This window comes from Camellia sinensis, chromosome 6 (assembly GCF_055761805.1).
Source record: "Camellia sinensis isolate YWXY chromosome 6, ASM5576180v1, whole genome shotgun sequence".
Lineage (NCBI taxonomy): Eukaryota > Viridiplantae > Streptophyta > Magnoliopsida > Ericales > Theaceae > Camellia > Camellia sinensis.
Genome location: NC_138966.1, coordinates 168,316,233 through 168,388,321, shown reverse-complemented (window position 1 = coordinate 168,388,321; position 72,089 = coordinate 168,316,233). Strand labels below are relative to the sequence as shown.

Here is a 72,089-nt window from a genome sequence, read left to right as displayed (position 1 = left end):
AATTAAATAAAAATAATTATTTTTATTTTTATTTTTATTAACATTTCAACAGTTTCTACCCTTACCGTAATTTTCCAGAAGAGGAAGAAGAGGATCCACATGAAGAGATTAAAACTGAAAATATCATCCAACAATCAATGATAAGAGACAAACAACATTTCATCCATGACATTCTAACATAGTTCTAAACATCGGCCGATACATATCGAAAAAATAGGACACCGCGACGGATACAGGCCGGTATACCGCTGAGATTGAAAATCGCAGGCATATCGGCCGAGTCCCGGTACATATCGGTCTGCAACTGTTACACAAGCCGTTACACAAGCCGCGACAGGCCGATACCCACCGGTTCGAACCGGTACGAGAAAGAAAAGCCTGAAAAACTTGTGAAATGATTTTTAAAATTTCACCGCCACAACACCCGATTCCCGAAACGTACCGATCGATACTACCGATACCGATACTTCGCGATCGATACCGTTACGTTACCCGATACCACAATTTCGAACTATGCATTCCAAACAACTCCACGCCAATGCAAGTTCATTGTCACTCCAGAGACAACGATCTCAGAATTTATACGCTTAGATATGGTAAAATATTTAGATGTAAATTCAATCCTAATTTTGTTGAAATCACTCCTTTCTTTTACCATTTTTATTGGGGTGCCAAGAATAAAAGTTTCACCGTTTATGATAATAAAATATAGCTTTATTATGACACTACAAACACACCTTATGATTATTGATGTTGGAATCCCAGACCAAACGATTTTTATATTAGCAATGATAATAAAATTTGAAAGAAAATAAATTATTGAATTAATTATTTAGTTTTTAGAAAAATTAGTGAAACATCATTTATAAATTTTTCATAAGAAGAGAGATCCAATATATTTTTTCTTATTAGTTAAGGTCCCTTAATAAAGAGTTGAAATTTCTCAGTGTAAAAATTTCTCTGTGAAAATATTAAGTGATCCCAACTATTATGAAAATTATGCATGTCATTTATCTTATAAAATCTTAATATCAAAGATCTTAAACTAAAAACCCCATCAATTTTTCTTTGAAATGTGACAAACAATCCACAATAATCTTAGTTGGCCCATATAATCTTGTCTATTTTTTTGATAAAAATCTTTACATAAAATGTATTAAAAAAAATAGAGGAAATTTTAATTTGAAATTTAATTTTGTTTTAAATTAAAAATATAATTGTAGTCTTGTATAATTTCAAATTTTAAAAATATTATTTATCAACTTTTTAATTTTTAAAAACTAAAAATTACATGTGACGTTCAAAAAATTAAGAGTTTATTTATGTCCATGCATAACACAAGTATTATGATAGTGTGTGTATATATATATATTACATAAGATCTTATATTTTATACATAAAATCTTATATTATTAGGGGAAAAAATAAGGAGTTTTTAGTTTAAGATCCTATTAATATATTTTTAGAAGGATAAGGACAACATAATTTTCTATAATAGTTTAGGTCCTCCAAAACACATAGTGACAAAATTTTATAACTTTTTTTTTTTTAACTCATTTGAAAATTTCAAAATTCTATAGCTTTTGATTTAAATATCTGTCTTGTGAGAATTCACATTTAATTATTCTTAAAAAAAATGCGAAATTCGGTGGCAATATGGAGTGATTAATCACCTAACACTTGTAAACATGCATGCAATAGTAGGGAGAGTAGGATTATGATTAGTCTTGGATTTAGAAGATTAGATAGAATGTAATAGAATGATGAGAGAGAGAGAGAGAGAGCCTAAGGTGTTTTGATGAAGCTGCTATATATATATATATATATATGGCTTGCAATTCTCTTCTCAACTGATCGGAGAAGAATTAATTAAAAAAAAAAAATCTTCGAGCAAAGCTAAGTCAAAATAGGAAGAAGAAAAGTAGAAGAACAAAGAAGTTTACAATTTTTCCTACCATTTCATTACCTCATTTTAATTCTACCACTAAGTAAGAAAACCCTTTCAACTCTCTCATTATTTTTAATTGTTGAAATTTTCAGATTGTATTCATATGATAAAATGTCTAAAATTGTAGATAGAATTTTATTTATAGTTGTATGTAAATTTGTGATTTGTATATTAAATATTTGAAGGATATTTTTATATTAATAGCCTTAAAATCATGATATAATTTTGGAATTAGGTTTGCATGTGTAGTTTGTGCCATTAAAGAGATGATTAAAGATTTTATTTGATTTGGTTATATGACTCTTAAATTTGCCAGAAACTTGTACGAATTTTTAGACAATTTTATACTTAAAGTTGTTAAGAATGATGTTTAGTTCATCCGAGAATTTTTGTAAAAATTATTATAATTTTGTACGAATTTATACAAAATTTTAATTAAATCTAAAATTGTAAACAGATTTTACTGCATGTTTGAAAAATTATTAAAAATCCTATATTAAACCAAATCTGGTAATTTCTAAATAAAAAATGAAATTTGAGAAGTCTAGTTTCATAATAAATTTTTAGATTATGGAATTGATTTATAAATTTTAAGTGTGGAATTATTTTAAGAAAATGTGACGAATCTATGTCACGAAATTTCTTGAAATTTTACAAAATTATTCATAAATTATTTCTAGGAATTTCTTTATGGAAAATGACCATAACATGTCTGTTGAATATTCCATATAATTACATGAATTTTAGAGTTTTATAAATAATTTATTTGTTCGTTCACGCTTGTTTACGTTAAAAAGTTTTTTAGAAACTTGGAAAATTTATATTTTTTAAATATCTTAGGTCAAATGAAAAAATCAACAAATAATATAAAAATATGAGGTTAGAGTTGCACCGACGTCATTGAGCGATTTAAAAATCTGTTCCCAGAACATTTTGGAACAATCTACATAAAAGGCCGCAAAGTTATAAATACACACTCCCCTATACTATCTTTCCCAAATATCATGATTAGTAGAGGCCAATCTTTGATCGGGCAAGCGGGGATGCTCAATTCATGACCTTCCCCTCTCGTAGCCAAGTTCCCGAGTCGAGACAATCTTGGTAATGACGAACACATGGCCTTTGGCACGAGTCATAGGTTTCCTAAATTTCCCAAATAATATTTAGGTGGCGACTTTGTATCTAGCAAAACAGTCAATTTTTGGCAATTTAATTCAAAATCAATTTTCCAAAAGATTTGTCAGATTGGGACTCTTTGATATTTATCTATTTCACATTGTACTTGTGAGATCTAATTCAGAACCGCAGGAGTTCAATACTATAGCGCTTATTTCAACTTCCGAAAGAGGGTGCAAAAAAGTTGAGCTACAACTATATTTTTAATTTTGATTTTTCACAAGGTCAATTGTAGAAACAAAAATTTAAAAACTTTTATATTTAATATTTAATATTTTGTGCTTAATATTAATTTAACAAATTATTATCTATTTTAAAAACTTTTATATTTAATACTTAAAATTTTGTGCTTAATATTAATTTAAAAAATTATTATCTATTGTTATTGATTATGAGAAAAAAAATTTGGCTCTTTTTTGATAAATCCTATTTGTAACTATTTTATTCCATAAAATCCAAACTATTTTTGAATATTCCATTAGGTCCATTAATTGTAAAAGGATGAAATAACCCTCATCTGCCTCTCCCGCGTCTAATCAATTCTGAAAACCCATTCCCATTCCAACTATTCAATCCACAAATTTTCCAAAACAAAAACTGATCGTCAATCCCAGATTCACATCGCCTCACTATAACCCTAGATTCACATCGCCTCACCATCATCGTCGTCGTCCACCGTCTACCGTCGACCCTAGATTCCTCTTTATCTCACCGCTGCGAACGTTTACATCAGAAGAAGGGTGCTTCGTCGTTCCAAAATTGCTATCGTTGGATTGAGTTTATTTCATCGACTGAGTGTGGTCCATACCCACCCACCATGAGGAACAAAAGTAAGCAATACCATTCCACCTTCTGCTTCAATCATAATGTGATCACCGATGTATACATTTACATTGCCCCTATAACTGTTGTTGTTTTCGGAATTGAATTTGTAAACATAGATGTTTTCGGAAATGAATTTGCAAACATAGATGATGTGAACATTCAGATTACTGTTCATTACAGGATAAACTTACATTAGTAGACACTAATGTGAACATTCACATCAGTGTATAATGATGTGAATGTTCACATTACTGTCACTGTTGATATTGTTGATTGTTGATGTCCATAGAACCCCCAATCTTCACTCAACAATGCGATGGAATATGATGTAAATATTCACATTGTGACATCAATGTCAGACTTGTTGGTGTTGTTGGTATTGTTTGGTGTTGTTGGTTCCACCCTTTGTTTTTCAGCTAACTATAACATAATGTGATCACGCATGTAAACATTTACATGCCCTATAAATGTTGTTGTTTTTTGAATTGAATTTGCAAACATATATGGTGTGAACATTCACATTACTGTTCATTACTAGATAAACTTACATTAGTAGACACTAATGTGAACATTCACATCAGTGTATAATGATGTGAATGTTCACATTACTGTCACTGCTGATATTGTTGATTGTTGATGTCCATAGAACCCCCAATCTTCACTCAACAATGTGATGGAATATGATGAAAATATTCACATTGTGACATCAATGTCAAACTTGTTGGTGTTGTTGGGTGTTGTTTGGTGCTGTTGGTTCCATCTTCTATTTTTTAGCCAATAATATGTTCTTATTTGAACAAACAGGTCTTCCCGTAGATTTGATGGCAAACGAAAGAGAGGGGAATCACGTGCCAAAGGCAAACCTGATCAAATAGCTGGTCCTGAAGAAGTGAACATGAAAAAGGTTAATTACCGGTCAAATATAACTGGATTGGTGAAACTATTGAAGGATACAAAATTTACAAGCGGTCAATTGAAGTGCCTTAAGAAAACACCGTTTTGGCCCTTATTTGATTGCTTGATCAGTAATGAAGTCGACCTCAACCATTGCATGAAATACGATGATATCATTGTACGTATAGTGTAGACATTCAAACCATCTAGTGGGAGGTTTTACATCGGGGATAAGAGCATTCAGATTTTTAGAAGTGATGTATCACTTATTTTTGGGGTGGACTATGGCACCAAGTCGATGGACCTCTCTTATGGTGCAAAACTAACGACCGGCATCATACACCGAATGTGCAAGGATGTTAGTCGGTTAAGTGCTACCAAAATACGAGAAATTCTGAACGAAACATTAAAGGGCTCAAAGAAACAAGACAATGAAGAGGTCGCAAGATTAGTTTGCATGTATGCAAGCGTCAAGCTGTTCTTTTCTACGTCCGGAGAAATAATTGGATGGGCTTTCTACTCATACATGGACCCATTAGGCATCATGATCGAGTATGACTGGGCTGAGAGCATCTGGGCAACCCTGATGGGTTCAGTGGGCCAAAACTGGAGAAAACCAAGACGAGTCACCGGATGTGTTATGCTGTTAATGGTAAATCTCATAAAACTTATTCTATATTTAATATGAACGTTTACGGGATCTGCCCACTCTGATGTGAATGTTCACATTACTGGGCAATAGTGTGGAAGTTGACATCAGTGATGTAAACATTCACATTACTGTTCAATAATGTACAAACACACATTAGTAGACACTAGTGTAAACATTCACATCAGTGTAGAATGATGTGATGTTAGCACCAAAATAAATGTGAAACATACACATTACTGATGTGAATGTTCACATTACTGGGCAATGGTGTGGAAGTTGACATCAGTGATGTAAACATTCACATTACTGTTTAGTAATGTATAAACACACATTAGTAGACACTGGTGTAAACATTCACATCAGTGTAGATTGATGTGATGTTAGCACCAAAAAAAATGTGGAACATTCACATTACTGATGTGAACATTCACATTACTGCTGTGAACATTCACATTACTATTCAGTAATGGATAAACACACATTATTAGCCACTGGTGTAAACATTCACATCAGTGTTAATTGATGTGAACATTCACATTACTGGCCACGGGTGTAAACATTCACATCAGTGTTAATTGACGTGAACATTCACATTAAAGGCCACTGGTGTAAACATTCATATCAGTGTTATTTGATGTGAACATTCACATTACTGATGTTTGTTATTTGTTTCAGTATTGGTTGTGTGAGCATACAACAATCTTATAACCCCGCAACCCTAATGTCATTCTGTGATGTGTGAAGTGGGACCTCACAGCCTTACATACCAACATGAAGTCCATATCTTTGTCTAAGCTTGGTTTAAATGAGGTAGAAGTACAACCAAAAATATTTTGCCCATTCACATAGTGAGACAAGGAACTATGTAACTAACATAATGTCTCCAACTGCAGGTATATTGCAGCGAGCTGATGACATCCCCAACTGAAGCAAAGATGTACCATCATACAAAATTGAATGTGGAGCCCAAACCTGAGGTTTTGTCGAGTGCACCAGCAAAGCAAGATGAAAGCAATGATGATGAAAGCAAAAACAGTCAATGCAGTGACAACAGCAATGGAATTTCTAGCGATGCGATGGACCTAAATGATGTTGGACATGACATCAACACCAGCTTTAACACCCCCAATGCTGAGAGAGGTATCATCATAGCACAACCAAGTGAGCCGGACATTGTAGATGTACTTATAAAAGAAAACCAAAAAGCTTGGAGTCTCGTACGACAATGGGAAGCGAAATACAAATAGTTGGAAGAATCGTAGGAGTTGAGGGCAAGGGTGATTTCTACCCTTGAAGCTGAACTATTTGACCAATCGGGCCCATCCAATATGGACATGGACATCAAGAATTGCATGGAGTGGAAAGATACAGAAATTCAGCGGTTGACAAAGTTGGTCATCAACTTGGAATGTGAAAAAATAATTCTTCAAGACCTTTTTGATGATTAGTCCGTCCACATTATCACTCAAGTTGATGCACAGAAGGCTCATGACAGCCTTAAGAAGCATCCTATTGCAGCATTGGAACACATTATGAGCCCACCATCGAGGGTAAAGCGCATCAAGCAGAAGGTAAGGAAAGAGCACCGGTTGGATGAGTTTGAATACCCCAACTTGCCTGGTCAAAAGAAAGGGAAAGAGGGAGCTGAAGAACAATCTCATGCAGTCCAAATTGCACAAGATTTAGACTAGCATCCACAAAAAAAGCACCCAACAAAGTACAAGAAGTTAACCTTGAACAACAAATTGAAGGTTTTGGCCAACATGAGTAGACTCAACAAGCAGAAGGTCCAAAATTTGCACAAGAATGACGGTGATGAGTAAGCGATCTTACATATCCTCAACTGAATTTTTTTTTTATCCTGATGTTAAGCTTTACATACATACTTAATAGATTAGATCATTTCATAAATGTGCAATGTTGACATTAACGTTTTCTATAATCACAATGCACAGGTTGCTTGTGTGGCGAGGGGACTCAAAGACTAAAGACGTGTATTTTGATGACATCATACACATCATCAAAGAAAAATCAATAACCAACAATGTATGGCAATCGTAAATGTGTACAAAACACACACACACACACACACACACACACACACACACACACACACACACACACACACACTGTAAAGCCACTGCAAATAATGTACTGACACCCCTCTGTTTTTGCAAGTGATAGATGCATATAGTGAAATTCTACTTGAACTACAAGGGCTAGTCAACCCAAGTTTGGAGGATTCGGCATTCATCTTTACAAGCACATGTTTGGTAACCACTGCACTTTTGGTTTGTTTATGTTTGATGTTGATGAGAATGTTCACATAAACAGTATTTGATTTGCATGTTCAATAGATGTCATATTCATCTCAACATTATATGCTTATATTGTTAACTTAAATGATAGGCAGATGTGAATGTTAACAACAACATAAAATGACAGGTCTGAACATTAACATCATTCGCAATGAACATTATATGTCTATTATGTTGTTAACTTAAATGATACACAGATATAAATGTTAACAACAACATAATATGACAAGTGTGAACATTCACATCTATAATACATTGCATGACTGTTTCACAAATTAACAGATGTGAACATTCACATCATTCACATTGAACATAGATATACAGATGTGAATGTTAACAACAACATAAAATGACAGGTCTGAACATTCACATTGACAGATGTAAACATTAACATCATTCGTAGTGAACATTATATGCTTATTATATTTTTAACTTAAATGACACACATATGTGAATGTTAACAACAACATAATATGACAAGTGTGAACATTCACATCTGTAATACATTGTATGACTGTTTCACAAATTAATATATGTGAACATTCACATCGTTCACACCACTTATCATTAACAGATGTGAACATTCACAACATTCACATCACTCATCATTAACAGATGTGAACATTCACATCGAACATTGATATAAATACTTGGTACATCATTGTATGCCCTTTGTGTGCAGAAAGTGATGCAAGAGTACCCTCCCCCCCCCCCAACTAAAGAAATAAACTAATTGATGTACATATCAAGGAGTATCAAGGCCAGAGATACTTTATCTTCCCAATACACGACAACTTCCACTGGACGACTGTTGTGTATGACGTGAAAGACAATGTATGGAGGCATTATAACTCGCTACGCCCAAGACCCAGCATACATGAACCATATATTGACAAAGCACAAATAGTGGTACGTGGCTGACACATATAATACTTGTCATGATGTGTAATATTTGAACTTGGACGTATGCACTGTGTTACTTGGTGCCTAATATGAAATTTCATTACTGGCTGAGAGCCTACATCGAGGCTTTGGTGCGCAACATTGGACCATCATCACCATTATGGACCAAATTATCAAGCCAAAATACTTCGCAACCAATCATATCAGTAGACATCTGTCCACAGTAAGCATCAGATTCATAAGCCTAAAATCGATTTGTACACATGTTCCACAACCATTACACACCTAAATTTCAAAATCTAACAAGAAGTTTGCATTTTCAAGGTGGATTGTGGGCCTGCAGTTTGTTACATCATGAGGGCGCATGTATACCGTGAAGAAATTGTTGACAGCCTAGATCGCTTTGAATGGTATCAAATAAGAGACTCATTAATACACCTTTTCCTGAATCACAGAAAGACAGTGCAATGTCAAAACCTATAGGTAGGGGGTGTCCACCTATCACTGTTACCCAAATATGTTATCCACATTTAAAACAATTTAGTGTTAATAGATTTGACATATTGGAGCAGACTAGCTTAATTGTAAATCAAGTCTATATCACTGCTTGTACAGATATTTTTCAGTCAATATATGTATATGCATTTTGAGGCCTATTTTGTATTGGTCATGCACATTGAGATTGTATTTTCTTTTTCTTTTTCTTTTTTTGACACATGACATGATATGAATTTTCACATCACAGAATGATCATACACTTTCTTATGTTTTAAAGCCATACTACATGGATGTGAATATTGCTTAAAGTGTTATTGTAACACAATATGACAGGTGTGAATACGATATTTCTTAACACATAAGTCAATAGTCACAACTAATAATTTGATGATGTGAATATTCACATCGTAACTTTTGATTATTTGAATGGCAGCAACGATGTCAATATTCACAGCACACCCATGCATGCATCATAATATACATAAGAACATCTAATTTTTGCTAGCAACAAACACTGACAATTACATTTTGTAATACATATATGAATATTCACATCTTCTGAGTTGATGATGTGAATGGTTACATTGATGTAAACGTTCATGTCATCTACTTTGATGCTGTCAACGATAACAAGCATGTGAATATTCACACCACAGAAATGTTTAAAAGTTTAACCCGTGTGCAATTATTCACATAATGTGATTATATTACACAAGTGTGAATGTTAACATCATGTATTCATCCAAAACACAACAACAAAAATGTTAGTTTGGTACCTTAAAAACTTAAAAATAAAACACAAATTAAATACTAATGCATTATTATGTTTGCCAACGCAATGTAATCTTATTGCAACACAATGTGTGCCAACATAACACAGTCTTATTTCAACAATCAATACAAAAATCCCATGTAAAATACAATGTTGAAATAAAAAATGTACACCCTATATCGGCTCCTTGCATGATTTCTGATTGTGGCTTCCTAACTTATCACATCTCTCGCACCTTATTTGTTTCAGTTTCTCACCCCTTAATGGGATTCTATTCTTTTTCGGCCTTCCGGGTGGTCTTTTCACAGTTGGTGGGTATATAGTGAAGTCTGTGGGATCGAAAGGCGTTTTTTCCACCGATGGTATAGGGAATGGCACCCGAATAGCCTACACGATATGTCTGTACACGAAAGTAATGTTCCACATAATCATTGAGATTGCAGCAGCTCTTCTGAATAGCAATAACAACATGGTCACATGGGAATCCGTTGATTTTCCATTTGAAGCAAGAACATGTACGCCTCGCAACATCAACTGTAACAGATGATATCGAATGAACTTCAAAGACATCCTCATTGGCTTTGCTAACTTGCCAAGACCTGCTATCATTGAACGAATCCATAAGCATTATTTCGAATGTAGGACAAATAAGCTCATTCCATTTGTTTGCTTGATCACACTGTGCAGACATTTGCCGCATCAACTGAGTACGAATTGTGTCTACCATTTGAGTGATAGGAAGATTACGTGCTTCTTTAATCCAGATATTAAATGACTCCGCCGCATTGGATGTCATCTCCCCATAACGCATGCCCCTACACAATATCACAAACATTGTACAATATGAAATTTAGCAGGTCTAAACATTCACATTAACAGATGTGAACATTAACATCATTCGCAGTGAACATTATATGCTTATTATGTTGTTAACTTAAATAATAGACAGATGTGAATGTTAACAACAACATAATATGACAGGTGTCAACATTCACATCTGTAATACATTGCATGACTGTTTGACAAATTAACAAATGTGAACATTCACATCATTCATCATTAGCAGATGTGAACATTCACATCATTCACATTGAACATGAAACACAATTGGACGATTGTTACCATTCTAAACTGAAAATTCACATCACTATCATTCTAAACTTGACAAATGGAACACTTTAGGAAACTAATATTACCTGAAGTTTGAATTTTCCCAGTGCTTAGGTGCCAAGTCCTTGAAAAAATTATGTGCTCGTTGTTTACCCTCCTCTTTTAATTTTGCAAGCTTTTCATGGAACCCTACCACAATTGGCTCGTAAGCACAGTCACTTAAACTACTTACTAGGTGATCCCTAAATCCATTATCAATTCTTTTCATCCGGTCTCTTAAATTGCTTTTCAAGTGTTTTAAGCAATAACCGTGATGAGCCGATGGGAACACCTTCGGCACAACTTCTAACAGACCAAAATTACGATCTGAAATAAAAGTAATCTGGCGCTTACCATCAACAACCTTCCCAAGTTCGTGCAAGAACCACGACCAATTGGCCGTGGTCTCTGAATCAACAATCGCAAATGCAACAGGAAATAGACCCACAACACAACACCAATACATAACTGTTCACAATATTCCAAAGTGAATAGAAAACAATATAAACGAAACAGGTCAGGTGAATGTTTATATCTACATTGCCCTAGTACTATTGTTATTTTTGGATTTGGGTTCGTAAACATCAATGATATGGACATTCACATTAACAACCATTAATAATTCATTGTTGATTGTTGACTCATTGATAATGTGAACATTCACAGTACTGTTCATTAATGGGTAAACTAACATTAGTATACACTAATGTGAACATTCACATCAGTGTATAATAATGTGAATGTTCACGTTACTGTCATTAGCAGACACAGATGTGAACATTCACATCAGTGCATACTAATATCAATGTTCACATTACTTAAAATTTCTCAATCACTCATATTTTGTTGTTGTTCACATCAATGTGTATTGATGTAAACATTGACACCAGTGTAAATGTGGAACACACTGTGTAATCGTCTGTTATTTGTCCAGACTATGTTGCTCAATGTAAATATTGACATGAATAGACAACTAAAAAAAATACTAACCGTTGTTTCCATCTTTCGTCGTTGCCGCAAGTAGCTAACCTTTGTACTTTCCTTTGAGGAATGTTCTATCCAGGAATATTAAAGGCCGACAAGAATTGAACCCAGAAATACACGCAGCGAATGACACAAAGAAACGACAAAACTGTTGACTACTTGCATCATAGTCAATATTGACATAACTCCCCGGATTGTACCACATCACAGCATCCGAATATCACCTCAGCTGGTCAAACGATAATGAGTGATCTCCACGAATACCAGCCTTTGCTTTCTCCACACCTAACAATACAACATGATAACTCACATCTAGACCATAATCCCTCTTCAAAATAGCCGCCACCTCACACGGCTGAGTCAATGACTTGTCCCTCACAATTTCAGATATGGTACTCGACACCAAATCCGAACTAACTTGCGGATTCTTCGATGTTCGGACATCCGTACCACAACTATGCACATCTCTAAACCTCTTGATGTAGAAAAAACCATTTGCTCGTTGTGCTCTACAATGTATAGCCCACAAACAGCCTCTCTCCTCTCCCATCGCACACACAACAGCAACTCCTGTTGTCTCGTTCTTGACATACGTAAACTAAAACCCACATTGGATGGCATACTTACATAAAACATCATGAAATTCTTGTGCACCTCCAACAAACCGTTGTCCCACATGCGTGATACCATTTGCCCAAGGGACTGACAACAACACCTTCTCCTTATGGTGGCAAAATCTCCGTAGTGCATCAATTTCTTCCTCAACCCCCACACGCAACGATATCGAGCTACTTAATTGACCAATATCACTTTTTAACTCAACAACAACTTCTACATGTTATACCCCCATTGATTTAGCAAGCAGTAACATGATCTGAAATTCTTCTTCATTGTCCAAATCACACCTATTAATCACAAGTAACCGACAGAACAATGAAATAGAACCAGTAGACAACTCCCCTCATTTTTCACACAAACAATCCACCAAACGCGAATAACACAACGCGCGGGCACATTTATTACAGTTGTACTGCAACCATATGTACACACCAACATCATAAAGGTATCCATCTCCTATAAAAACACAACAATACAACAATCAACAATAACCCAAAACGATATGAAAATTCACATTGTGCAAAAATTAGATGACTACAAGTACAATTCAAGTGTTAAATCCATAATTCACATTAACAAGATGTGAATATTCACATTGACACATATACTCTGAATTATATCACCCACACATAGCCTCATTAACCAAACATTAAAGTAAAATGAGAACATCCACATGCTTCACATAATATTAACACGATGTAAACATTTACATTGATACATATACTCTGAATTATATCACCCACACAAAGCTCCATTAAGCAAACATCAAAGTAAAATGAGAACATCCACATTCTTCACATAATATTAATACGATGTAAACATTCACATTGTTCCATATACTCTGAATTATAGAACATCCACATTTATCACTAATCTGATGACCTCCCCTCCACAGGACCACGATGTAAACATTCACATTGATCCATATACTCTGAATAATATCACTCACACAGAGCCTCATTAAGCAAACATCAAAGTAAAATGAGAACATCCACATTCTTCACATAATATTAACAAGATGTAAACATTCACATTGATACATATACTCTGAATTATATCAACTACACAGAGCCTCATTATGGATACATCAAAGTAAAATGAGAACTACACATTCTTCACATAATCTAAATGACATCCCCTCCACAGGACCACGTATGATGCATATAATTGAAAAAATAGAGCATCCGATCCATATCAATCAAAAAACAGAGTATCTGATCCATCATACAAATCAAAACATAAAGTGAACATATATTCATAACCAAAATGATACTAACCTTAATCATGCAATCCTACAATCGTCCAGTAACTCGAAAACAACTGCTTTGAAGTAATTATACTCTAGAAAATGTGACAACCGAACACCTTCAAATTCGTTGTCTTCACTTGAAAATCACCGAACCAGACTACAACAGCAACAATGAAACCCTAGCACATCAAAGCCTCGGAACGAGCATGCAAGATAGGAATGGCAACGAGCCGAGGCGGGGATCACCCTTCCCGTCTCCGATCCCTGAAACTACCATGTTCCCCATCCCCGGCCCCGATCCCCGGCGGGGAATCTATCAACCCCCCCAGCCCGCCCCCTACGGGGATCGGGTTTCCCCGACCCCGGTTTATCCCCGTACTCATCATCGACAACATCATTCACAATCAACAACATCATTAAAAAAAAAAAAAAAAAAGTTCAAAAATCATCAACATAAACATCATCAACAGCAGCAAGCAACATCATCAAAAAAAATAAAAAAATTCATCAACACATCATCAAGGCAGCAACATCATCAAAAAAATAACTAAATAAATAAATAAAGTAGAGACAGATCTGGCGGAGGAGGGACGAAGTCGGCGGTGGCGGTGGCGGGATCCTCTCAGATCTGCCGTGGCAGAAAGAGGAGAAGGCGGAGGAGGAGACGAGAGGCGACGCCGACGGAGGAAGAGGCGAGAGGCGATGGAGCCGACGGAGGACGAGGCGAGAGGCGACGGAGCCGACGGAGGACGAGGCCGCGAAAGACAACAGAGAAGAGACTAACTAAGTGAAAGGGATGAGATACGGTGAGTAAAGGAAAAGAGATCAAAGGAGGTGAAAAGAGAGAGAGAGAGAGAGAGTAGAGATGAAAGAGATAAGAAGAGAGAATGTGTGTAGATATTTTAAAGAAAGAGATAAGAAGAATCAGTATAAAGCATATTATATTATATTTATATAATATGCATAAAGCATATTGTATTATATATATATAATACGTCGGGGACAGCCGGGCTGGGGCTGAGGATTTGGCACTTATCACCGTCCTTGGTCCGAAATTAATCGGGGAATAATTTTTGAATACCATCCCCGTCCCGTTAGGGTATTTTTCGGGAAAAAACCGTTCAAATCGGGATCGGGGGATCGGGCCCCGTCGGGCCAGTTTCAATTTGCCATCCCTAATGCAAGATAGAAACATATCCATCTGAATTAGAATGATAATGAAAAACATAAAGATAGAAACTGCCAAAACTGAATCAATGAAATCACAAGGAATGTGTTATGTATTAACACAGTATATATATATAAGGGGATAATAGTTCAGGTAAAAATATAAAATTAGTAAAATGAACCTTATAGAATAAAAAGAAAAGTATATGTGATTAATCAGGTTATAATATTCCTTTGTAGACCTAATGGATTATAACAACTCTAAGATGGATTTATCAATAAAAATTTTAAAAAAATTAAAATTTTAATTAATAAATACTACTCTAAACTATTTTTCTGACTCCGTCATTACTCATATAAGATGCGAAAGCTGAATTTGTTATAGAAATATGTTAAATAACTATAAATAAGTTTTACATACAAAATTGTGGAAATTGTTTGCTAAAAGTGGCGGGTGACAATGAAGTGGCCTGCACGACCACGAATAATAAAATAAATAGATTTTTTTGTTTAAAGTTTCTTTTCTTTTTTAGTCTCTTGGATGTCTTGTTAAAATATAAGAAAAATTGTATGTAGTATCTTTACAAAATATTTATAAATTTATGAAAAAATTTATAACTTGAATTATTAAAGTTGATAAAATTTACTACTAATTTGTAAAAAAAAAATTCAAAACATTCACTAATGTGCAATTTTTCCTAAAATATATTCAGGAAGGAGAATGATTTATTTATTTACTTGATAAGAGATGCATTGAGATCGAATCATCTATTTATACTTTCTTTGCCTTTTATTCTAAATTATTTTTGTATTTATATAATTAGAATTTGAGCATATTGTGGAAAAAAAGAATATTATTTAAGTAGAATTAATAAGTACAAAAGGTAAATTCTACGGCAGTTTACTGGGTAAAAATATAATTTATTTTTAATATTTTTTAGAGGAATTTTTAATTTAGTGTGTTCTCTTAAAAAAAAATTACAGATAAATGGTAAACTGCATACATATTAATAATTAAAATCATACAATTTTTCATAAATCTGTCATAATTTTCTGATAATATCACGTTCGGTAATTTCCTTTTTTTTTTAAGGAAAAATTAATATATATGTATTTATTTATATATTTAAAATGAAGAAAGTTGATTTGGAAAAAGAGAGAGAATTCATAAATTAGTTACAGTTAGGACCCTCTCTCCTTGGTTGATGCCGCTTTATTCTAAGCAATGTCCCTTTGAAAAAAAACTCCGACCTGTATGCAACGCCCTCTCTCTCTCTCTCTCTCTCTCTCTCTCTCTCCATCAATCTCTGTAGCTCAAACAAAACCCAAAATTCAGACACTAATTTTATCCAGAAAGGTAACCTTCTGAGCTCAAATCAAGACAAAAACAACAATCAGGTACCCTCTTCACAATTCCTTCTCTCTATTTTGTAATTTTCAATCCCCGCTTTCTGGGTACGTTTGATTTTTGTGTAAAACCATCTTGATTTCCATTCTTTCACATGCCCTTTTCTTTTTTGTTGCAGAAATCTCTTGATTCAATTTTGTGGGTACATGCATTTTATTTTATTTTTTGAGGGGTTGATTTGGATAAAAATGTGCTTTTTAATTCATTGGTTCATTGATTATCCTCAATTTTTCGCACAGTTGAATTTTTGAGTTTGTCAATGGAATACCACCTGAAATCGGTGAATGTTTGATCAATGTGGGATTGTAGTCAATTACAAAGTTTGTGTTTTTGTAATGGTGTGAAATCATGAGAGGGCATGGAAACTTTCTTGTGTAAATGTATTGGACTTGTGAAAGATATTTGTTGTCAAAGATCAATTCTAAATACCGATAATTTTTAGGTAAATTTTACATGCGATCCATCGTAAAAGTTGAAAGACAAGCGATTGAGAAAGCCAATTGCACTGTATTTTGGGTTGAATTTGTACATAGCATGAGTTTTGTGTGTCTTCTTCTTTGACATTTGAAGAGGCACTTGCACAAGAAGTGGTGCATTTTGGTGGAGAATTCAAAAATAAAGCTAAAATACCCGGAAAAGATATTGGATCATTTTAGACCATGAAAAGTGAAATGTTCATAAAGAGTTGAAAGATCTTTTTATTTTGTTTGAGACCATGACAAGTGAGGTTCCCGGTACTTCAGGCCGACAGTTCAAAAATGATTTGGCCAAGGTTGTGCCGATTGATGAACTTTATGCAGGTCACGGTTTACATAATATTTCTGTACAGACGGGTGAGGAATTTTCCGCAGAGTTTCTTCGGGATCGTGCCACACCAAGAAGAGTACCCCTCATGACTGATATGGATCAGCGTCAACCAAAGAGAGTGGGGTTTAACTTTGTTCAGAATAATCAAATGGTTTATGAGGATCTCACTGGACTTCTTGGGATAAGAAGAAGAGATTCTGAAAGTGGGACATATGATTCAGATATCAGTTCTGGGAAAGAATATGCAGCCGGAGAAGAGCAAAAGGGTTATTCGAATATGGGAAGCAGGTATTATAGGGACTATAGTGCCGGTGGTCAACAACTGGCTGAGCTTTCTGATGAGGTTAATTTTAATCCTGGCCCATCTTTCCATGCATCAGAGTCCCCTCATTCGTATCAACCTTTTGGTAATGGCTCGGGAGTTTCAGATGGTTCTTTTCCTGGAAAGATTAAATTCCTCTGCAGCTTTGGGGGAAGAATATTACCAAGGCCAAGTGATGGGAAGCTTAGATATGTCGGAGGAGAGACACGGATTATATCCATCAGGAAAAACCTGACTTATAGCGAACTTGTGAGGAAAACTTCTGCAATTTGCATTCAACCTCATTCGATCAAGTACCAACTCCCCGGTGAGGACCTTGATGCACTTATATCTGTATCTTCTGATGAAGATCTTCATCATATGCTAGAGGAGTATCATGATTTGGAAAGAGGTTCTCAAAGATTACGGATATTTCTTGTATCTTCTGGTGAAACAGATAGCCCATGTTCGTTTGAGTCAAGGACTGTGCAACAGAGTGATCCTGATTATCAATATCTTGTTGCAGTTAATGGCATGCTTGACCCAAGTCCCCGGAGGAGCTCTAGTGGCCATAGTCTGTCAAGTCAAGCGAGCCAGTGGGGAAGTACCTTTGACAATAGTCCAACTTTTCAAAGAGACTCGCCTACATCGTTTCATCCATTGGAGGTTAGGGAAGGAGGAAGCTCCCCTAATTTGACAATGATGCTCTCAAATCCTACCTCTCAGTTTTTTAACACACCTCAGAATGCAAACAAGTCATATAGTCAATCTCCTCCTTTGTCTCCAGTGCCAGGTCAGCATAGAGATCCTAAGAATGCCCGTATGCAGATGTATGAGGATCGTGCATTTGCCGATGGTCATAACAGTCCACGTGTTATGGACCAGCCGGCATATGACAATTCCTATAATTTTGATGCACCGAGCCATTACTGTAATCAACTTCACGAGCCTCGGCAGGTGATGCATTACCATCATCATAACAAACGTTTGATAGAACCCAACCAGGCTCATGAAATGCGTTTTCACAATCGTAGCCCCAGTGATGATTTTGTTTATTCTGCACTATATAGTCAAAATGATATGGACTTTGGGAGGCCCATCGTTAATGAAATGGAATTGCAGTCTGAGAAGTTCCTGTCTTCTCCTGAAGATACAAGGGGTCCTTTTCATGGATCTGACATTTCAGTTGGCTCTCTAAATAAAATGTCTCATGTGAAATCTGAGTCACAATTACACTGTGAAGAGAGGTCCAATTACTCATTGGAACAAGAGAACGTCTCATGGTACCCATTGGATTTCAAAATGGAAAAATCACCTTCGCTGACATTGTCGACTTCATCAAGAGAATGCCAAATGCAACAGCAAGAGATTAGTGGTGAGAAATGCGAATCATCTAAGTATGAGAATATGCCCACTTTCAAGCCAGGGGATTACAACAAGGAATATACAGAATGGGGACAAGATATGTTGATGCGGATGGGCAAGAAAGTTGCTCCTTTGAGTCAAGAAGCAAAATTTTATGATGAAAAAGGTAACCCTGTTTCGAATGCTATTGACATGGAACATAACTTGATTAACTTCTATGAAAACTCAATACCACGACTCGAGCAACAAGAGTTAAAAGTCCCTGAAGGCACAAACTCTGTTTACCTTGCCACTGCACAGGAAGATTTTGCAAGTACTATGAGAAAGGGCCCTAATGATTACAACTTCAATCCGTCAGCACCTGAGTTTCTTAACAAGGATGTTGTAACTGGGACAATAAGAACTGTAAAAGTTTCTGATGGATCTTCTGGAGGACCTGGACAACAACTTCTTGTGGTTCAAGGCATGAATGGACAAGAACCCATTCTGGCAAACCCTGTATATCTAACTGCATTTGCACAAGGCGTGTCTCATTCAAGCTTAAACTTGTATAAGAATGACCCTCCTGTTACTGGCGTTTCAACTCAGAATCCAGGCACAAATGCTGCTTTAGGAAGAGAGGTTTCTCATCTTGGGGAGGGCCCAGTGAAACATCGTAGTAATAGTGTTGGACAGGTAGGCTCCCAGGGACACATTTCTGAGGGATCGAAACTTGGAGATGCCGTCATCATCCGGTCAAAACACTCAGATATTCATTCTCAGAATAATGTATCCGAATCAGCAGTCATTGTTGAAGATGTAACAGATAGTATTCCTTCTGATGTGCCATCATCCTCAAAGATTGTTCCATATGTGGAATATGAACCGAACGATGAAATTCATTCTCCTAGAGGAACAGAAACTGACAGTGTCGCCCCAGAGTCTGACTTCGAGGTAATTTTTTTTTTTTTGATAATTTTTTTTTTTTTTTTTTTTTGGTTGGGAAATGCTGTTCACGGCCATTGTGGCTGTGTCATAGCCCTCCCGCTCACATGGGTTGATCCTCCATTATGATAGAGGGGACTACAGACAGCCATTATCGCTGTGAGTTTATCAATTTCTTTCTTTTCCTATAGCTTTGTAGATTATGATATTGTGATTTCTGTTTTTGTCGGAAGCTTTGAGTTAATACTTTTTTTTTTTTGTAGGATGTAGAAGGTGATGGAAAAGATAAGGATGAATCTATCAGTGATGCTGCTATAGCTGAAATGGAAGCCGGCATCTACGGTTTGCAGGTTCAGAAATTAAATTCTAATTGGTTCATGCATGATCCATTACCAATCTTCAATTTTATACATTGCAGATGCTGATTTTTTTTTTTTTTTTTTTCTTTTCCTTTTGTTTCTTTTTCTTGCCATGCTTTATGAACTAGAGAACATTGTGGACATCTGTTGTTGACGCATTTTTATTAGAATGCATATGGCATTTTACTTTTTTTACTTGGGGCTAATGTGATGAGATGCACCACCCCTCATCACCAAGTGAAAAGCAAGAGGCTTGGCTTCGCCAAGGAGTTGAACCAAAGACCTAGAGGTTATAACCCCCAAGTCTTTCAAACTCAACTACACCCTTAGTTGCAACGTTATGAAGTTATATCAAAATCCCTTGATTGTACACATTGGAAGTAATGGGGAAAAAAACAAACATAACAAACTCCAGAATTCTGCATATACTTGGGGAACAAATCATAATAGCCCCTTGATTGAAGTGAAGTGGAAATTTCTACAGATTTTAAGACTATTCTCCTAGCGTGCCACCTCAGGTTGAAGCATGAATTTGAGAATACCCAACTTGTAGTGAGAATTGAAAATGATCTTCTGCATTTATTTTATTCAACCATGCCTTCCGCATTTATTTTATTCCTTCTCAATTCTGTTTTTGGATCTTTTGTGTTGGCAACACGTTTTGCATTTAATTGTTTGAATAAATTTTGTTGTCTGTCAAAGAATCTGAGAAACATAAGCACTGAAGAAACATAAGAAGAATATTGAAGAAAATTTAAATAAATAAATAAAAAAAGAAGAGAAAACTATCTTCAATCCTCAATAATTATAAAAATGTTCAGCCATTTTTTGTGAAAAAACTACTGTAGATCTTAGTCCGCTGAATAGACTGCGAACGAGCTAACCAGCTGTAACATGGAAGCCATACTGTAGGGGTGGCTGAATTATTCCTCAACTGTATAAGGCTTTCATGGTCTGATGATACCTTCGATGTCACCAGCACATTTATAAATTAATTTCCTCATATTTGATTATCGGGTTTTCTTCTTTTTGGGGAAAGTTAAAACAAACTAAATAAATAAATAAAGGTTTGATGTATTTTTAACTGAATACCTCAGACACCCATGTGCAGATCATAAAGAATGCTGATCTTGAAGAGCTACATGAGTTAGGATCTGGTACTTTTGGAACTGTTTATCATGGAAAGTGGAGGGGAACAGACGTTGCTATCAAGAGAATCAAAAGGAGCTGTTTTGCTGGAAGATCATCAGAGCAAGAGCGGTTGGTGGGTCCCTGACTTAAATTTCTCTGTAACCTCTTCCAATCATGACTTTTATACTTACATCCAACTCTAGAATTTCTTTTGATCCATACATTCCTATATTGTGTAAAGTACAGGTAAGCAGATTTGCCTTGAGCAAAGGAATAACAATTACTATGAGAAGTTAGAGATAATCCTGCACTTCAAGAAAGAAAAAAAAAAATGTATATTATTTTTTATTTTTCTTTTTTTAAACTCTAAAATACAATCTCACTTGTTTTGACAGATAAAAGACTTTTGGAGAGAAGCTCAAATCCTGTCAAAACTTCACCATCCCAATGTACTGGCATTCTATGGAGTGGTTCCTGATGGGCCTGGAGGAACATTAGCAACTGTAACTGAATATATGGCCAATGGGTCTCTAAGACATGTCCTATTAAAGAAGGATCGGTAAGTTGGTTTATGTTTTTCAAATCTCCCTTCTATACCCTCTTACCAAGAAATGTTTTAACAGAATCTTGAAATTGTTCCAGCAAGGTGCTTGATCGACGCAAAAAGCTTATGATTGCAATGGATGCAGCTTTTGGCATGGAGTACTTGCATCTGAAAAATATTGTTCATTTTGATTTGAAATGTGACAACTTGCTTGTCAATTTGGGAGACCCCCAACGACCCATATGCAAGGTAATTACAGAAGAAACAATGCTTGATAAAACCAAGTTGTCTTCAAAACTTGTTTTAGTAGTATGTCTGAACAGAGAAGTTTGCTTTTTGGAATATGAAAGTTCGTGGAAGCTTTTTACTGCCCAATTTCATTGTTTATGCTTCACATTCTTCATTTTTTCCCTTTTCAGGTTGGAGATTTTGGATTGTCAAGAATTAAACGGAATACACTTGTGTCTGGTGGGGTCCGGGGAACACTTCCATGGATGGCACCAGAGCTACTAAATGGAAGCAGCAGTCGGGTTTCTGAGAAGGTTAGAATCAAAGCCCGGGATTGAATTTGAACAGCATTGACGTCTTAAACAATGAAATAATTGCATCCAATTTCTTTATTTTGCTTTGTTCTTCATGGGTTTTGATAGGTCGATGTGTTCTCATTTGGCATTGCAATGTGGGAGATCTTGACCGGGGAGGAGCCCTATGCAGACATGCATTGTGGTGCTATTATAGGTGTGATTTTTCTATTTGATGCAATTATGACTGAAACAAAGATGGCAGAGACCTCGGTCGGAGTTTTTTTTTTGAAGTTCAGATCCACCTTCACCTATTAACACTCAAAACATCTAACATTCTAGGGACAGATCTACATAAATTGATAGTTGGATATCAAGGCCTCCAGTAGGATTTGAAATGAAAGCTGAATCCCATATTCATGAAAATTGGTGTTGAATAGCTTGATATATATTGTTGGGTCCATTTCCCAATGCCATAGTGTCACTACGAGGATTTCTAGGCACATGTTAGGAAATCATTTGATAATAATTTGAGAAAGTGATAGAGACTTAAAGCCCTTTTATTTTTTTGCATGCAACTTCCGTAATAGTTTTTTTGTCTCAACCTCTAAATGGTTTTATTAGCCTCTCTCAGAACTTAGTTACTTCACTTGCTTTCACAATAGTTAAAAATTTTACAATTCCAAAATATGAATTTGGATGTATATTGGAACGAAAAGTAAAGCTTTCATAATGTTGTTAACTTCTAAAACCTTGATACTAGAGCTGTGTAAAAGTGGAAATGTGTCATAGTGTACAAATTGATTTCTTTGTCTCAAATTTAACATATTTCATTTTCTTTCATATATCAGCGTTCTATGATCATTGTTTCTGTTCTTGTTGACAATTTTAATGATGAATTCTGTTGTTGTGGGCTATGCATGAAGGTGGAATTGTAAGTAACACACTCCGGCCTTCCATTCCTGACCACTGCAATGCCGAGTGGAGAAAGTTGATGGAAGATTGCTGGTCACCCGATCCAACAGTCAGGCCATCATTCACAGAGATAACAAACAGGCTTCGAGTCATGTCAATGGCACTCCAGCCAAAGCGACATAATCCGGCAAAGAGATGAGATTCTACATCCCTATGTAAGTTAGAAGGAAAAAAAAAAAAAGACAACCAAAAAAAATGACAAATTCCCATCTTTTTGTGAGTTGATTTTGTAAAATAGACTCATACAAGCAATTCTTGTAGGGTAAATCTTTGTAGATTCAAGGTATGAATGAATATTACAGCATTTCTTCCACTCTTTCTCATTATATTTACAATTTTTTAATGGAACTCCATGTAAATTGTTGCCACCTCTTATCTTTTTGTTAAATTTAACACACTATTTGGTTATATTTACGTTTGGTTAGTAGATTTGGAGACAGATTTGAAAAGAGAAAGGGAAAAAATATGTGAGACTAAGTGAAATGTAAGTATACTTTATTCATATTTTACCTATATTTTCTATTTCTTTTTTCAAATCTCTCTTTAAATTTTCTAACCAAACACAGTGAAAATATAAGATAAATGAAAAATAAAAAAAATTAATTGTAAATTAGTAGAGTGCAAGTGAGATCACATCAACATAGTTCTCACTGTACTGGAGCACAGATCCAAGGGGATTATGAGTCCGATTTTAAGTAGCTAAATTGTGCACTCCTTTTAATTGGTGAAAAATAATGAAACCTACCTTTTTAAGTGAAGTTTGTTACTTTTTGGATATGGGACTCACAGTTTTGAAGCGACGAGAATAAATTTATTTGGGTAAATTATAAATATGTTCTTAAGATTTGTTTAAAATATAAATTATTTTTATAATTTTGAAAATTACATCTCATTCTTTAAAATTTTTAATTTTATAACACATAACCCCTTTTATTCATAAATTATTAAATCAATTAATAATTTTTAATAATGTTATAAATTTATTTTAATTAATAATTTAATATTATTGAATAGGAAACCAATTAGGTTTTTTATTTTTTAAATTAATTTTGTTAAATAAAAAAATTGACAATAAAATATTTATAATTTTTTAAATCACATAAAATCATCCGTATTTTAATAAATCTCAAAAATGTGTTTATAATTTACACAATTCATTTTGGAAGATAGTTCACAAGTGGGATGCACAAAAAGGCGTTAAGACCATAAACAAGATGAGATGAGTTGAGATTTAATATGTTCGGATTTGTTTATTAAGACTTTAATAAGTTTAAATTTGAACTCGAGTTTAATAAAAATTTAATGAATCGAATTCGAACCGAGTTGGCTCAGACTTGACTCGAACTCAAGCTTGTTCATACTTTAACGAGCCAAAGAAATTATAAAATCATACTTGCACATAAAACTAAAATTATAATTGAAACTTTGATTACACAATTATTTATACAATATATAAAATATACTAAAAGAAAAATCAATACCTTATTAAAATAATAATAGCTACGCCACTATATAAATGTATTATCTATAATTAGTTATTATTTAGATTATTTAAATATATAAATAACATATTTATCCTATTTTTCATACATATTTTTATGTTATTTGAATAAATATTAAATGAACGGCTAACATTATTTATTAAGATTTTAACAAATTTAAACTTCAATTCAAACATAATAAAAATTTAATAAATCAAATTTAAACAAACCCTTATCATATCAACTAAAATTTATCCACAAACGATTTTGTTTATTTGCAGCTCACCCGCCATTATAAAGTTGTCCACTCTTCCCTTGGAAAAGCCATATTGACTTTTATAGACAAAAACACACACAAACATAGCCCAACCATGTTCCCTCTCTCTCCCTCAATACTTCTTTTGCATTTTTGTTTTCGTGTCTGCCCCACCAAGAAATTATACATTACAACGGTGGTGTTTAGCGTAATTTGTTATAAATTTAAAATTCAAAAATAGCTTATTTGAAGTGTGTTATATAAGCATATTTTTTTTTTATCTTTTTTAGAATCACTTTGCTTGTTTTCACTTTTCTAAAAATATTTTTCAAAAAATTCAACTTCTTATTTTTCGTATTTTTTTATTTTTACTGAATTTTTTTTAATATTTTAAGCAATTTTTTTCACTTTTTAGACACACCTAACATAAATATACCTAAAAAGTAAAAAAAAATGTGAAAAAAAAGCCTTTTAAAAATTCAGTAAATGCCAAAAATACAAAAAAAAAATACGAGAATTCTGTATATTTTTTGTATTTTTATATATTTATTAATTTTTTAAATATTTTTTCACAAATTTTTTACTTTTTAGATACATCAAAGTAAAGTGTATCTAAAAAAGTAAAAAAAAATGTTTAATATTTTAAAAATATTCACTAAAAATAAAAAAACACGAAAATTAAAAAACTTAGGGTATGTTTGGTTTGAGTTTGGGAGATGAGTTTTAGAGATAAAAAGTATGAAAAGTTGTTTGGTTTTGTTTTTTTCAAAAGATGTTTTGGAAAATTATTTTGAGAGAGAGTTTTGGAAAAAGTGATTGATTTGATGTGTATGAGAGAGAGATTTGTTTGGAAAACTTGTACACCAAACAAGTTTTGGAAAATTTTTTTGAGAAAATTTGTTTGGTTTGATTACTTTTGAAAACTTATTTGTAGAGAATTTTTCCCAAAAATTTTTGGGAAACACAAACCAAACAATTTTTAAAAAACTTAATCCAAAAAACTCAAACCAAACACACTGATTACTTTTCTATTTTTTATACATCTTTTCATAAAAAAGTTAAAAAATACATTTATTTAAATCATCCTAAACAACCCCATTATTTCTCTTTAATTAATTCACTGAATTTTATAAAGCTTCATGTGTGTACTTAGGACATCCACAGTGGACTCACTAAGGCACCGTTTGGGAAGCAAGATTTGAGGCTTTTTTGGCTATTTTAGTCATAAAAGATAAAATAGCCTATTTTAGCCACAACAAACAAAATATCACATCCAATTCATAATCATTATACTCTTTTGTCACAAAAAAAAATCAAAAAAGTCAAAAAACTAAAAAGTCCTTCATAAACCAAGCTTTTTAGCCCAGGCTAAAATAGCTAAAAAGTCAACCCACTTCTAAGACACAAGTTAGGGGTTGTTTGGGGTATCCTAAATAAGTGCACTTTTTGTCTTTTTGAACTAAAAAATTGAGGAAAAAAATATGGATGTTTAAGTTAACTTTTTGACTTTTTTATGGAAAAATGTGTATTAAAAAATTGTATAAATTAGTGTGTAGGGAAAAATTAAGATTGGGAGTTGTGCAGCCGTAATTTTTGACTTTTAGTGAATAGTGATAATTTTTTAACTTTTTGAGTAACTTTTTGACTTTTTTTCAACTTGCCAAACTTGACCTTAGTATCAGAGGTTAATTTTTAGCCGGCCAAAATTGTTGTTTGACACTGCAATGGAAATGTTAACTCCTTTGTTAACACTGTCGGATATTAACATGCTAGTTGCAAATATTCTGAATTGGGATCCTCCCCTTGCACTCCCTCCTTGTAGTGCCTTCGGGCCTACTTTTAGGCCCAATTTTGATAATCTGAATCGTTCATATTTTAAAATTTATTCAGTATATCATACCTGTAAAAAATCAAGTTGATCGGATATCATAAAGTATATGTTCGGAAAACTGTTTATTAAATTCTTTAAAAACATAGTTTTTAGTTCGATTTTTCCGAACACATGCTTTCTGATATCCGATCAACTTAATTTTTACAGGTATGATATACTGAATAAATCTTAAAATATGAACGATTAGAATTATCAAAATTAGGCCTAAAAGTAGGCCCGAAGGCCCTGCAAGAAGGGAGTGCAATGAGGGAATGCAAGGGAGGATCTGTGCTCAAATATTCTAGCCAACCATTACAGGAACAAGAGAGGAGGAACAAGAGAGAAGGGAGATACAGAGGGAGAAATAGAGTGTGGGACCCACTTAGTTGTTAGCTGCCGAAATGATAATGAAGAAGAAGAGAGGTGAGAGAAAATAAGTTATTAATATTATTTTTTTATTAATTCAATATATTTATACATCGCTTAACACATATCTTAACATATTCATTACAACATCACTCGCTCTCTAAAATTAACACACCTTAGAACGCATTTTTAGACTTTACTTTTATCACTTTTCGTCATATAACACATCATTTTTTAGCCACTCCATTGTAGATGCTCTTACATGTCCAATCCAATGTATGTATTGTCTCCATGCTTATAGCACATATATCTATGTTTGGCATGTATTATTTTATTATATCTTTTTATTTTTTTATCTTACTACTAATAATCTGTGCTATGCACGGTATGTAAAAAGATAATAAGATATTTTTATAAAAAATAATATAAATATTTAAATTTTTTTATGCAAATTATGAAAACAAAGAAGATTGAAATTTACAATTTAATTCTCACAATTTTATCATAATTTTTTTATTATTTTTTAATTTATTACAAATTTAATCATGTAACTTTTAACCCTCTTCTTAGAATTGCAAACTTAAGTGAGCTCAACACATACAACTTGAGTCGAGCTTAAAATTTTTTAAAGATTAAACAACATAATTTTTAATTAAGTGAGGACCTATGCAAAAATTTAAAAATTCAAATTAAATTTGAGTAGACTTGAACAAAAATACCAAATAACCTGATAAATCAAAATAAAATTATATATATAAATATACAAAATTTTTGCTAATTTATTTTTTTAAATAATAAATAAAATTAATTAAAAATTTAATATTAATGAACAAAAGGAAAAGCAATATACTTAAGATTTCCAATAGAATTTTTCTTGAAAAATTTAAAAAATATACCTTTTAGAAAATGATCATTGAATGAAGGATTGTTTAGGAAGTGCTATATTAGCTCTTCTATTCTTTTTTCTTTTTTTATTTGTTTTAGGTCACATCAATCTCTATTTTTCAATACATCTTTTCATAAAAAATAAAAATAAAAAAATACTTAATTATCTTTTTTAGGTCACATCACATTTTTACTTTTCTGTACATATTTTCGTAAAAAGTAAAAAAATATAATTATTTAGCACTTCCCAAACTACTACTAGATATTAAAAAAAAATTTACTTTTTATAATGGCATAAATAATTTAAACATAATTTTTTAGAAATTATTTTTAATTTAAAAATTACAATAACATATTAAATAGAATAAAAACAAATTTCTTACAAAATAAAAGTATTTGAATAAAAAAAGGAAAGTAGAAAATTTAATATGGTATTTTCATTTAATCTGAAAATAATTTAGATGAACAATAAATTATCACATATAACTCTCTTTTTTTAAAATAAATTTTTTTTAACAAACTATCACTTTTAATTTTTTAAAAAAATTAACGTTTCTTTCTAATTTATTTTAGCAAAAGTAACTTTTTAACAATTTGAGCTAAAGATATCTTTATTCTTTATTTTAATTTCTTTAATTGACAATTGAGATAAAAAAATAAAATAAAAAATCTAACAAAATCCACCATGCTTGGTAAGTACTAAAAAATATATGTTTTGTTCTTTAGTTTAAAATAAAAATATTATATTAAAAAATATTATTGTTCAAGTCCTTATAGTTTAGAACAATATAATTTTTTTTTATAAAATTTAAAACAAAAAAAGAAAAAAATTAATAGCGATTAATAATTTGAATACATGTATTTAAAACAAATTATATTTAGATCAATAATATTATGACACATGTGAATATTGATCTCATTCTAATTGTAGTAATATAATTTGAGAAGAATTTAAATTTAGGTTGTTTGGGATGACCTAAATAAGTGTACTTTTTGTCTTTTTACGAAAAGATGTGCAGAAAAGTAGAGAGGTAATATGATGGAAAAAAGATAAAAATATAAAAAGATGGATTATTTGAGGTATGCCAAACTTGGCCTTAAAATTATATTTTATAATTTAATAAAGGATGCAAAATTTAATGAATGAATATTGATCTCATTCTAATTATAGTAACATAATTTAAGTAAGAATCCAATTTTGAAATTTTATTTTAAAAATATAAAATTAATTTATAAACCAATCATATTGTGACACGTATTAACAAAAAATTAAACAAAATAAAAGAAAATTGAGAAAAAAGAATTACAACTTTCAACCTTAATAAAATGACAATATTTTGCAATTATAGTAGTATATATATAGATAAATCATAGAATAGATCATTATTTAAAACTTATTTATTACGGAATAAATTATTATAATTTTAAATTTAAATTAATGAAACGCTTTCCATATTTAATGTCCCTCAAATTTTAATTTTAAAATGAATTAGTATACTTTCTATTTTTTTATTTTATATATTTGATATACTTTTCATTTGAAAGTTATAAATCTAGAGATAAATATTTTTAAACAAAATTTAAAAAAAGAATGAGAAAAAATAATTACAACTTTCAACCTTAATGAAATGACAATATTTTGTAATTATATAGATATATAGGTATACAGATAAATCATAGAATATATCATTATTTAAAAGGGGTATTTTTTTTAAGGTCCCTGATATTATGATTTTACAGTATAAAGGACATCAAATATTTTCATGATGTCTAAGGTCCCTCAATATCAATCCAGAGAAAATTGGTCCAGAGAAAATTCAAGTCAGAGAAAATTGATCCAGAGAAATTTTTCTTAACCTTTCATGGACTCTAGAGAAATTTAAATTTCTCTGCCGTGGGTTTGATCCTCCACTATTGTTGCTACTGTTGTTACCATCTCCACTGCCACTCGACTCCAGAGACCCAAATGCCCCAACTGTGGCACAAGTCTTTAAGTATGAATGCTTCCCTATATTAAAACTATGAAGCTTTTTATCAGATTCCAAATCAAATTTTCAGAGAAAATTCTATTTAGAAAATTTCTCTGGACATCACAGAGAAAATTTAAATTTCTCTGAATAAATCACATAAAAATTTCAGAAAAAATTTCAAAATTCTATCCATTATAGAACCAATCGATTTTGCGATGACTTGGTTACATATTCACAAAGAAAATCTCATCACCAGAGAATTTCTCTGGATTTAACACCAGAGAAATTTTCTGCATCACCAAAAAAAAACCAACAACAACAACCCAGAGAAATTCTGTGTTTGGTCTTTAAAATTTCTCTGGACACTTCAACTCAGAGAAATTCAATTGGGTTGGTCCAGAGAAATTATCTCATTTGTATAGATAATTTCTTATTCTTATTTGCTAGTGTCCTGATTTTTGCAGGGATAGTCAAGGAAATACTAAAAGAACGCCCTGATTTCGCCTCGAAAATAGACAGCCATGGATGTTCACCATTGCACCTAGCTTGCAGCAAAGGTCACCTTGACACAACCAGAGAACTCCTCAGATCAGACTTAGATCTCTCTTCTTTACAGGACCATGAAGGTCGAACTCCCTTCCACTGGGCAGCCATCAAAGGTCGAGTTAACAATGTCGACGAAATACTCTCCATGAGCCTTGAATCTGCTGGAACGGGGCCGAGGCGGTGAGCGACGGCGAAGTTCTTCGATGGGAACTTCTTCGGTGGAGTTTTGTTTCCCATCTGCAGAACAATTAGATACGAAACAAGTGCGATTGGTCTTCGATTGGGTCGGGAGAATAAGGGATCTGGAGATGGAAGAAGAGGTTGGAGAGCAGGAGACAGAAATCGATCGACGCAAAGAAAGAGAGAAGTTGGTGTGGGTCCGGTGAGAGCTGAGAGGAGAGAAAAGAGTGTGAGAGAGAGCTGTCGAAGCCATTGATGTGTGAGCAAAGAAGAGAGAGACAGGAGAGACAAAGTCAATTTTCTCTGATATATGTTTAGGGACCTTGGACATCAACAAATAATTTTGTGGATCTCTTCCATTACGAAAAGTGGGAGAGGGACTCTAGACCGATTTTCCCTATTTAAAACTTATATATTATGGGATAAATCATTATAATTTTAAATTTAAATTAATGAAATGCTTTCCATATTTAGTACCCCTCAAATTTGAATTTTGAAATGGATTAGTAAACTTTCTATTTTTTATTTTATATATTTGATATACTTTCCATTTGAAACTAATAAATCTAGAGATATTAATTTTATTTATTCATTTATTTATTTTTTGCTTGAATGAGAGCAATAGAGGATTTTTTTTAATTATTTAAAATCACAAAATTAGAAATTTTAGTTTAAGACATTAGAACTTCCACAAAACTTGTGGTTAGAAACCTCTTTTTATTTATATAATATTTAGATAGATAGATATATTTAATAAGAATTTATATTTGTTTTAAATGACAGAAGTTGGAAAGGATGTAGCAGTATATATGGGAGAAGTCAAAAAGGATTGTGAGTTTGGAGAAGTCAATAAATACTGTGTTTTTTTTTTTTAAATCAAAAAGTTAGAAAATTAAGATTGGGATATTAGAGCTCCCACAAGACTTATGAGTTTATAGAAATCTCATTTTCCTTATATAATATATAGATAAATTTAGATTGGATTATATCAACTCTCTACCACATCGCACATCTTTTAATAAAAATTAAAAAATATTCTTATTTAGATAACGTTAAACAATTCCTTGAAATACCAAGTTATCTTATGCTAACAAACAAGCAATTCATTTGATCACACATAATTAAATTTTAATTTCTAAAAATAAAAATATTTTCTTCTTAATTTCAAAATTTAAATGAAAGAAGAAGCCAAAAAAAAAATGGCATGATAGCGCCAAAGTAATGTATATATGTTATTCTTAGCCTGCTTGTAAGTCCCTAAGTGCACCTCATATAATAGACAAAACCATGAAAGCAATAGAGTTCAGATCCTCGGCCGCCCATTCCTGCGGCACCCCCAAACGACGTCATTTTGGGGAAAATTTCAATTAAAAAAAAAAAAAAAAGAGGACAGAACAGAAGCAAAGAAGAAGGAAGGAAGAAGGGAGAAGAAAGAAGAAGAAGGCAGATCCAGACCAAAAAGCTTATAAAACCACCTTTAATCTCTATGCTCTGTTCAATCGATTTTTGTGTATTGAGCAAAAATGAAGATATTGATGATGATGATACATTTGCTCTGTTTTCTTCAATCTGGTTTCTTCACATTCGCAATCTTAGACCCCATGGATTTCCTATCACTCCAATTGATTCGAAGCTCCCTCGCCAACTCTCCTGGCTCCAATTACTTCTCCTCCTAGGACATCACCACCGACCCCTACAACTTCCCCGACATCTACTGCGACTCTAACAAGATCATCGCCTTGAATCTCGGTGATCCTAGCTCCGGTTCACCTTGCCTCACCGGCCGCCTCCACCCGGCCATCGAAAACCTCTCTTCTCTCACCGAGTTCACCGTCGTCCCTGGCCGAACCATCGATACATTGCCGCCTTCTTCCTTCTTCCCTTTCTCTGCTGTTGCTTTTTATGCTTCTTCTTTTTAGCAACTCTTCCTCTTTAGTACTGCAATTCTGCAGGTAGGTATTCTCCTCACTTATGTTGCTTTTCTTCTCTTCTACAGAAGAGAGAAGAATACCTAACTGCAGAATTACAGCACCAGAGAATGAGAGTTGCAGAGAAGCAGAAGCAAAAAAGCAAGAGAAGAAAAGGGAATGGGAAGGGAAAAGAGAGGAAAGGGAATGGGAGACCAGCCTCTTTCAATTGGCCGTTAGGTTTGGATGAGTTGGTGTTAAGAATTCAAGTACATAATAATAGCAATATGAGATTGATTTGCCAGCATGTCTAAAACAGTCTCAAGCAGTTAATTGTAAGGGATTCTTAATAACTATTCCATTGATGGTAATTTGAAAAAATATACATGTGGAAATGAACTGATTGCTTTGCTCACATCTTTTAGGGAACCTTCCTTCTTCTTTGCTTCTATTTTATCCATTTTTCTTTTTTTTTAATTGAAATTTTTCTCAAAACTACGTCGTTTTGGGGGTGCCGCAGGAATGGGCCACTGATGATCCGGGCTTGGAATGAGTATATACACTAGGTTCGGTGCTGTCATACATAGAGGTGAGCCTTTATTCCTCACATAATCACATTTCTTTTATCTACTTTTACATTTCAATAACCTTTATACCTATAGTCTGTTTGATTGATGATATTGATAGTTAGAATATTATTTTAAAATATCAATTGTGATCAAATTTACTATATACATAAAGTTTACATGTATTGAACTTAATCATTTTTATTTCATAATTTTCTTGACAATCTTGTTAAGGGGACAGCTTGGCGGTGCTATTGGGCCTGTGGAGCTCACCATGGATCATGTTTCGATAATTCGAACCATTCAATGTGTAAAACTCATCGAGTATTTCTGTAAAAAATCACATTAATCGGATATCGATAACTACTTGATCGGATCAGATTTTTGTTAATAATTTATTTTAAAAATTATATTTACCGTTGACATAAATCTAATCCGATCAAGTAGTTATCGATATCCAATCGACGTGATTTTTTATAAGAATAAAATACTTGACGAGTTTTACATATTGAACGATTCGAATTATCGAAACAAGACTCATAATGAACCCCAAAGCTCCAACAATATGTTCCAATCCGATCACTGGAGAGCAGTTTGATCCCCTGTTAAATACCTAACATTAATAACCAGGTTAGAAAAGGTAAAGAAATTGGAGATTACAGATTTTGTGGAGTTTAGTGTTGTCAAATCATTTTTTGCTTTGGTCAAGGATTGTGATGGATAGTCCACCTGTATTTTGCTAATAAAATCACTACGATAATGTTATATGTACTAATTAATATATATATATATATATATATATATATTAGTGTATTAATTAGTATTATATTATATATTGTAGATGTCCCCGAACGCCCTGGGAGGATGAGTCCCCCGTTCTGTTCATATTAGGCTCACTACAGTTTAGGACTCTCAAATTGTCACGGTTCTAAATCTGAACCAAAGAGTCCAAATCCGGCAAATCGTTTTGGAAAATAGATTTTTAGAAAAGAAGTGCCAAACATGGACTTCTTTGCCAGATACAGAGTCGCCACCTAAATATTTTTTATGGGGAATTTAGGAAACCCTGACTCGGTGCCAAAGGCCACGTGTCTGTCATCACCAAAGTTGCCTCGGCTCGGGAGCTTGGGTACGATTGGGGAAGGTCAGCTATGAGCACCCCCTCTTGCCCGATCCGAAGATCGGCCTCTACTAACCGTGATATCCGTTTTTGAAAATGTTATGTGTTCTTATTCCGGTTATTAGCCTAGAATTACTATGTTATGCGCACAACAAACAAGTATAGACCAAATCGCCTAAATTGGAACAAAACATTGCATATCCATTGGTTTGGAAAACAATTTAAAATTTGCTACTTGCAAGTAGGCTAAAACACGGATTTCAATGAGTTGTTCCGACTCAAACAATCCAGCCTTCACCCACAGGCATTTAGGCAGTAATATTATGTAAACATATAGCCGCATGGCAAGCATACTGTTATGTTAACATTCACACTCATGCGAAATGCTAAAGCATAAATACTTACATTATACTCCAAGCCAAAACAAGAACATGTTGGCAATCAATGCATGATCCAAGTCCATGTTAAGTGCCCAATGCATCGCATACGGAATGTCACTAGACTAGGCTGGACTAATTTAAGGATGACATGTGAAATGCACAGATAGCACGTATTCAAGTTCGTTTTTGAAATACTTATGCAGTTAGCATGATGCGCCGAGCCCGGTGCATGCAAGACAAATGAATGATGCACGCATGCATAGCATAAGGTATGCTAATTTAAACATGTCCTAATACTAACCATCAAAAAAAGGTAAGTAAAAGGGAGAAGAAGTGGGGGTTGGAAGACATGCACACACGCACCCACACTTGTTACAAATTAGCCCTCGCTCGGAGGGATCGAAAGAATAATACAGTCTGAATAATGAATCAACTATCCTAGCTAATTAAATTATTACAGACAATTAAACTAGTTAAGCAAATTAACTAATCTAATTTAAGCAATAAACAGCCTCGGGAAGAGGGCCCAATGCAATGCGTGCTTGGTTCTGCTCGAAAATCCACCACCATGCACAAATGGCCTTTGTTTTCCCTTCTCTACTCCTCTGGAAATTGTACAAGTCCCAAGGTATGCTCTCTGCACACAGTGGAACACCACCGGCTGAAGGGAATGGTCACCAGCCAAGGGAAATGATCACCGACCACAAATTGATCCATCGGCCAACAAATGGATAGCCGGTCGGCACTTCAGATGGCCGGTCGGCCAAATCTTCCTGCAGAATTTGTGTTTGACAGCAGCAGAGGGGAAAACATGGCATGGCAATGCATTTCAAGCAAATGTATGCACCAACACATCCTTATCATGTTTAAGACTCCAAGGGACATGGTCCTTGGTTCTCGGACCACCAATCGCGCATTTCCATGCATGATGGCCCAAGTGACCAAGTGTGCATTTTAATTTCAAATGTAATGCAAACCAAATAAACAAACAAAGAAGCTCTCAACCTCTATCATGGCTTGATCAAGAGGTGAAAGATGCATGCAAGTGGAATGCAACCTAAGTATGTTAACTAGGCATGCAATATGAACATATGGGAAGCATGCAAGGCATGTAACAAGCATGCAAGTTAAATGAGCATACAAGGTACAATGCCAACATACGAACATGCAAAACATATGGCATGTTAAGCAACCAAAACAAGGGGGGAAATGCATGCCAAATGCAACACCATTTCAACATGCAACAACATGTCATAAACAACATGCCAAGAGGTGGACTTAAACTGATTTAAGCAGCCTTCAAACAAGCCCAAAACAGTGGCCAATGCTATAGAAATGAAGGTCAACACACACACACACATGTACATGTTGATGGGCCAACACTTAAGCATTAAACAAGCAACTTCTAAGCACACTTAAAAGAAACTAAACATAGACAATTAGCATGCATAGAAAGCTCTGCAAATCATGTTAATGATGATGCCAAATCAAGCAAACAAGACAAGCATAGCATGCAATTATGATCCAAGATTCAAGGCAAGCCAAGGAGGCTTAAACCAAGGCTAAGTCAACCAAACCTCACAAGGCTGAGGGGACTTAAAACAGGTTCAAGGCAGGCCTAGACAATGTTAAGGGAACACCTAGATGGCATCTAAGTGGCTTAAACATGCAAGCATACACAAAGGCCTAAACAAAGGGGCATAAGACAACAACCTTTTAAGGCATCAAAGGGGTATCAAATGCAAGTATGCAAGCATGTTACAAGGACTGAAATTACATGGTAAGTAGTGCCAAACCACTGAAATGATGCAAGGATGACATGCTCATGGTCAATGCATCAAGGCATGCAAAGTGGGATTACATGGTAGCTATTGTAAGAACCTAAATTTTTAGACAACTAATTAGTTTATTAATAATAATATTAAGCCAATCTATAGTGATTGTTAAACCTTTAAATTATAATATTAGTAAGACCATAATTAATATCAATATTAAATTCCTTTAAATAAAATTATTATCTTGATGTGATTAAAATTCTGTATCAAAATACAGTTGTGAAAACTAAATAGATTAAATTGATAGTAAATAAGCTAGTTAGAATTTAGTAGGAAAAAAAAAAAAAAAAAAAAGAAATGATCAAGTTGCAAGGAAAGTGGCTGACTGCCACTTCCTTTTCTCTTTATCTAGGTAACATAGCTTGCATGCTTATTTTCCCCAAGTGCACACTCAACCTCCCTAAGAGGTGAGCATGCAATGGCATTCCAAGCCTTGATAAGGCAGCCACGGCAGCAACCTGCAAGCTGCCAGCTACCATTTAAATCATTGGATGAGAGTGCCTAAGCTAGAAGAAGAAGTCAGAATTTTTTTTGGCTGACTTCTGCCCAATAAAGCTGTTGCCAAGGCATGCTACGGCATGCAAGCATACTCTAAACCCCTAGCCCATACTTGTAGATGACAATTCCAAGCAAAGAAGAGAAAATAAAATAAAAATAAATTAAATTCTCCAAGCTCTCCTACATATAGAACACAATCCAGCCCCTTTGCTTTGTTCTCCACGGCTGAGAAAAGAGAGAGAGTGAGGGAAAGGAGAGAAGAGAAGGGAAGAAGGGCCAACACTTGGGATTGTTTTACCTCACTAAAGTAAGAATACATCACCTCTACCCTCCCTTAGATTCCTCTAACTGAATTTATATAATATCTATGCAAGACTAAGCATGGTTAAGTCATCTATAGCAACATAGTCCATGCATGTTTAAAACTTTGATAGGATGAGAATTTCATTGTGCTATAGTTTCATATTCCTTCTTGATATAAATATATGGCTTAGCTATTGTTGTTTTTATGTAATTAATATTCTCCATTGTTGAAATAATCTTGCAAAAGAGTAAAATGAGATGAGAATGGCCCCCTTTACTTGAAGCATAGATTTTTCTCACTGTTTTAGACTTTATCGGGTGAAAAGAGAGCTCTAATACATTGAAATTAATTGATGTTAAAAATCTGTGTATCCTGGAAGTATATGTAGGTCTTATACACTATGTAAAATTTTTATAAAATAATTGAACACCATTTTCTTACCGAAATGAATATTTTCCCTAAGTGTCGCTTACGACACAGCAGAAGCAGTAGCTTCAAACAGGTCCCAATTTCTCTACAAACGGTATTTTTCTGCACGACCACTTGGGAAAGTAATATTTTTAAGTTACCTTTCGAACGCCGCTGGTTTCATAATTTTTTTATTAAGTATTGAGAGAGAAACGCCAAACTTTCCAAAATGTGACAGAATCTGTCCAGTTTTCTTATAAAAATTATTTGACCTCCTTCGACTGGTTTTCAATCTTCACACTCTTCTGGAAATATGTTCTAAACTCAAAAATTTAGCAAACCGTTCTGACCATGCCTTTTTTCGACACTGTTTGAATACCCTTTTTATTTTTCAAACACAGAACACCTGAGCTGACGTTTTCATGGCCTGGATACATATTTTTACTTCATTGCTGTTTGGAGGCAGCAGCAATGCTGAATTTACCAGGTCACCGTTTATTCCACAGAATAAATTTTCAAGTGATTCAAATCAGAAAAGTTAGATTTTTAAGTTACCTTTCAAACGCCGCTAGTTTCATAATTGTTTATTCAGTATGGAGAGAGGAACGTCAATTTTTCCAAAATGTGATAGAATTTGTCTAGTTTTCTTTGAAAAAATTATTTGACCATCTTCCGTTGATTTTCAGTCTTCGAATCCTTCTGGAAATATGTTATAAACTCAAGTATCTAACAAGCCCTTCAAACCATACCTTCTTTTGACACTGTTTGAGGCCGCTTTTTATTTTTCCAACACAGATCACCTGTGCTGGAAGTACTATAACTCACTGTCCCAGAAACACCAGTTTTCTTCCAAAATTTAATTCTCCCTTTTAAAATCGTTTTTAGTTCTGGTATTCTTCTCGGAATATTTTCCTAACTCAATGAACTAGCACCATTTAAAATATCGTAATGGTTGAACATCGTTTGGTATGGGTTTCATATTTTTTTTACCATACAGTGCTGAAAGAAGTAGTGTGTAAATTCCTACGGAATTTGGTGATAATTCCTAAGACATTCTATCATATTTATTTTGGTTGTCATACACGATTGTGCTGTGCTATATAAACATTATGTCACTGTAGTTTTCAAACTAAAACTTGTACATGCATCAAAATGTGAATTGGACAAAGTAAAGGGACACGGAATCAAACAGATACATTAAAATTTAAAAGTGATGGGGTGAGCCTGGTTTAGAATCTTGCGCAAGTGAGTTGCGAACCCTGACATGGCACGGGAAGGTATTTCGACTCTTATCGGTGTAGGCGATATAAGGTTGGTGGTGCGGGTGTCACAACATAGACCGTTCCCTTGGGGCAAACCGTGATGTCACGACTCGGGTACGTAACCCTGGTGCGTGAGCATCATTGGTAGTTACAGTAAGTAACATTTGAATATTTGACCAAGGGGGAGTCAGAATTGCCCATGGCCATTGCTTAGCGGTTGAGTGGAAATAGTGCTCCGCGGGGAGTTACTTAAATTTATCTGATAAACTGAATTTATGAGAAATTAGAAAGAAAAGCATGCATTTTCCTTATGATGAATCACTATTTCCATTTTTCATTTTTATTTATTTATCTATTGTTGTTATTTTAACTATTAGCATTTCTGTTATGCTTATTAAATGCTGCTTACTATTTTGTTATTATACGATATTTATTATTTATGAGTATTATTATCGGGGTGGGTATTTTCGGGTTGTAGTATATTACTGAGCTCGTCGCTCATTGGCATTCTCGTTGCCCTGGCGTTTTATGCCAGGTACCGAAGAAACCAAAGGAAACACCGAGGTGTAGGAAGGCAACATTCAACCCTGGTTAGCTTGAAGCGTGCCAAAACTCCATGAACCATTTTTTTTAGTTTTCTAGTTTTTCTCTAGTTCTTTTTATATTTGTGTACTAAGACAAGGTTTTAAATTTGATTGGAGTTGTAATTTAAGAACTTTTAGTTTCCGTGTTGTAAATTAATGGATGATGGTAAATTTGGTGGCAACATTGATGAGGATTCTTAATTAAGAAAATTGACTTTAAGTTTTAAACCTTATTATGATGTCCCCAAATTTTGGGGCGTCACAACTATACAAAGCAAAGCATGGATGACCCAAATGACCAAAAACAGACCTTAAGTCCATCAAAACAAGCACAAAAGCTTCACAAAGCTTGGCCAAAAACATGCTAGAACAAAGGGCCAAAGTCTAAAGCATGTTAAGACCTAAACATGGCATTACAAGGCATGTATGCTAAGCAAGCATGGTGTACCAAAACCAGGTAAAAACAGAGCTATATTATGACATAATAAGCACAAAAATCAGTTAGGACATGGCCAACATGAAACTAAATTAGATGCTCACACAAGAGGCTAAAATGGCCATTTTCAAGGACAACAAGGAGAGGGGGTGGCCCTCTCCTTCCTAGGACCTCAACGCACCATCCTCACCTCTGAAATCCCTCAAGATTTCAGTGGTGAGGAGGCCCAAACACAATGGTCCCAGAGCTCAACCAAAATGGCACAAAACAAAGGCCAAACAAGCCTTAAGAGGGGTCAATCAACCCCAAAGCTTAAAACACCCTTAACAAACTATTTAGAGCACTCAAAAACAGAACTTTTATATGTTATATGCTAAGCTCAAAAACAGTTGCAAGATGGGCTAAAAAGCTTTGCAAAAATGGGGTAAAAAGGGACCAAAGTCTTACCCTTGTAAACCCTCTTCACAAACAAAGTTCCAGCAGCTCTTTTGGTTCCAAACCAGTCCAAAAGCTTCAAGAAAAGACCTCTAGTACCTCAACAACTAAGAAAAGGTGTGATAGTGGGTGCTTGTGCAAAAAAATGAGACCAAAACACACACTAAACACAAGAGAGAGAGAGATATAGAGATAAAGGATATATGTAAACCCTAACCCTAAAACTCAAGCTCTCAAAAAAGTTGTCTAAGTTTCCTCTCGCCTTTTTTTTCCTTCTCTCGTTGTTGTTCTCCCTATGAGAGAGAGCTTGATTGATATAGATATATATCAATCTGCACCTCCTCAGAACACCCACGTCCAGGTATGGGCTAGGGTATGGCCTAGAATGACAGCTGCCAGCTGTCTACAGAGATATCTGTTGAAAACCACACTTGGCCGACCGGCCATCAAAGTGGCCGACCGGAAGTCAAAATGGCCGATCGGCCATAACATTTGGCCGATGGCAACAAAACACAGCCGGTGGCCTCAAGCCATGGCCGATGGAGTGTGGGGATGGCCCAAAAGCCATTCCCTGCCCTCCAAAGCAAAAACACAAGTGTTTGGTGCAAAACCAGACACAAAACAGTCGAGCCGAGAGATCTTGAGGCAAGACGCGTAGCCGAGGCCTCCGGGAACTCAAGACGAACACAAACAAGGATGATCACCAAGTGTTCAAACGGTGATGTCCAAGTCTTGAAGACGGTCAAAAATGGGGTGTCTACATATATATATATATATATATATATATATATATTAGTGTATAAATTAGTGTTATGTTATTATTACTGACTTCATCTATTATGTAAATTATAAATATTCAAAACTTTTAAAATTATATTGCATCATCTATTAATATACTAATTAATATATTAATTGATACAACTAGTATTATTCATAATTCTATATCATGGCTGATGATACAGTTTGTCCCAGTGAATGGATCGAACAGGTCCAAGCTCCTCAAGCCCACGTCCAAATGATCGAGCCCACCGATAACCTGCAAACAAGTTCAACGGGGAATGGGGTAGTCCCCCAGTGAACCCTCCGACGAGCAAGTTAGGAAGAGAAATAGAGTATAGAGGGAGGGATTAGGGATAGAAAACTTAACCTTCTTCTTCTCTTCAACGTTTGCTTATATCCTTTGGTAATCATTTCGCTGTCTCTTCCGACCTGCCTTCCTCGCCGAAAGTCTATGTTGTAGCTTACCTTGTTCAGGGTAAGAGGACCTTGTTCCGACGGGAGGTGTTGTCGTAATAAATGCTGTGACGCGCTGCATTAATGGTGATGTGCCATGGCAATAACTTTGCAGATCTTTGTCTGCTGATGTGGCTCGTCTTTCACCCGCCACATGCCTGAATGCCATTGGTTTTTTATGCCATATTGGATTCCAACTGTTCTGGACTTCATCGGCTGGGCTATGTATTGGGCTCCGATTGATGGGTTTGGGTTGTTTATAGTGGTTCATGGCCTTTGTAGGCCTATCTATGTCAGTAGTCCCCCATTCCCGAGTGTAGCTTCAGTCCAACGAAGGGAATATGTATGAGGAAGATGAGTCTGACCGGGATGGACAGCCGAGTTGGTGGACCGAGCAGGAGATGGTCCGACCGTGGGAGGGCCGATCGTGCGTGAAGGCCGAGCGGAGGGCCGACCGGGAGGTGAGGTGACCGGGCGCGATGGTCGAGCGAAAGGGCCGACCGTGAGGTGGGGGACCGGGCGCGAAGGCCGAGCGAAAAGGCCGAGTTAGGGGGGCCGACCGGGAAGGGGGGCGACCGAGGGCGAAGGTCGAGCGAAAGGGCCGACCGTGAGGAAGGGCGACCGTGCGCGAAGGCCGAGCAGAGGGGCGTGGGGCTCGAGAAGCGGCGTGGCAAGTGATGATTTGAAGTGGAAAAGACAGGGTAAGGGGAGTAGACAGTGCATCGTGGTCGTACACGTGGCAGCATCTCGTAGGAGGGGAAGATTAGGCGTTGGATCAAAAATGAAACGTTAGGTCGTTATGGGTGTTGAGGAGACAGTTTTGGCGGATGATTTTGAAAAGTTTTCAAATTGGCGAAAATTAATTGGGTTCTTTGGAATACGGGCAAACCGTGGGCTTTTGGCATTATTCGATTCACCTACTTGTCCATGAAAAATCAAAATATTCCAAGTGTGAATTCCTTTGTTGCTCACAATACACCTCTGCAACACTTTTTCAATTTCCTTGCACCTGCCTCCGAAACGATTCGCAGACATACCGCGGAAATGGCCTAAGAAGGAACTGCGATTGTCAGAGTGGATCCACTTGGAGATGATGATGCGGTGGAGTTAGCGCAGTAATACCGGATGGAGAGGGTGGGGGAGTCGATTTTACGATCCCATGGTTCCACCATGATAGCAGCACCAAAGCCAATAAACCAAGCAGAACCTGATCACTGGCACACAAAGGCTGACAAATCCACGATTACTGCGGCGGAGTTGGAGGCTATCTGCGAAAAATACCAGATCCTTGTGGAAGTGGAGTTATTGCTGCCGACATCAACGGAAAGGCCGTCTGACGCCAAGCCAGGAGGGTTTTCCCTTTATGAGGAAGCTCTGAAGGGTGGACTGAGGTTGCCACTGCCGCAAGTGGTAGTGGATATGCTTAACCGTCTAGAGGTAGCACCGGGCCAACTAATGCCCAATGCATGGAAGATCCTGCTGGCCTACGCAAGTGCGTGGCCAAAGGCGAATGGAGGGGAGGCCATGACAGTAGACGAATTCTTTGCGTGTTATAAGGCCTCGGGGCAGCAAGAGACGTGGGTCACTCTGCAAGCAGCAGTGGGGAAAGGGTTGGTGGCAGGGCTGCCGTCATCGATCAAGAGGTGGCGACCACGATGGTTCTACGTGTCTGCCAATAGGGGGCTTGGAGTGCGCACCGTTTGGAAAGTACCCATCAGGTCTGTGGAGCCAAAACTGGGAGCAGCTGCGGAGGGGAGGGTGAAGAGGGTGAAGGAGTGGAGTGAGAAAGAAGGGACCAAATGGGACGAGCTCGTTCAGCCGTCTGCATTGTTTGAGGCAGGGTTGGGTCCAAAGCCAAGTAGTGGGGACCTCGACCGAGCGGAGTTGGAGGCAAGGAGAAGGGCTCAAGAGGCGGAGGATCAGGCCATCCTTGCCAAAGCCCAAAAATTCAAAGAGTCCCAGGCCGGCCGTGGCACAAAATCGCCTAAGTTTTTCTCTCCCAAGGGTTTCGGGCGAGGGAACTGATGATACAGTTCGTCCCAGTGAATGGATCGAACAGGTCCAAGCTCCTCAAGTCCACGTCCAAATGATCGAGCCCACCGATAACCTGCAAACAAGTTCAACGGGGAACGGGGTAGTCCCCCAGTGAACCCTCCGACGAGCAAGTTAGGAAGAGAAGTAGAGTATAGAGGGAGGGATTAGGGATAGAAAACTTAACCTTCTTCTTCTCTTCAACGTTTGCTTATATCCTTTGGTAATCATTTCGCTGTCTCTTCCGACCTGCCCTCCTCGTCGAAAGTTTATGCTGTAGCTTACCTTGTTCAGGGTAAGGGGACCCTGTTTCGACGGGAGGTGTTGTCGTAATAAATGCTGTGACACGCTGAATTAATGGTGATGTGTCATGGCAATAACTTTGCAGATCTTTGTCTGCTGATGTGACTCGTCTTTCACCCGCCACGTGCCTGAATGCCATTGGTTCTTTATGCCATATTGGATTCCAGCTGTTCTGGACTTCATCGGCTGGGTTATGTATTGAGCTCCGATTGATGGATTTGGGTTGTTATAGTGGTTCATGGCCTTTGTGGGTCTGTCCATGTCAATGGCATTAATTACATCAAAATTTTACTCTTTTTTTTAGAATTAACGATTATGTGCCCAATGTCATTACTACGTGTACTTCTACCTTACCCGACCATTTTATTAAAAAAATCACATTGTTCCTTTCTACTTTATTTTTTAGGGAATGAGATTTTATACTCTATTAAAAAAATTTCAAGCACAAACAAACAAGTTTGCAAATGGGCACATGACAAAAACTGCATACAAATACAAAATATTGTATTAACATAGAACTTGTTCATTTAAATCTTGTGAACTAACAAATGTGCCATGGATACCATAAGGCACTCTAGAAGGCAACCTCACTGAGGCCGCTTGCTTCATATTTGAAGCCTTCACTATCACCAACTCAGACCTCTCTCTCCTCTCATCTCTCACAAAGCTCATCACACACCCTTCATCTTCCTCTACGGCCATCTTTTCGAGCACGAAACACGGTTCACCGCCAAATCTCTCATCACCATATGAAAACTTGGTCACTTCTCCTGTCACCAAATCAACCTTGGCAATGCCGGAACACCTCGGCCACGGCTCGGCTATTGCCAAGTAGGCGTACCGGGTTTTCCGGCCAAGTCGCCACTTGCTCACTTGTCCGGATTCTAAATTCATGCCGGCAATAACGACCCGTCGGGCCAACCCGCCCGTTTTCAAATTGAGCCGGATCTCGGATAATTCACTTCGGAGCGGTTCGTCACGTTCGTTGAAAATTGAATCGGGCGGGGTCATGCACGACCCGACAACCACGATACCCGGATCGCCTTCTTTCGTATTTTCCTCCCATGCATTCCATAAATGGAAGCAAAAGCAGTCTGGTACATCAATCCATTGAATTCCCGATTCATCCATTGCATTTTTGGGCAAAACCCCGAACCGGGATGTCTTGTTCGGGTCGTGGATAACGGGTGACCCACCCTGGATCATCTCAGATAGCTTGAACACAACTTGGTGATCCGGGATGATCACGTGACTTTCCGTAATTGCGAAGTCATGAATCATAGTCGACTGTTGGAGGGAAATGGGTATGTCACATGAGTTCTTCCCGCACGTGTCGAATTTGAAGTACCTCAGGTACGGCTTTTTTATAACGTCGTAACTTACACTGTAAAGTTCAGCTGTGATAGGGTCCACCTTAGGATGAGCAATCATGGACCCTTCAAGCTGGTCGTTGAAATCGAACCGTCCGATCGTTTCGAGATCACCATCATTCGTGATGCCGACGTGACACGGAAGATCATCCTCTGACATGGCTAAAAGTCGACCGTTAAAATAAACTAACCTAGCATTAGCGACGCCAGTGCCTCTAGACGAGTCCACCAAACCAATACTCGAGCGAGCGAAGAACAAAGCCAGCCGAGCCACGCCCAAATGGCCATGCAGCTCGCCAATCGGCTTGGGGAATATCGGCCTACCCAATGCGGTTTCTTGTTCGAGCCGGCTCGTGCGAGTGAAGCGGCAAGAATAGCTGGCTTTGTTCCCGTGTCCCAACGTAACGGCGTGAATCATGCCGTCGCCGTCAAACATGTGGTGGCCGTTGGTTGGTTGGAACATCAGGTTGGCTCCGTTTCTCAAATAAACCCCACATAGACCCACCGGAATCTGACCCATCACCTGGAGACCGTGCTGAACCGGGCACTCCTTGACCGGGGCAAAATTCCCCTCCAGCTGAACCGCCGGGTCGACAATCCAGGTCAGCCCGTGTTTCTTTTCTAATTCCATGATCACTGAATTTTCAACCATGTCTAGGACCGAGGCTGCTAGTTTCTGAAGTGGGTTCAGCTCATGTAGCGGAATGAAAAATGGGTTTTTCTCCGGCGGCAGAGTAATTTTCTGCGGTGGACTCAGTGTCTTCTTTGATGGGTTGATAAGGATTTTGCGTGTGCATGGTTTTGTGGCGGTTGGTGTTGGAAGCTTTATTCTGGGTGTGTGAAGTTTGGGATTAGTTTCAAGTTTAGAGGTTCGTGGGGTGGTGAGGAAATGGTGGGAGTCTTGCATGGTTGGAGTTTGAGAGAGAGAGAGAGAGAGAAGGGTGAAGGATGTAGAAGAAAGAGGGGTTACTAAGAATATTTGATGAGAGATAAGATGAGATCAGAGTGCTCTTATTTATTTAAGAGAAATGAATTATGAAAAAAAAAAATTATGAAGACGAATATAAAAGATTTTTTATTTTTAGATTATATATATAATAGAATATTATATTCTAGTTAAAGGATAAGAAATTTTTATGATGTATTTTATTATATCTTTTTATAATTCCTAATATTATTTTTATTTAATTTATTTTTATGTGGTTACAAAGATGAGAGCTTTGAGCACGTTTGTTTGGAGGTATAATAGCATGGGATAAGATTCATAATGCGGTAGATGAAATAATCTATTATTTGGTTTGAAAATTTTGTATCGGATTATGATCCAAGCCAATAGTTCCGCATATGTGGGATAATTTTATCCCAAGGGAGAGGTGTGGGACAAAAAACTCAATATATAAGCTTAGGATTGAGATTATCCTAAGAGCATATTTGTTTTGAGGGATAAGAGTGTGGGATTGGACTATTAGTCCCACCGGACTAATAGTTCATTGTTTGTTTGAAAAATTTTGTTCCGGACTAATAGTCTCTCCGGACTATTAGTCCCACAAATATGGGACTATCCTATCCCATGGGGGAGGTAGGATAGAAACCATGGGATTGGTATCCCATGGGATTATTTTATGAAATGTCCATTTTACCCTCCATGCTATTACTTAGTATACAATTAGAAAAGGGTAAACTAGTCTTTTGAACATTTATAAATTATTTTTTTAGTGTTGTTAATTTAAAATTAAAGATTAAATAAAAAATTTAAATAAAAAATTATAAATTATAAATTAAATTTAATTAAAAATAATAAATTAAAAATTATGGCCTTATAAATTAAATTTTTTTAGTGTTTTAAGAAATTAAATTTACATATTAAATAAAATTATTTTTTTAGTGTTGTTAATTTAAAATTATATATTAAATAAAAATATAAATTATAAATTAAATTTATTTAAAAATAATAAATTATAAATTATGGCCTTATAAAATAAATTTTTTTAGTGTTTTAAAAAATTGAATTTACATATTAAATAAAATTATTTTTTTAGTGTTGTTAATTTAAAATTATATATTAAATAAAAAATACAAATTATAAATTAAATTTATTTAAAAATAATAAATTATAAATTATGGCCTTATAAATTAAATTTTTTTAGTGTTGTTGAAAATTTAATTTATATATTAAATAAAATTATTTTTTTATTGTCGTTAATTTAAAATTATATATTAAATAAAAAAATATAAATTATAAATTTAATTTAATTGAAAATAATAAATTAAAAATTATGGCCTTATAAATTAAATTTTTTTAGTGTTGTTAAATTATAAATTATAGATTACAAATTTAAAATTATATATTAAATAAAAATTATAAATTACAAGGATAAAATAGTCTTTTGAACATTTATCTTTCTCCATAATATCCCAAACAAACATGGGATTTAATAGAATAGTCCAATCCAAACTTCTAATTCCATAACTAAACAAACATAGGATACAAATTTAGTCCAACCAAATAGTCCCAGGACAATGTATCCCAGGACTATTAGTCCAATAGATTACAATCCCTCCTCATCCAGTCCGTCCAAACAAACACACCCTAAGGCTATGTTTGTTTGGGCGGACTGGATTAGCATTCCCATGACTAATAGTCCTAGGATTACGAATCCGTTGGATTATGTATCCTATCTTAACTAATAGTCAAGTTTAAAATAATTAGTCCGTACTTCAATTGTTTAACCAAACATTGGATTAATAATTTTATTGGATTATTAGTCCAATCCCAAGCTCATGTCCTCCCAAACAAACATGGCCTAAGTTTATTGAAATAAAATTAAAATCTCAATTAAAATAATATATATATAATTTTAGTAAATTAAAAATAAAATTAAAAGCTCAATTTATTAAAATTTGAATTTATTTAAAGTTCAAATTAAAATAAAATAAAATAATCTAAATTAAAATTTAAAATAAATTTATATAATTTTTATTGATATTCTATTTATTTAATTTTTTTTTAAAAATAAATAAAATAGGATACACATCGGATTCAATAGAATAATCTAATCCAAATATTTAATCTCATAACTAAACAAATATAGGATTCAATAGAATAATCCAATCTAAACATCTAATCCCATGACTAAATAAATATAAGATACAAAATCTAATCCAACCAAATAATCCAAAAATAATGTATTCTAAAATTAACAATTCGGTAAATTATAATCCCCTTTATTCGGTCAATCCAAACACACATACTTTTTGTGTACAACTTTCTGTTCCGAGAGACAGTATTGGGTTATTAATAAGGAAAGCAAAAATATTATAAAAAAAATCATAATTTTTATAGGTTTGAATTCTCTTGACCAACCATATTAAAAAAATAGTTTTGGTTCCGTAAGTTAATTTTGGGATCGATTTTAATAATTTAAATTATTTATATTTGAATAAAATATTTATATAAAAATTAAAATAATTGAATATCGATAATTATATATTTAAATTATATTTGTATTATAAAAAATAAATGATTATTTTTAAAATTGTATTTGTTGTTTATATTTTTAGGGAAAAAAAATCACATTTCAGTGTATGTTTTATTTTTTTCCCCAATGGTATAAGGGTCTTTTTGCAAGTAAAATTAACAAAATTAGAGTTGTATTATATATGAGTGTTTTGGGAAGATAGTTAAAAACTAATTTTTGACTTTTTATCAAGCTTTTTAGTTTTTTTGGAAAGTGATTTGGAAAGTTAGTAAAAAATTACTTTTGACTTTTTTTGTTAATATTTATTTATAATGTCACATCACAATAAAATGACCAAACTACCCCACCCAATTTAGAAAATTTACATGTTTACCCAAGTATAACCCTAAACAATATAAAGGGTGTGTTTGTTTGAATGGACTAGATAGAGGGGGATTAGAATCCATCGAACTGTTAGTCTTAGGATACATTGTCCCTGGACTATTTGGTTGGATTGAATTTGTATACTATGTTTGTTCAATCATGAGATTAGATGTTTGGATTAGACTATTCTATTTAATCCGATGTTTGTTTAGGATATTATGGAGAATGATAAATGTTCGTATGACAATTTTATCTTTTTCAATTATTTACTAAGTAATAGTAACATTAAACATATATTTAATATTTTAATTATTTTTAAATAGATTAAATAAAAAATTTATTTTATTTTATTTTATTTTATTTTTTGCACAATTAAATAAATTTATTTTTTAAAAAATAAATAAATAAAAATATGTGTTATTTTTTAATTAAAATTTTAAATAAATTTATTTCAAAAAATAATAATAATTAAATAATGAAATTAAACAAAACATCTATTAAAATTTAAATAATGAAATTAAATAAAATATAAACAAAATTTTAAAATAAAACATCAATAAAATATTTATAAAAAAATTATTTTAAAAAATTAAATAAATAAAATATCAATAAAAATTAAATAAAATTATTTTATTTTTAAATTGAGATATTTAAATTTTATTGAATTTTACTAAATATAATATATAATTAAATAATAGAAGGTCAAAATGGTTATTTTACCACCTAATCCTCGTACCCCCTTATCTCCCCATTTGTGTCCCCCTCCCTCCAATAGTCCAAAGAGACTATTAATCCAGAGCAAAAATTTTGAACCAAACAATAGATTATTAGTTCAGAGGGACTATTAATCCAATCCCATGACTCAATTCCTTAAAACAAACACCACCAAAGAGTATAATTGTAATTTTTCATATAACTTTTTTTCACCTTGTCAAATGATTTCTTATTAATAAAGCTAATATAACTTCTTCTTTTTTTCAACGCAACTTTTTGTCATGCTGCCAAAGACCACATAGTCTGAAATCATGTGGGTATAATTGATTAAAAAAGGTAAAGTGAGTTTTGCCTGCCTTAAAAAAATGAAAGAAAAACAATTACACTGGCAATTATAGATGGAAATTTAAATTTGAAGTATAGTAATTGAATTGAAAATTATTAGAAATCTCAAAAGATTTAATAAATTTTTTAAGATCCAATCTTACTCAATCGAATTTATCAACTTCTACAAAGTAAACTAAAATGATATTGACATCTTTCTTTTGAGTCATTTACATTTGTATTTTATTTTTTTATAGTTTTATTAGCTGTCACAAGCCAAGCGAAGTGAGAGAGAAACTTGACAAAAAGAACGGCAAAAACTAGGGGATTCATGTTTGATAGCAACAGAAGAACATGAATATTCTGCTTGGAAAAGGACAAGGTTTCACATAGGATTCAGTACCTTAAACTTTTTGTTACGTCATTAAGAGATTTAAAAGAAGTGTCTTGTGTGTGTACATAAATGAAGAGGGTGGATGATGTGGTGACCACAATGGGCAAGCACGTGGGTCAGAAGTGGGATACGGAGACTCAATTGGAGGAGACACCCATGGTGGACCATAGTGCCCACACTACCCCACTCCCCAATGACCCCATCCTACATGAAGTTGTTAGTGCGTCAGAAGTGGGCTAAGGAGACTCAATTGGAGGAGACACCCATGGTGAACATAGTGCCCACACTCACTGACGGAAATAAAAAAATTAAATTAAGAAGGATATTTATTAATTATAATTTTTTTTATAATTAATAATAAGAAAATAATAAAAATTTTTGAATTAATATTAAACATAAAAAATTAAATAAATTGTTACAAAAGTATTTCACATAAAATTTTATAATTAATTTTGAGTAAAATCGAAAAGAAAATATTGCATATAACTAGTATATCATGAATAATATAAAAAAGTCATATATTTAAGTCGTAAAATAAATTATAAAATGATAAGATAAATTAAATTTTTACAAAATTTGAGTAAAAATTTCATATAATAGTGATATTATGTCATTATTGACATATGATATTACAAACTAATAGTAAAGCAATATACGAAGGGTGAACTCCATATGGAAATATAACTAACGCTCTAGTAATTTTTACATATATATAGTGAGATTAATTATATTTACATATCAATAATAATGAATATTACCTTTATATTGAGATTTTTTCACAAAATTTTTATACATAAAAATATAATTTATTGTAATCACTTCATTTTCAATAAAACAATCACTATTGTTTTCATAAATTTAAAAATACTTTTGATATTTTATTCTAAATATTATTTTTGTTTAAAATTTTATTTATTACATATGTAAAAAAAAAAAAAAAAAAAATCCAAAAAACGCGTGACCCCCTAATCCTTAAATGCTCTGCCACAACCCACACTACCGCACCCTCCAATGACCCCACCCTAAATGAAGTTCCAACAACTTCCTTCAACGCAACGCAACGCAACACTGCACTACACCACATCACACTACACTATTCGATACATGTGAGTTCCACTTAATTACCCTCGTCCTGTACATGTGAGTCCCACGTAATTACCATCAACCTTACCCTCTCTGCAATCCAGGTCCCTGGTTTGGTAGTTTTGTTTTGTTTTTGTTTTTTATTTTGTTTTTTGATCGAGAAAAGTAGTAATTACAAACAATTAAGCTAAAGGCACCCAATAAAAGCCATTGGAGGCTGGGAAACCCAATGGACAAGCAAAGTATCTCGCAAACAAGCTGAAGCCACCCAATGTGCAGCTCTATTATGAATTCTGGGGCACCATTTGAAAGCCAACCTGGTTTGGTTGTTTGAATTGAGTTTGCCTGAATGTTTGAATTTGTGTTTGTTAATTGACTGTTTGGAAATACTTTTCTATCAGAATTGTCATTTTATCAATTGTGGTTGTCAATCTTTTTATCGAACAATCGGTTAAATAATTGATCAATTGATCAATAAGTCAAAATTTGAGTCATTCAAAACAAGATAAAATTCGAATTACAAATTATGATTCTTTCTCATTTGTATGTATATTTATATGCAGTTGCATTACATATTATAAATTTTTAAAATTATTTTTTCTCTTTCATCTCTTTTTTTTTTAATTAATAAATCAATTAATTATTTTTTTCTTTTCTCTCTCTTTACTCATTCTCTCACATTATACTCATCAATTAATTAAATTTGTTTCACTCTCATCTATTCAACTATAAAAAATATATTATAAATTATCTCAAAATTATTTTGAAAATTTATAATCAAATAAATTTTTAATTTTTAAAATTCTTTTTAATAATTTATCTATTAAAATATAATTCAAAACTCAAAAAAAAATTCAAAATTTAAACCGGGGGAGCCCTTAGTTTTTCATGGCGTCCACCGAAATATATAAAAATATTTTTTTTAGAAGTGTGGAGTATTGGAAATGTGAATTGTATAATGACACGCACTAAGGGAACTACTGCCGACACGTGTCTTTTGTGGTTTTTTTTTTTTTTTTGGTTTTTTAGGTATTATCCACCTCTTCACGTATTATAATAATGTTAAAATTTTATTTTAATTAATAATTCAGATAACTTTATAATAGTGAACAGTTATAAATTTTACTTTTTAAATTAATTTTGTTAAATAAAAAATTTTAACAGGAAGGTATTTGTAATTTTTCAAACTATAGGGGGCAATTCATATTTTAAGCAAACTTCAAGGAGTGTACTTGTAATTTATCCTAATTTAAATGTAGAATTGTATTCTAAGTTTTTAATTTTTAAATCATGATTTAAAAAGAGAAAATTTATTTAATTATGAGTTTTGAAAATAATTTTGGAAATTTTTTTTTTTTGATTGATTGATGTATAAAATGTGAGAGAATGTGAAATGATGGAAAAAGATAAGAGAGAAAAAGTGATTAATTAATTGATTAATAATATAAAAAAAAAAAGAGAAGAGAGAAGTTTTGAAAATAATTTTGAGGGTTATTTTAAAAATATATTTGGTTAACATGTTTCATCCAAATCATAATTTAATAACAGAATTAAGTTTTGAAAAATAAACAATGTTACCAAGGATTTGCCTTATCTTTAATTGAAAGTTGAGCTGAATTAAATAGTTAAAATCTCTAATCAAGAAGAATTACTAAACGAAAGATTCTTACTAATAAGAGTTTATTCAAACATAACCCAATTAAATTTTTTTCAAAAGCTCTTACTGATAGAAATCTTTTATTTAATGATTCTTTTAAGTCAAAATCTTTTGTTCAATAACTCTTTTCAATCAAAAACTTTAATTGTCTAGTCTAATTAAGATTTTAACGAGACACAAGTCATTCCCAAAAATAAATAAATTGTGCAAAAGTGGGGGAGTATGTGTTGCTAAGTGTAAATTTTGTTGTCATTTTTTTAAGAGGGTGTGTTGACAAGTGTACATTTTGGTTTGTCCTTTTTTTTAGTAAAAGCGCTGAGACTGTTTGAGGTATATTAAGGCCTCATTTGGAAACAGATTTTTCTAGTAATTTTTTAGTTTTTTGATTAAAATATGATGTGAAAAAAATTAATATTTTGAGATAATTTTTTACAAAAAGATGTGTAAAAAGTAAAAAGAAAAAGGAATCTTTGACTTTTTATTATGGGTTGTAGGGTGAGCAGTGGATATACCGATCTGCCAAAATCGACTGAACCGAACCGATCTGCCGCATTTTGGACGGATGCGTGATGACGAGCGGACGGTTGCGGATTGATTTTCTCAAATCCGCCAATCTGGCGGACGGATGGCGGATTTGAGATTCCTTTGACCGCAATCGAACGGCCAAACCGCGAGCACCCCTAGTAATTTATAAAATTTTATATTTTCAATTTGTTTAAATATTCTATTTGTATTTTCAATTAAAAAAGAGTTTAAATATTTTGTTGAAAAGAAATTTTCAACTTGAATATCTTTTTTGAATTGAAAAAAATAAACGTATTGTTTATCTATATTTTTTGATTTTTAAATCTATCTTTAAAAATAATAAATAGAAAATACGATATATGTTGGTTGGTTTTTGTTTCAAAAACAGATATAGATGTAACAATACAGAGACATACAATCTCTACTACTGCTCTGTTTATGGTTTTGGTGATTTGAATTGTTTTTATATTTTAAGAACCATAGATTGTAATACTTTATGTGGATGGGGCATGCTATGATTGTAATATTCTAAAGTTTCAAACTTTCTTGCTTTGGATGAGGCATGCAGTGATTGTAATATTTTTTTAAGTCATTGACTGTAATACTTTTTTTTTTTTTAGGAAGTGCACAAGTTGAATTATGTTGAAAATTTATAAAATTTTAAATTGCCAAACCGATTCGCATCCATCCGCCAAACTGCCAATCTACTCAATCCACATCCGCCGGATTGGCGGACGGATGCGGATTGATTTTCTCTAATCTGCCAATCTGGCAAACGGATGGCGGATTGGAGGTTCCGTAGCTGCAACCGACCCGCACCCACCCCTAATGGGTTGTTGGCTTTTTGATTTTTTTTGTGACTTTTTGACTAAAACAGTCACTTGCCAAACAAGGCTTAAATTTATTTATTTTTATTTTTTTAAGTTATATTATTTTTTATTATTTTTTAAAATTAAAATATACACTTATTTAAATTATTTTAAACAACCATAATTGTATCAGATAACTTCTATTAGGCGTACCACCTGCATTTGTCTCCTCTCTTATCCATAATATATATATATATATATATATGACAAATAAAAAAGTTAGGGGTTTTTTTTTTTAAGCTCCCTAATAATAACAATTTTCTGTATAAAGGACATTAAAAAATGTAATACTGCCTCAGGTCCCTAACCAAAATACCCGCGCATTTTATCAATTTCTTGGACCAAAATACCCTACGTCTGTTCATCTTCAGATGAGTTGATTTTTTTGACCTGTCTACTGGATATTCTCTTTTGTGATGCCGGTACTGGTGTTGGGTATTTTCCGGCGAGTACGAAAACAAATTCAGCAAAACAAAAGCACTAAGTTTGGAAAATTTGATTTTCTGGGTAAACAAACAGAATGGAGTGGAGTTGATAGATGTATATATATATATACAATCTATTGCTTACTGTCTTGACTAGTATATATATGATAATTAATCAATTAAGACCATTTGCAACCATAATCAAACAGTCACTCTTAGTTATCGTATCTATGGTTGCAAACATATATATATATATATACACAATGTCAGCACATATATATATACCCAATGTTGAATATAACATCTTCAGGTTCAAAATTTCTCTGAGTGTTGAATATAACGTCTTTTGATTTTTTGGGTTTAGTAGAATTGGAGTTGTTTCTGGAAAAACAATATTCGGACCCCTACTTGAAGAATATTGGAAAAAGAAGCTTGAGGAAGAGGTAGCAGTAGAGGAAGGCTTAAAGTGATCTAGAGAAATTTGAATTTTCTCTGGATTCAACCTAGAGAAATTCATACAATTAAGTTTAAAGAAAATCTATAACAAGCTCATAGAAGAACTATTAATTTGTTTGTGCAGGAAATTGTGATTGAATCAGCAGCAGCAAAACCAATGACAAATTGATCAAATTAGAGTTTTATCGTTCCAGAGAAATTCTGGACCAGAGAAATTTGAATTTTCTCTAGGTTGAATCCAGAGAAATTCCTTGGAAGTCCAGAATTTCTTTGCTTCCAACTGATGATGGGTTACTTTCCTTCCAACTGTCAAAATTGAACTACTTTCTGTGCATTTGGGGCTTCTTATTGAAGCTTCTTGTGTTCTTGTTTTTGTAAATTTCTCTGGCTTGCTACGTTTGTGTTTCTCTATTGTGTAATTTTATCTGGCATGTTTATGTTTCTTCATTACTTTCTCAAGCAAATTATCTGTGGCTTACTACTCTATTGGTGTGGCTAATTTTCTCTGGCATTTATAATTTTCTCTGGCCAAATTACTTTTCCTACTTGTGTGTCTAATTTTCTCTGGCAGCATTTATAATTTTCTCTGGCCACATTATGTTTATGTCTTGTGTCTAATTTTCTCTGGCATATTTATTTTGTTCAATGCTCCATTTCCTCAAAATTTCTCTGTTGTGTAATTTTCTCTGTCATGTTTATGTTGCTACCTTGTAATTTTCTCTGTTGTGTAATCATTGCTACCTTGTAATTTTTTTTGGGATTTAATGTTTATGTTTTCATTCTATAGAAATGGCAAAGCGCAGAAGCAGCACAACCCCAGAAACCCCGAAAAAGAAACCAAAAGTCTCTGTGTCTGCGTCTTATGATCTTAGATCAAAACGCAGTAGCAGCACCAGAACACCACAAAAAAAACAAGTCCAAGTTGAAGAAGTAATAAGCATCAAGATCAAGACACCAACTTCAACGGTGATTTTCACTCAACTACAAGCTTAACATTTTCTCTGTCATTTTCATTGGATTATAATAACAAACCTACGATTTTCTCTATACTACAAAGAAAAGTCCAGAAACATGAATAGTGCAAAAAAAAAAAAAAAAAAAAAATGAAAAGTGCAAAGAAAACATATCAGAAAACTTTAAAAAGTGCAAACATATAAAAACACATAAAAACACAACATATAAGTCCAGAGAAATTTGTAATACTTATCATTTGTAATACAATCATATGATTTTCTCTGGACTACAAAGAAAAGTCCAGAGAAATTTGTGAACTTATATTCACTTTCAATATAACAAAAACAAAAACACATTAACATCAAGAGACAAAAATATATTCAACAAAAGCACATAAAAAAATCACAGAGAAGATCTGTTATGTTCACAAAACATTCAATTCAAAAAATTTAAAAAAAAAAAACAAAACACTTACTACTCTATTGCTATGTCTGTAAATTTCTCTGCCTACTTACAATTTTCTCTGTGATTTTCACTGCACTACAAGTTTACAATTTTCTCTGTGATTTGAGTTCAATTATAGTAACAAACCTGTAATTTTCTCTACACTACACAAAAAATGCAAAGTGAACAAAAAACAGAGCACAAAAACGCAGAAAAACAGAGCACCAAAAAGCAACTCATAACCATGTTGACAGAGAATGAAAAAGCAACTCCAAAAATCAAAATCAACTCCATCGAAAATTCATCAATAACAGATAATGAAAAATTAACTTCAAAAATCAAAAACAACAACACTGAGTTCGCCTCTCTCACATTGATCAAAACTAAAAACAAAAACCTAATTCAACACCTACACGATCAAATCAAATCAAAAATTGAAAACTTATCTAATTCAACTCCACATGAAATCAAATCAAACACAATGAACCAGATTTCAACTCCTACACGATCGATCAACACCTACAAACAACGAACATAATTTCAACTCGTACAGGATTTCAACACCTACAAACAACGAACAGGATTTCAATACCTACAAAAACCCTAGAAAATCTCTACAAAAATCTGAATCGTCAAGTTCATCCTTACGTAATCTCCCACAAAATATCAATATGATCTTTAGCTGCCAAATTCAAAACAACGTATATTATAAACAAGGGTAAGACAGGTATTTTACACTCTAAAATAACATTGAGGGACCTTAGGCTACAAAAGAACACATTGTGGACCTAATCCATTACTAAAAGTTGGATAGGGATCTTAAACCGATTTTCTCTAAAAAAAATTAATTTTCTTGTACAACTCATAATAGCATGATAATTAAGCTTCTAGTTTTATGCAAAAAATACAAGAAAATATAAGAATATTTAAATTTATTATAAAAATAATTACTTCTAATTAAAATACCTATTTTCTTACCTAATTTTCATTCTAATCAAATTCATACAAGAAATAATATTTTCTTTTCCTTTTCTTTTCTTTTACTTTATTTGCTACCAGTTTCACTTCCCATCATTTCTTTCTTTGTGATCAAAGAGAGCCTTAGCTAAAAATATTAAAAAATTTATTAAAATAATTCTTTTTAGATCTTACTCTAGAAAAATCTACATAAAAAAAAAAATAAAAAAAAAATTACAGACTACAAAAAAAATTAAATACCACTTGAACTTTCTCAATGAGAAAAACAACTTTTTTTTTGGCATTTGACAAATGCATCAACTTTTTTAACACACTTTTATCTGTAAAAAATAATAAATAAATAAAATATGAAAAATGCTAAGGACCCCAAATATTTTATCAAATGTCTCATATGGGTATGAGAGACACATCTATGTGAGACAAATGATAAAATATTTAAAATTTCTAACATTACTCATAAAACATAGTACAAAGGCATTGGCCAAACTAACCCTTATCCCTTTGTGTCAATACCAAACTAACAATAATAATAATAATAATAATAATTAATGGTCGTAAAATAAAAGTTAAAAAGACAAAACAACACTTCCGTTTTGCTCTTTTACTTCTGTCTTGTGTCTTTATCCTTCTTCTCTATCATCCCAACATCAAAGCCACCCAAAATCACCATCTCCACCACCCAAAACCAGCCCCTATCGACCCCACAACTTTGTCACATCCCTCTTCTACCTCCTACAGCCCTCATTACAGGAAAGGCTGTTGTTGATGGAAATATCTACCCCATTTTACTAAATACCTAGCTAAACATCAACCAGAAATTAGAACTTTCTTTTACCAGCGGCACTAAATTATAGGTGCAAAACATTCACCGTCTTAAATTGACAAATGATATTAACAATTTCTAAGCTGCAAATAGTCCCAACCGGGAATTATCTTCATTAACACAAATGACAATAAGGCTTATTCTTTTTGGCCTTTTCAGGCTTTCTTCTCCTTTATTGGGGGAGGAAAGAGAATACGGAAAACCCATGCAGCCAATATTGCTCCTATAAAGGGGCAAATCCAGTAAACATAAAACTGCTCCCATGTGTTGTGCTGGTTGTTTACATATGCCCAGCCAAAGGCCTGCAGAGACAATCAAGCACATGTTATGCATCTAATTACTATATTAAATACTAGTCAATTGCCCATAATTCTATAAATGATCATAATTACTCAGGAACTTATAGTCCACAGAGAGAGAGAGAGAGAGAGCATCGTTGAATCACACTCCATGTTTGTGAAACAGAGCTACAGTTGGATAATAGTTTCTTACAGAATATGTGAATGTAGTGATTTTCTGGACTAATGTCGAAAAAAAGAAAGAAACTGGACAGATGTTGAGGATACTTTCACAAAAATGAGAGAACTTTTCGGTATTGAGAATGTTAACATATAATATACTATACATTTGTAGCTGTAAAGAGAGCTCACCTTTGTAGCTGTAAAGAGAGCTCACCCACTACCACACACCTTCAACCTTCAGCTTTAACAGAAGCCTTTATATTGTTTTAATGTATTGTCGTAATGCTTTCGGTGCTCCATTGTCCCATTGTCTCCTTCTCCTCTCTATAAAGAGAGAGAGCTCATTCTCTTGTATACATACAAACACAATAACAGATAGTGAATATACCAATCTTTCATTCCAGTCTCTCTCTTTTCTCTCTCTCTCCTTAGCAATCTTTTATGATATCAGAGCGCAGTAATACAATTCTGGCATTCTTCAATTTTGGTGCTTAGTCCCGTACACAGTGGAACTACACTAAACAGCTCGGAATCTCCTTACGATTCCAACGGCACCAATCCCGTCACCAGAAACGCTGTCACGCGCTCTCACGCGCCGCCTCTTTGCTCGGCGCATCTTTGCTTCCGTTGCCACGCTCACACGCGCCTTCACGCGCCTTCCACTCTGCCCTTTCGTGCGCTGCGCCTGCTACCGTGCACCCGCATGCGCCATTCGTCTACCGTGAGCCGCGCATGCGCCGTTTCACAATTGTGCACCCGCGTGCGCCGTTCCGCTATTGTGCACCTGCGTGCGCCGTTCTACTACTATACGCCGCACGCCCTCTCTGCTACTGTGCGCCGCACGCCCTTTCTGCTAACGTGCGCCGCTGACATCATTTTCCATCCTGCTGACATCATCTCTACACAGCCCACCTTTCCTAGCTATTTTCGGCCTTCCGGACTCACTGGTACATTCTGTTTTATCTAATTTTGCTCCTACAGGTCTATTCCTATCAATTTAGCCCTACTCAACTATTATTATGGATCGTCATGATACCTCCCATCCCATTTCCGTTATTTTGAATGGTTCCAACTATGTTCTATGGGCCCAAGCCATGTCTTCCTTCCTCAAAGGAAAGAAGCTCTGGCGAATTATCACCGGGGACATGACCCAACCGATGAAAGACACTGCTAAAACCACTGTTTCTCCTGCTACTCCTACATATGAAGATCGTCTTGAGGAATGGGACAGTAAGAATTACCAAATCATTACCTGGTTTCGAAATACTTCTGTTTCGTCTATCAATCTTCAGTTTGGTCGCTTTCAGCTTGACTCTGTCACTACTCCTGCAAAAGACATCTGGGATTTTTTGAAAGAACGATACCAGACCACTGGTCTTGCTCATCAATATCAACTTCAGAGTCAACTTCATCGGATGCGCCAAGAATCTAGTCAGTCCATCAATAACTTCCTTTCTCAAATGTACTTCGTTTGGGACCAGCTTGCTCTTTCCGAACCGACTTGGCCTCACCGAGAAAATGCTGTTTTATTTACTGCTTATCGTAATCAGCAAAGGTTGGTGCACTTTCTCATGGCTCTAACTTCATCTTTTGAGCCCGTACGTGCCTCTCTTCTTCATCGCCATCCCTTGCCCACTCTGGAACAAGCTATTTCTGAGTTGCTATCAGAGGAGACTCGTCTTGGTACTCTCCAAACTCATCATGTGGACTCTGTTCTTGCCACTCCTCCGTACCGGCCATCATTCACCCAGCGGACCACTGCCTGCCTCTACTGTCAGAATCGGGGCCTTCCTTCCACACATCTCCTGGTCAATTACCCCGTCAGAACCTGCCGATACTGCAACAAACTTAGTCCTGGTCATCTGCAACAGGATTGTTTTCGCAATCCATCCCGCTCATCCGCCAACAGCCACTCTTCTCCCGGTGGTTCTCCTCGGGGGAGCTTTCATCGTTCCCGGAATCAGTCTCATTCTGGGAATCAGTCTCATCACACTGCTGCTGCTGCCGCTGAGGGTTTATCCGAGTCTCCTGCTCCGTCTACCCCTCTCTTTTCTCCAACGGATGTCGAGGCCATGTTCAAACACCTTCTCCCCCCAACTGGTACACCTCCTCATACTGCTTTGTCTGTAATTCCAAGTAACTCTTCTTGGTATTTTGACTCTGCCTGTTGTAATCATATGACCTCCAGTTCAACTATATTTTCTTCCATCTCTTCGTCTCCTCATATTCCCTCAATTCAAATTGCTGATGGTTCTCTCATGACTGTCCGTCATATTGGTACTGTTTCCACATCTTCTTTATCTTTACCTCAAGTTTATCATATCCTTGCTCTCACTTTAAACCTTATCTCCATTGGTCAATTATGTGAACTTGGTCTAACTGTCACCTTTTCTGCTACTCATTGTTTGGTACAGGACCCTCAGACGAGGCAGACTATTGGGATCGGCCGTAAGCACGGACGTCTCTATGAGCTCATTCACCTTCATGTTCCTGACTCTCCTCAGATCGCTGCTCCTGCATCTGCTTCCTCATTATCTCCTTTTCATCTTTGGCATTGTCGCTTAGGGCATATTTCTATTAATCGCTTAAAGTCTTTGGTTTCTAGTGGACAATTGTGTCATGTAATTCCAGATACTTTCGATTGTATACCCTGTCAACTTGCCAAACAACCTGCTTTATCCTTCAATAAAAGTACTTCTGTTTCCTGTGCACCTTTTGATCATATACATTTGGATATTTGGGGCCCCTCCCCTACTACTACTATGGGGGGATCTCGTTATTTTGTTGTTTTTATTGATGATTTTTCACGGGTTACTTGGATTTTTCTCATGAAAACTCGGTCTGAACTCAAAACCCTTTATTATCGATTTGCCCAAATGATCCACACCCAATTTTCCAAAACCATCAAACTTTTTCGCTCTGACAATGCTATGGAATATCGGGATTCCGATTTTCTTTCTTTTCTTCAGCGTCATGGTACACTGCCTCATCGTTCCTGTGCTGGCACGTCCCAGCAAAATGGCCGTGCTGAACGGAAACATAGGCATATTCTTGACACTACTCGCGCTCTCCTTCTCTCTTCTTCCTGCCCTGAAAGCTTTTGGGAGGAAGCTGTCCTCACTGCTGTCTACATTATCAATTGTGCTCCTACCCCTGTCATCCATAATCAAACTCCCTTTGAACATCTGCATGGCACTCCCCCTCCCTATACTAATCTTCGGGTTTTTGGCTCTGCCTGCTTTGTTCTCCTTCAATCTCATGAACACACCAAGCTTGAACCTCGTTCTCGTCTTTGTTGCTTTCTTGGGTATGGAATTGAACATAAAGGTTTTCGCTGTTGGGACCCTCTCTCTAAACGTCTTCGTATCTCCCGCCATGTCGTTTTTTGGGAGCACCAAATGTTTTCCTCCCTATCCTCCTTTCACTTACCTGCACTTTCCACTAATGTACTGTTTACTAATCCTTCTATAGATCTCTTCTCTGATGATTTTGATACAGGTTCCTCCTTCATTGAGACGCCCTTGCTCACTCTTGCTCCCGACCAGACTACTCTCCCTAAAGGTCCACTTCTCCCTGCACCACCTTCTTCTCCACCGGTTCTTCCTCCCACCGATCCTCCTACGGGTCGACCACACCGGGTAACTCAACCTCCTATCCACCTTCGTGATTATATTGTTGGGTCTGCTGCCTTTTCTACTTATGAACCTACCTCCTATCGTGAGGCTTGTACTAATCCTCTTTGGCAGCAAGCTATGACTGATGAACTTCAAGCTTTGGACAAAACTCATACTTGGGATCTTGTTGATCTTCCTCCTGGCAAAACTGCGATTGGCTGCAAATGGGTTTACAAAATCAAGACTCATTCTGATGGATCTATTGAACGTTACAAAGCTCGTCTTGTTGCCAAGGGTTTTAACCAGGAATATGGGATTGATTATGAGGAAACCTTCTCCCCTGTTGCTAGGCTTACCTCTGTTCGCAGTTTACTGGCTGTTGCTACTACTCGCCACTGGGAGCTCTATCAAATGGATGTAAAAAATGCTTTCCTCAATGGTAATCTCCTTGAGGAGGTCTACATGCAACCTCCACCTGGGTCTACTTTTCCCCCTCATAAGGTTTGCAAACTACAGCGTGCCCTCTATGGCCTCAAGCAAGCACCCCGCGCTTGGTTTGCTAAGTTCAGTTCTACCATTCATGACTTCGGGTTCACCTCTAGCTCTTATGACTCTGCTCTTTTTATGGACTACTCCTCATGGTACCACTCTTCTCCTTCTGTATGTGGATGATATGATTATCACTGGTAATGACGCAGCTGGTATTCTCCACCTTAAACGTTTTCTCCACCGTCAGTTTGAGATGAAAGACCTTGGTATTCTTAACTACTTTTTAGGCCTTGAAGTCTCTCATGATTCTACTGGCTCTTATTTATCTCAGGCCAAATATGCATCCGATCTTCTGGCTCGTGCTGGTCTTACCGATTGCAAAACTACATCTACTCCAATTGATCCTCAGATTCGTCTCACTCCTCTCGATGGGGCTCTCCTCCATGATGCTACTCTTTATCGCCAGCTCATCGGTAGTCTTGTCTATCTCACAGTGACTCGTCCTGACATTGCCTATGCTGTTCACATTGTTAGTCAGTACATGTCGGCTCCTCGCACTCCCCACTATACTGCTATACTCCACATCCTTCGATACCTCAAAGGTACTCTGTTCCATGGCCTTTACTACTCTGCTTCCTCCTCTCTTGAACTGCGTGCCTTTTCTGATGCTGATTGGGCTGGGGATCCTACAGATCGACGCTCCACCACGGGATTCTGTTTCTTCTTAGGGGATTCTCTTCTTACTTGGCGTAGCAAGAAACAATCCCTCACTGCCCGCTCTAGCACCGAAGCTGAATACCGGGCTCTTGCTGATACTACTCAGGAACTTCTCTGGCTTCACTGGCTCCTCACTGATATGGGTGTTTCCTCTTCTGGCGATACCTCTCTTTATTGTGACAATCAGAGTGCCATTCAGATTGCTCACAATGATGTTTTTCATGATCGCACCAAGCATATTGAAATTGATTGTCATTTCATTCGACAGCATGTTACACGTGGTACTGTTCATCTTCTCCCTATTGCTTCTGCCGATCAACCTGCTGATATTTTCACCAAGGCTCATCCTTCTGGGCGCTTCCGTGATCTTGTTTTCAAACTCAACTTGGTCGATGCCTACCCTCCTTGAGTTTGCGGGGGCTGTTAACATATAATATACTATACATTTGTAGCTGTAAAGAGAGCTCACCTTCGTAGCTGTAAAGAGAGCTCACCCACTACCACACACCTTCAACCTTCAGCTTTAACAGAAGCCTTTATATTGTTTTAATGTATTGTCGTAATACTTTCGGTGCTCCATTGTCCCATTGTCCCATTGTCTCCTTCTCCTCTCTATAAAGAGAGAGAGCTCATTCTCTTGTATACATACAAACACAATAACAGATAGTGAATATACCAATCTTTCATTCCAGTCTCTCTCTTTTCTCTCTCTCTCTCTCTCTCCTTAGCAATCTTTCAGAGAACATTAGATCAAGGAAGGCACTCCTCGGGCACAATGACAGTGTAAATGGCCCACCAACTTGCTAACACAATAATGAATTGTAAACCCTCAGACTGGAATACTAGGTGCTAAACCCGTTAAAAGGGCATAGAAGGCTAGTAGTGGGAGGCTAGATTCAATTATCCGAACTAGACATTAATTTTGTTAGGAGTGGAGAGTTAGTTTGCGCAAATCTCAAGGTAGCAACATTTAGATGCTAAGTAGTATCATATCATATCTTAAGATACTTGAAAGGGGGTCCTTGAAAGATTCAGTGTTCGGATCATCTAATGGTTCACAAATTTATTGTCTTGAAAAAAAGTCATTTATAAGGGATCAGCTTCTAGACGGTCAATATCTGGTTTTTGTATCTTTATGAAATTATGTTATGGCAGACATGGAAGAACTAAGGCTGAGGGGAAAGTCAATACATGTCGACATGCCTTTGTGTGTGGGTAATTTTCTTACCACACTGCCCGCCTAGTAATCAGCTGGAGAGCACCGGCAGAATAGATGGCTCCAGTAACCTGTAACAGAAAGAAAGGGCTCCGGCGGTGGCTCCTCCACCCGGGGGCACTCCGACGATCAAGTCAGTATATCTCTCAAAGATAATCAAGTGCTAAACTCACAAGCTTGAGTATAAAACTACGTACCTTAGACCCATGGGGGTGCCTCTCTTTTATAGTTAACTCAATCCAAGTCCTACTAGAAGCATGACTTCTATAGACTTCAATTTAGTGTTTACTTAGGATTTCTCAAGAGATAAAGATAAACTCCCTAAGAGCTTTATCCTTATCTTGGCTAAGTCCCCTCTTTGTCCTAGGACTCTCGTCCCTTATCCGCTTATCTCGGATTCCGATATCTTCGGAGACAACCTCGGCAACTCCGAGATCACCTTGGCGTAATTTCCATGACACGTGGTACCTCGGCCAAACACGTCGGCGTCGTCATGCCACGTGTTGGTACCCAAGAAATATATCCCCACAACTGCCCCCTAGGTTCTATTACCTCGGCATCCTGAGGTGATGGAACCTACATCGATATTTCTTTCTGTATAGTGGCTCAAAAACTGTTTGGCCGAAATAATTTATTTTTAAGCCGATGTGTTCTCTTCGGAGAATAAGAATTCAAATGTACTCAGGCGGTCAATAATTTATTTTTAAGTCGATGTGTTCTCTAAGTCATTTATAAGGGATCAGCTTCTAGACGGTCAATATCTGGTTTTTGTATCTTTATGAAATTATGTTATGGCAGACATGGAAGAACTAAGGCTGAGGGGCAAGTCAATACATGTCGACATGCCTTTGAGTTCATTTGTCCGTGTTCCTCTTAGTTTATGTTCTGATTGGATAATAAAAAAAAGCATTTCTGGTGCATGATGTGCTGAATCACTGCTCAAAAGATAACTTCACACAAAAGGAGAAACACATGTTCACGGCAAAGGCCGGCAACACAAAGTTCTTAAGGTGCCCTCAAAATTGCCATCATTTCAAATCAAACGCCTAACTACACGAGGGTATATTTATAAAGTCGTTGCTAATTCCATCACAAATATAAAAGGATTGCAAAATTTCAAAATTTAAAAAACTAACATTAAAATTACGAAGTTCAGATAGAAATTACAGCTGAGGAAGAAGAAAAACATTGACTGCTCAAGAAAATGGGAATTGTTTTACATAAAATGTTAGTAAGCTATGTTAGTATATATTAGTGCTTGTAATGATGTTAGTAAGTGCTTGTAATGATGTTAGTAGGTTAGTACTTGTCTTTATTATACATTACTTTAAGTTAGTGTTCGGCTACTTTCGGCCACTTTCCTATTCAGGTCTGTAAACTTCTCCTATATAAGGAGCCCCTCACCATTTGTAATATACAACATATATCAATCAATAATATAATTAATATCTATACAATTCTCTATTTCTCTTTATACATTGATTTTAACATGGTATCAGAGCGAGTTTAGAACCTAGTATTTTCACTTCACCAGCGGGCGGCAACCTCACCTTAGCCGCCCGCCGGACCTCAATCTATTCCGCTGTCATCTCTATCAATACATATAGCTTCCAGTTCGCCGCCACCAGAGGCGACTTCTCTACATAAAAAGATCAACCTCTCTCATGGGGTAACAAAGATACATACATGGTCTCTCGGGTGATATACATACATGGTCTCTCGGGTTGGAGGGGGAATTTTAACCCGATTCCCTTTTGAAGCTCGCGCTGAACGCGCTCTACTGCTTTCTCTGCTTTGGCCCCCACAGGAACTTCAACAACTAATTCCCTTGGCATCTGCTCAACTGGAGTTTCAACTAATTCCCTTGGCATCTGCTCAACTGGAGTTTCAGTTTTTCCAGATTCATGAGCTTTGCTTCAGGAATGTTAGTAGGTTTTAGATTTACCGATGGTTCGTCTTGTTTTTGCTGGATCAGATTCAGTTGAGTCCTTCCCTTCATTCTCCTTGAACAAGTTACTGAGAGATCGGCGCTTGTTAGGATGGTCGTCAAGGGAGTCGTCATTATCAACAATCTCCTTGCGTTTGCAGAAAACAGTGTCGCCTTCGACTGTCTTCACTTCCTCTGCAACGACCACCTCCTTTGTCTCCGACACCGTGCCGCCAGGTTCTTCCTTTGCCGGTGCCGGTTCCGGCGGCGGAGCCTCGTTCTTCAACTCTTTCGGCTTCGTCGCACAGTGGCTCAGTGAAACAAGTGGGTTCCAACCAGAACCAAAGAAAGGGTGGTCTGCACCACTTGAATTCGCACTAATGCTCTCTCTCTCTCTCAGGGGCTCTTTCTCTCTCCTCCTTTATTGTGTGAGACTGATGATGGGGTAGCACAGCAGAGATGCTCCATTTTTTATCTCTTTCTTTCCAAACCCAACACCCTCTCTCTCCACTTTATCACATGGGCTTGTCCCCTCGCTCTCCTCCGTTTGATTTCAAAATCAATTATTTTTATTTATTTTCTCCAAACCACTTTTAATCTCTTTCAAATTCCCACTCTATAATAATATATCTTTTGCAGGGGCACTACCCCCAACTTTATTTTGAAACATCCATGTTCCCTTCGTCATCCACCTCACACCGATCTTTCTCAAATAACCCATCCAAAAATATTTTTTTATCTATTTTTTATTTTATTTTATTTAAACAAAACAACAACACAAAATAACACCAAAAACATTCCACAAACTTATCATTTCTTCATGCCGAGGATCAACCCCGATCACAATTTTACACCACAACCGAAAAAAAAAACCAAAAAAAAAAAAAAAAAAAAATCCCATCCTAAACACTGGCCTTACTTTTTTGCCTCTTCCACTATTCTCTTCTTCTTACTTTTATCTTGGGTGTCCCGTGACAGCCCGGTCTCAGTACTTCCTAATCCACTAAACACGTTCACTCCCCCCTGCTCCTCCACTGCAGCATATGACGGACCTCCAAATCGGAACATAACGGTGGCCTTCCGCTTCAGCTCCTTGTTTTCCGCCTTTAGTACACATATTTCTGCTCGCGCATCCTTATACATGCGCTGGAGCAGAGCCAGTTGGGCGTTTAACTGCTGCACCTCATTTATCCTACTCTGAAGCCGGTGCGACAAGTTTGTGACTGCAGTCATGGTCTCCACACATGACTTCAATGTATATTGATTGGCCTCAATATCCGATTGCACTGCCATTTTTTGCTCCACAGACCGTATAGAAAAATTCAACGGAGCAAAACCAGAGGCGCTTGGTTGAGGTTCAAGGGCCACCGCACCGGTTATCTCTCTTGTGGACTCGTTGAGGTCGGGAAAGAGAGTGAGCAGACCACGGGAAGAAGAGGCCATGTTCTGGGTAGCTGAATGGGAAGAAGAGGCCATGTTATAGTTTGCTGAGTGTTTCAGATGTTACAGAGTGTTTTAGGGTTTGCAGCTCTTAGAGAACAGCTCTCAGAGCACGAAGAGGTTTCAACTGGTTTGTTTTGCTTCCAAGTCTCAGGCTTCGCTTTGGTTTATATAGACAATGCCGAAGAGGACGACACGACACTCTGTCGGTCACGTGCATCGCCGCGTGTCCGGCGCCCCTTTTGATGGCTCGCCGCTCGACGATTTCTGTTGGGCACGCCTTTTGATGGCACGCCTTTTGATAGATTGGGCACGACTTTTGAGGGTGCGATATATATATCTATATATATATATCTTTTGAGCTCCCACGGTCTGACACGACCACACAGTGTCTGCTACATCGGTCCGGCATGACCCCATAAACTGTCCCGACATTGATTCCGGTTAGCTTTTACAACGGTCCGGCATGACCCTATAAACTGTCCCGACATTGATTCCGGTTAGCTTCTACATCGGTCCGGCATGACCCCATAAACTGTCTCGACATTGATTCTGGTTAGCTTTTACAACGGTCCGGCATGACCTCGTAAACTGTCCTACTACAACGGTTCGACACGACCATACAGTGTCTTCACCAACGGTCTGACACGACCATACAGTGTCTCCTATCCTATTTTATTTTCCTATTTTATTTTGTTACTCTCTCCAAACTCAAGTTGGTTAATTTTTATCCTCCTTGAGTTTGAGGGGGGCTGTTAGTATATATTAGTGCTTGTAATGATGTTAGTAAGTGCTTGTAATGATGTTAGTAGGTTAGTACTTGTCTTTATTATACATTACTTTAAGTTAGTGTTCGGCTACTTTCGGCCACTTCCCTATTCAGGTCTGTAAACTTCTCCTATATAAGGAGCCCCTCACCATTTGTAATATACAACATATATCAATCAATAATACAATCAATATCTATACAATTCTCTATTTCTCTTTATACATTGATTTTAACAAGCTACATGGGATTTGGAATATGCAACAAAGAAAAATGTGCAAGTGTGTTAAAAAAACAACAAATGAGGCACTTAGTGAGCCGAGAGGAAAAATGCCATTATGTAAGGATGTCCAAAATGTAGAAATGTGGAATGAGGATGTCCAAAATGTAGTGAAAACAAAATGGGTTTGTTACAAAACTTGGCAAAAGAGTAGAAGTGAGGAAATTTTTGAAAGAGGTGAATGTAAAAAGAAAGATATCAAAAAAGCATACGATGATCTTTACAATAATAAAAGAGTACTTGACCTTTTACATTGTTGGAGGACTCCTTGTCCTCTCCCTTTTCTTAAGCTTATTCTTAATAAAAATCTTTGTCACTTTAAGAAAACAATAAATAAAAGATTACAAGACCATAATGGCATTTTAAAGGTTCAGGCCATTGCATCTTCGTTAGAAGGTAATATACTTTGCATTCATAATTGACACTTAACAAAGGTGCTGGCCATTGCATCATAAAAATATGGTACAGATTCATTATAACTCAAATAATGTGAGTGCTCGACCAAGACCAAAAAAAGGAAGAAAATAAAAAAAAGGAAAACGTGAGTATTATGCAAAAGAAAAGGCATAGCAAAAATCAGCTGATGCAATGCAAATGGCATTTGTACCCCCAAAAAATAAATGTAAATGGCATACAGTGAACTTCCATGGTTTGCTAGATCCCCAGAGATAAAAAAGAAGTTGCTGGTACTCACATTGGCAGGATTCATGGAAGGTCCAGTATAATTGGAGCCGGTAACAACCAAAGCTACAGTTGGCATAGCAAGTAACCATGTCTTCACAACTGGGCTTCTGGGACCCTTAAGCACAATCAGAAGGACAGCAAAGGTAATTATGAAGGTCAAAGCCGGGAGCTTCTATATACACACACCATTTCCTCTCTATACAAATCCTTCTCAATACACACACTAAAAAAATAAATCCTAATATATTTGACTCACTACACACACCTATCATTCCACATATACCCCCAAATGTAAATCATACACACACACACCCCCTCTCACACACACACACCCGTGACAGACCCCTCTCATACACACACCCATCTGAGAACCCCTCTCACACACACACCCATCTCTCACACTCTCCACCGTTCCTCCCCAAAAGCTTCATCCATCCATTTGTGTCATTGAAGTATTGGCATTGAAGGGCATTGAAGAGCATTGAAATTTTCACATTTTAGGTTAGTTTACACAGATTAGAATCTTCTCATTCCTATTTTATTTGTAATGTAGGGTTAATTTTTACCATTTTCGAAATTTTCAGTCCACCCCAATGTAAGTGATTGTCGTGTTTCATTCGGAACTGGTTATTCGAAATTTTTGTTTTTGTTCGGCATTAGAGTTCTGAAATTTCTGCTTCTATTTGGCACTATAGTTCCGAAAATATTTACTTGGTTCGGCTTTCAAGTGCCGAAAATAATTTTTTTTTTGGTTTTCAACTTCCGAGTAGTAGCTATAATTTCGGACAACAACTTCTGAATAGAACAAGTATTTTCGGACAACAACTTCCGAACAGAATAGGTGTTTTTGGACAACAACTTCCGAACAAATTTTTTTTTTTTTCCCCTTCTAACACTTAATTAAAACACTTAATTATAACACTCACTACACACACTCTCATTAATTTTACACACATTCTCTCATTATAATTTAAAACACTTATTATTTACACACACACTCATTGCACACACTCTCATTAATTTTACACACACACTCATTACACACACACTTATAATTTAAAACACAGTCATTAATTTTACACACACTCTGTTTATTTACACACACTCATTACACACACTTAGTATTTTTTGCAGATAATATGGATTCTGAATATCAATAACGTGTCCCACCTACTGCTTCAAATAGATGACGTCGTGAATTGGATGTAGACCATCAACGGGGATGAGGGCATCGGCGAGGACGAGGTCAAGGTCGTGGTCGAGGTCGTAATATGATATTTCCAGTGCCAGTCA

General features: G+C 35.5%; 3 protein-coding genes and 1 pseudogene across 4 annotated transcripts in view; 1 reads left to right on the top strand and 3 right to left on the bottom strand.

The window, feature by feature from the left end:
* Positions 1–10,257: 10,257 nt before the first annotated feature.
* LOC145793791 (uncharacterized) lies at positions 10,258–12,324 on the bottom strand. Its single transcript, XM_082876660.1, has 4 exons — positions 12,165–12,324; positions 11,688–11,822; positions 11,285–11,603; positions 10,258–10,801 (listed from the first exon to the last, which is right to left on the bottom strand). The coding sequence occupies exons 1-4, from the start codon at positions 12,322–12,324 to the stop codon at positions 10,258–10,260; spliced, it is 1,158 nt and encodes a 385-aa protein (XP_082732786.1).
* A 3,983-nt stretch (positions 12,325–16,307) lies between these two features.
* LOC114301620 (PB1 domain-containing protein tyrosine kinase) lies at positions 16,308–23,801 on the top strand. Its single transcript, XM_082875295.1, has 8 exons — positions 16,308–19,967; positions 20,222–20,308; positions 21,429–21,581; positions 21,844–22,007; positions 22,091–22,241; positions 22,412–22,534; positions 22,643–22,730; positions 23,440–23,801. The coding sequence occupies exons 1-8, from the start codon at positions 17,277–17,279 to the stop codon at positions 23,625–23,627; spliced, it is 3,645 nt and encodes a 1,214-aa protein (XP_082731421.1). The 5' UTR covers positions 16,308–17,276; the 3' UTR covers positions 23,628–23,801.
* Positions 23,802–44,774: 20,973 nt separating this feature from the next.
* LOC114301623 (9-cis-epoxycarotenoid dioxygenase NCED6, chloroplastic-like) lies at positions 44,775–46,646 on the bottom strand. Its single transcript, XM_028246585.2, has one exon. It carries the CDS (start codon positions 46,619–46,621, stop codon positions 44,852–44,854), a length of 1,770 nt encoding a protein of 589 aa, XP_028102386.2. The 5' UTR covers positions 46,622–46,646; the 3' UTR covers positions 44,775–44,851.
* A 12,558-nt stretch (positions 46,647–59,204) lies between these two features.
* LOC145793790 (aquaporin SIP1-1-like) overlaps positions 59,205–72,089 on the bottom strand; it is a 19,352-nt pseudogene continuing 6,467 nt past the window's right edge. The window contains exons 3-4 of the transcript XR_014333928.1: positions 70,807–70,965; positions 59,205–59,504 (exon numbers count right to left, since the gene is read on the bottom strand). The product of XR_014333928.1 is annotated as an aquaporin SIP1-1-like (transcript). The remainder of the gene's footprint in view (positions 59,505–70,806; positions 70,966–72,089) is intronic.

Coding starts and splice junctions, on each gene's coding strand:
- LOC114301623 (XM_028246585.2), bottom strand. CDS start 46,621: ATGCAAGACTCCCACCATTTCCTCACCACCCCACGAACCTCTAAACTT.
- LOC114301620 (XM_082875295.1), top strand. CDS start 17,277: ATGACAAGTGAGGTTCCCGGTACTTCAGGCCGACAGTTCAAAAATGAT. Junction 21,582..21,843: donor CATCAGAGCAAGAGCGGTTG/GTGGGTCCCTGA, acceptor TTGTTTTGACAG/ATAAAAGACTTTTGGAGAGA. Junction 22,731..23,439: donor GCATTGTGGTGCTATTATAG/GTGTGATTTTTC, acceptor CTATGCATGAAG/GTGGAATTGTAAGTAACACA.
- LOC145793791 (XM_082876660.1), bottom strand. CDS start 12,324: ATGTGGTACAATCCGGGGAGTTATGTCAATATTGACTATGATGCAAGT. Junction 11,823..12,164: donor CCTCAAAGGAAAGTACAAAG/GTTAGCTACTTG, acceptor TACTAATGTTAG/TTTACCCATTAATGAACAGT. Junction 11,604..11,687: donor CAAATCCAAAAATAACAATA/GTACTAGGGCAA, acceptor TATTGTGAACAG/TTATGTATTGGTGTTGTGTT.